Source organism: Microtus oregoni, unplaced genomic scaffold (assembly GCF_018167655.1).
Source record: "Microtus oregoni isolate MIOR12 unplaced genomic scaffold, Mior012 000074F_001, whole genome shotgun sequence".
In the NCBI taxonomy this organism is placed as follows: domain Eukaryota; kingdom Metazoa; phylum Chordata; class Mammalia; order Rodentia; family Cricetidae; genus Microtus; species Microtus oregoni.
In genome coordinates, this window is record NW_024543988.1 from 1555352 (window position 1) to 1627440 (window position 72089).

General features: G+C 40.6%; 1 protein-coding gene across 1 annotated transcript; it reads right to left on the reverse strand.

Annotated features, from left to right (window-relative positions):
* Positions 1–35217: 35217 nt before the first annotated feature.
* Positions 35218–35856, reverse strand: LOC121441216 (claudin-34-like). Its single transcript, XM_041642370.1, has one exon. The coding sequence runs from the start codon at positions 35854–35856 to the stop codon at positions 35218–35220; it is 639 nt and encodes a 212-aa protein (XP_041498304.1).
* Positions 35857–72089: the final 36233 nt, after the last annotated feature.

Consider the following 72089-nt stretch of genomic DNA (forward strand, 5'->3'; position numbering starts at 1 on the left):
ACGGAATTGATTTAATTTGTCAAGCAAAGCATATTTCTCAGTATTTAAACAGCACCAAGGCAGAAAACAAAAGTGTTGCAAGACTATTCTTGGTGCCACCAGTTGTGCCCCTGCTAGTCGCAACTCTGTAACCATGACACCTGCTGGACAATAAAGATTATTACACCTAAAACAATTTACTGGACATCATTACACAAATAAATACTTTATTAATTAATAAATCAATAAACTTGAAAGTTATATAATTGCAGACAACATTACCATGGAAAATTTTAGTAACCTTTTTGATGATACTATGGATTATATTCTGCAAGACTTATATGGTTATGTGATACATCTATGTATTGGATACTGGGACTCAGTTTTTTCTTCATATATCCTTAAGAAAATGGTTTGATAACAGAGTCAGAAAGGAGGAACTTTTAGAAATGATACAGTCTTTACAGACTTATAATGAGTAGCTACCTGACAGGGTTAATACCATCAAAAATCAAAAGTTACTCGAGAATATTAATACTATTGAAAAAGCCAACATTTATTCAACGAACAAAATTCTATCTATGTCAAAGGGTACTGAAAAAAATACCTGAAATAAATCATACTGTTGAATTTGACAATCAAAATCTGTTAAAAAGTTATGAAAGTTTAGCAGATAGAATATCTCTCCAGGAAGGCAATATGCACACTGTCCAAATAATGTCCAAGGATGAGATGTTATCTTTAAGGGAAAAACGTCAGGCTTTGGAATCACATGTGCATAATGAGGACCAGAGGCTAGGTTCCTCAATGAAATCACTAGAAACATAGAAACATATACAGGCCATAAGATTCAGGCTTTACAAAAGACAGTAGTAGAAAGATTTTAAACAATTGAGGAAATTTTTGGAGCTGATGAACAGGGAAAGATGGGACAAGGACAAGATTTAACATTGCTAGTACCTGCAAGAGATGACTCACCCAGGGTTTTAGCTTCCTACCCTGCAATCTACTCTGACAATCATTAAGTTCTAAATGTCCAAAAGCATCCAAAGAAAGTAGATGGATATGTATAGGAATGATCTAAAAAAAATTAAGTAAACAGCAATAACTTATGGCTTGCATTCCACATTTGTTAATAAGATGGTAAAGACATGAGCTTCTAGAATGCAGGCTACCCCACATGACTGACTTCAGTTAGTTTCAGCAGTCCTGGATGATAGACCCCATCTGCTTTGGAAATGTCATTTCAGAGAAGAGGCAAAAATTTTAGAAAAACAGGGAGAAGCAAAAGGCCTTGAGGCTTCCCAAGATTCTTGGTGGGGGCACTCATGTTGACCCACAGGCTCAAGCTCTTTACAATGAACAAATCTTGTCCTGATGCCACAAAGCAGCCTTAAATGCTTAGGGCAGGATTCAAGAACTAGGAGAACTAAGTGAATCATATACCAGGGTTAAATAGGGTCAGAGAGAACCCTTTAATGACTTTTTTGCAAACATTAACTAAGGCTGTAAGAATAGAAGTAACAGACCCAGATGCTAGACGAATACTTACTTATTGAACCTCTGGCTTTTGAAAATGCCAACTTGGTCCTCTAGCACAAGGTAATGCAGAAATTGATCAATTATTGATTGAAAATGTGTTGAAGGCCTGAAAATTTCATAAGGAACATCATGTCAATAGCAAAGGTTTAACAAAGGTTTTAAAAAAGAGTTTTCCATTACATGAGAACAAGCCAAGGAGATTATAAAGAGATTTCCTACTTGCACTTTCCCTAACCAAACACTGCTGCCTGCAGGGAGTAAACCAAGGATACTCAAAAGAATGAAATCTGGAAAATGGATGTGTTCCATTTTGCAGATTTAGGAAAATTAAAATATGTACACCATACCATTGACACTCACCCAGGTTTTCAATGAGCAACTACATTGAGCTCAGAAAAGGTTTATTCAGTAATCACACATTTAATAGAAGTTATGGCCAGCATGAGTATAACTGCACAAATAAAGACAGATAATGGTCCAGCATATGTCTCTGAGAAAATGAAGCCTTTTTTTTGCTTATTATAATATAAAGCATATTATAAGTATACCAAATAATCCTACAGCTCAGGCAGTTATCGAAAGATCAAATCTAACTAAAAAGGATATGTTAAACAAACAGAAAGAAATGGAAAATACCTCTAGAAATAGATCATAAAATGCTTTATTAGCCTTGAATTTTCTCGATGCTAATGAGAAAGAAACAACAGCAGCAGAGAGACTTTGGGTGACAGAAAAATCCTCTGAATTAAATAACCTTGTGTATTTCAAGGATGTGTTGAGCTTACAATGGAAACCAGAAAATGTGCTATGTTGGGGCATGGGTTTTGTTCTTGTTTCAACAGGAGAAAAAAAATTATGGCTATCATCAAAAGTAATAAAGATTTGGTTTGAAAAAGAGAAATCTCTTGAGAAACAGAAATGATGGCTCATCCACAGAGATGACAACCGATCAGGTGGTAAGGAAACATCATACTAGTTGGGACAGTGGTCTGTTCTTGTCTTTGCAGGAAAATATTCATCTTCAAAAAGTCAAGAGACCCTGGACATCTTGATGCCTAAGGAGGAAAAGGTAATTATCTAGATATGATCGCCAAGGAAAAAGAATTATGACTTATGAGGACAGGTCATCTGAGGGTAAGAATCTCTAAACATAAGCTAGAATAATAGTTATGATTCACTTAAAAATCAAAGCTGGCTGTGGAGTTGGACAGTGGCTCTGTGGATTGCTTCTAGACCAATATGATATGATAGACCACACTGTAGTAGTAGGATTGGTGGGCTGCTTCACGCCACCCGGCTAGCTTTACCGGAAATAATTACACAGAAACTGTATTCTTTTAAACGGTCTTTGGCCCATTAGTTCTAGCCTCTTATTGGCTAATTCTCGCATCCTGATTAACCCATTTTCAACAATCTGTGTAGCACTACGAGCTGGTGGCTTACCAGGGAGATTCTTAAGCTGTGTCTGCCTCGGAGAGGAGAATCATGGCGACTGCCTGACTTGGCTTCTTTCTCCCAGCATTCTGTTCTGTCTACTCCACCTACCTAATTTTCTGTCCTATTAAAGGGCCAAGGCAGTCTCTTTATTTAACCAATGGAATCAGCACATAGATGACACTCTCACATCACCACACCCTCCTGAAAAGTTGCTGGAAACACTCTTAGAAAATTACTTCACTCAACTGCTGACTGAGATGAACCTAGCACACAGGATATATCATGAAGGACCTGATTAACAGTGCCCCCATACAGCAGGAAGAAGTTTAGAGAGAAAAAACTGCACCCATAATCGCAAATATTGTTTGTAAATGTTTGTTTACATTTAAAGGGGATATAATATAGATAAGAATAATTTGTATTGGTACAAATCTTGGTTTATTGATACAAGTTTAAGGTCAATTTTGTTATATGTATATGTATCTCTGATCTCGGTTAAGGTATTGTGATTGTGTAGCTCATTTAAAAATGCAATGTATAATTAAGAAATATAGGTTAATAGATAATCATCTACAATAGCAAAGTTTGTTGTCATGTTAGATTTTCTATATGTGCATAAATATATTTCAAATAGGTATTCTTCATCTATTTGAAAGACTAAGAATATAGCATTTAAAATGTTTTAATAACTTAGGACTTTTCATGACAGTGAAACATGTCTGCTCTTGGCAGCACCAAGATACTTCCTGAGGAAGATGGACATCGAAGAGTCTCCTTAAGGAGTTGGTTAGCCATTTGGGCAAGAAACCTTTGCCTGGACTGTTGCATAAAGTGGACATGAAGAACCTGCAGAGAGATGACTGCTCAACTTGCCAAAAGCTGAGATGATCCTTTGGGGTTCCTGATTCATGAAAGAGTCTGCAAGACATTCTGCAGGACACAGAAGAAAGTGACTGAACTGTCTTTGAAATTTCCTGCTTCATGGAAAAGTCTGCTGGATACTATGGGCTTGTAGACTGAAGACAGATGCCCAACAATACAGCAGATCTTTGGGTGAATGTCCAGGTAGCGAGATGTCTCTGTCAATTGTAGAGTTTTGGAAGTTGCTTATAATGCACTTCCTGTTTACTTAGGTGACATATCCTTCAGGGGTCTTTGACGGAGTTGAAGAATTTATAGTTATATTTTTCCTTGGTTATGATAAAAGATAAAATAGATACAAATAATGTAACTGTAAATCTTGCTTGATAACTGTTTTGTTATATATAATTTTACTATGTTAAACTTAAAGCCTTTCTTTTTGTTTAAACAGCAAAGAGGAAATGGTGTAGGAGGTCATTCTATTTATGTATTCCTTTCATTGGTTAATCAATAAAGGAACTGTTTGTCCTGATAGGGCAGAACTTAGGTAGGCGGAGAAGATAGAACTAAATTTTGGGGGGAAGAAAGCAGAGAGAGCCACCATGGAGACATCAGGTCAAACATATCAAATCTTTCTCTGTAAGCCACAACCTCGTGGTGAACACAGATTAATAAAAATGGGTTAAATAAAGTTGTGAGAGTTAGACAATAGGAGGCTAGAGCTAATGGCCAAACAGTGTTTTAATTAATACAGTTTCTGTGTGATTATTTCAGGTGTAAGCTAGCCAGGCGGTTGGCACAAGGGGCCCTGCTCCCTACAACATCTGTCCTTCTCTAAATACAAGCATGTTGTTAAAAGAAAAATTCAGAGTTTCTATCTCATATCAAGAGCTGTCTGGTATGGGACAGAAAGAAGAAAGAATTTAGAAAAAAATTTATTTTTCTTCATACCTATTTTTGTCTCTATCATACCTCTTATTGAATATATGTCTATATAAATAATGTTTAAGTTTTCCACAATGAACAATGAATTGTCCTGCAGTAATCTTTGAAGTTTCTAGAAGGAAGATGGGGCCCCACAACAATGAATCCACCTGGTTGATGTGATATCATGCTGCTGAAAATGCCACTATAAGACCTGTTTTCACTACCAGCTGCTCAATATGGTTCCAATTTGGTTAGAAGAAATGGTGTACTTTGAAATGTTCTGGCCAGAACTCCAAATAGGAACCTCAGAAAAACCCTACTGAATACTCAGAGACTATATGCAATTATACCAAACAAGTGGAAGACTTGTATGACAAGAACTTAAAATCTTTAAAGAAAGAAATTGAAGAAGACACCAGAAAGTTGAAAGATCCCCCATGCTCTTGGGTAGACAGAATTGGCATAGTAAAAATGGAAATCTTACCAAAAACAATCTACAGATTCAATGAAATATCTGTCAAAATCCCAGCAAAATTCTTCATAATCCTTGAAAGAAAAAAAATCAGCTTCATATGGAAAATCAAAAGACTCAGAATAGCCAAAACAATTCTGTACAATAAAAGAACTTTTGGAGGTATCACAATCTCTGACTTCAAACTCTACTACCGAGCAACAGTACTTAAAACAGCCTGGTATTGGCATAAGAACAGACAGGAGGACCAATGGAACTGAATCAAAGACCCAGATATTAATCCACATTACTTTGAACACCTGATTTTTGACAAAGAAGCAAAAAATATTAAATGGAAATGTAGTAATATGGGGCGGCAGGGCTGCGTCCCCCACACCCGGCCGCCCACATGGCTAGCTTATGCCCCGAAATAACAACACGGACACTGTATTCTTTAAAACACTGCTTGGCCCATTCTCTTCTAGGCTAATTCTCACATATTAATTTAGCCCATTTCTAATCATCTGTATGTAGCACCCCAAGGTGCGCTTACCAGGGAGATTCTAGCCTATGTCCATCCTGGGTCGGAGCTTCATTCCGGGAGCGGGGCATGGCGTCTCTCTCAGGCGTCTGCTCCTGAGAGCAGAGCTGTCGCGACTCTGAGCTCACTTCTTCTTCCTCCCAGCATTTTGTTCTGTTTACTCCTCCCACCTATCCTCTAACCAATAAAATGGGCCAGGGCAGTTCCTTTATTAGCCAATGACCTTCCTCCATCATTTCCCCTTTTTCGGTTTAAACAAAAAAAAAGGCTTTAACATAGCAAAATTACATAACAAAACAGTTATCAAGTAAAAGTTACAATAATCTTTATCATAACTAAGGAAAACTATAACTATAACTAACTATTCTTAACTCCATCAAAGATTCCAGAAAGATACAATATTACCTAAGTAAACAAGAACTAAGAAACTTCAAACTCTAGAAATAACAAAGACGTCTCGCTGCCTGGACAGTCACCCAAAGTTCTTTTGTACCGTTGGGGCATCCATCTTCAGCCTTCAGGCCCATGGTATCCAGCAGACATTTCCATAAAGCAGGAAAATTCAAAGTCAGTTCAGTCACTATCTGTTGTGTCCTGCAGAATGTCTCGCAGACTCTTTCAAAATGAATCAGGAACCCCGAAAGATCATCTCACCTAAGGCAAGTTCAGTAGTCCTCTCTCTGCGGGTTCTCTGCGTCCAGTTTATGCAATAGTCCAGGCAAGAGCAGTTTCTTGCCCAAATGGCTATCAATCTCCATAACGAGCCTCTTCAATGCCCATCATCCTCTTGAAGTAGATTGGTGCTGCCAGGAGCAGAGTGTCTCATTGTCATGAAAAGTCCTAAGTTATTAAAACATTTAAAATGCCATATTCTATAATCTTTGAAAAATATGAATAATGCCTATCTAAAATATATCTCTATATACCTAGAAAATCTAACATGACTACAAGCTTTACTATTATCAATGATTATCCATTAACAACCTGTATTTCCTAATTATACAGTACATATTAATAATGAACTACACAATCACAACACCTTAATCAATATCAGAAATACATATACATATAACAGAATTGACCGTAAATCTCTATCAATAAAGCAAAATCTATACTAAAGCAAATTATTCATACCTATATCATATCCCTCTTTAAATGTAAAAGAACATTTATAAACATTTTTTGGAAATATGGGCGCAGTTATTTCTCTCCAAACTGCTTCCTGCTGAATGGGGGCGTCGTTAATTAGGTCTTTCATGGTATAACCTGTGTATTAGTTTCATCTCAGTTGGCAGTTGAGCGAAGCAATTTTCTGAAGATGTTCACAACAATCCTTCAGGAGAGCGTGGTCCATCATACCAAATCGGAGTAGAAGAAATGAACAGCGTCTCATCCTCTGTGAAAACAAAATAAGAAACTCCTTTCCAAAGCATCATGTCCTTAGGTCCAAATTTCAAATTCAAGGCATCAAAATATCTATGTTGGATTAGCTCAGCAGCATTTATAAATAAATATCTTTTAGTAGCTTTTGCTCTTTCCTCAGCATTCAAACAATTCAAAGAGAGCATAATAGCATACAGTATCAAAATTCTCTGTGTATTTTCCATCTTTGTGCAGCTTTGTTTTAACCTCTATTTAGTTTATTTTTACTTTTAACTCTTTGCTTTTTGAGACAGGTTCTCTGTATCTTTGACCTGAAGTAACTCTGTAGACCAGGCTGTCTTTGAACTCTCAGAGATCCGCCTGTCTATGCCTCCCAGGCATTGGGATTAAAGGTGTAAGCTACTACACCTTGAACTCACAGAGATCTGTTTGTCTCTGCCTTCTAGGCACTGGGATTAAAGGCGTGTGCTACCACACACAACAACTCTCTTCCTTTTTTTTTTGTTACTTTTAAGAACTTTAAATTTTAGTCTGCATATATTTTTAACACACTTTAAACCATTCAGAAATTTTCTCTGTCTTTGAATCTCTCTTTACTGTATATCTCTCTTTTTCTGACCACATGAATCTTTAATTTACCAAGCAATCTCAGTAGGACTAAAGGCGTGGCTTTGCCAGCTAGATCCAGTCCATTCCTTAGCTTTCCAGTCTCATGGCTGAGGTACCAGCCAGAGCCGCATTCAGTGCCACAAGCCTACAGTGTTTCAATGTCCCTGTCAGCAGGCGAGCTTAAGCAGCCTGTGCTTGCAAACCGCACGAACTGCCTGCGTAAAAGAGTCAGAGTTTGCCCTGGCAGGGCAGCCCAGAAAGCCAGCATTTTTAAATGGCACAGCTTTTTTCCTGCTACGGCTGAAAACCGAAAAGCATGCGTTCAGCTTTTCGTCAACACCGTTTAAGTGTTTTGTAGCAGGAACTCTTAATGAGCTGCAGGCTTTGCAGCTAAAGCTGAGTCAGGAAGCCTCTCTTAGATGAGGCGCTTGCTTGCCTCTGGCAAGCAGAGCAGACCCGAGAACACAGCGAGTCTAGTTGCCATCAAACTAATCGTAGCACTTTACTCCAAATGCTCTATTCAAAAGCTCTGTCTCCCGCAGGAGCCAGACAGAGATCACAATGGCGGCACAGCCCCAGGAAGTCATGGTTTAAAATGACACAGCATTTTTTCTGCTACTGTTGCCGAATCAGGAAATCTCTCTACAGCACGCCACCAACAAACAGCAAAAATCTGTGTTAAACTCTCTCTCCCTTATTTTTAAGCCTTCTCAGGTTTTTTAAATGGGTTTAGTTGTCCACACGTCTGGGCGCCAACTGTAGTAATATGGGGCGGCAGGGCTGCGTCCCCCACACCCGGCCGCCCACATGGCTAGCTTATGCCCCGAAATAACAACACGGACACTGTATTCTTTAAAACACTGCTTGGCCCATTCTCTTCTAGGCTAATTCTCACATATTAATTTAGCCCATTTCTAATCATCTGTATGTAGCACCCCAAGGTGCGCTTACCAGGGAGATTCTAGCCTATGTCCATCCTGGGTCGGAGCTTCATTCCGGGAGCGGGGCATGGCGTCTCTCTCAGGCGTCTGCTCCTGAGAGCAGAGCTGTCGCGACTCTGAGCTCACTTCCTCTTCCTCCCAGCATTTTGTTCTGTTTACTCCTCCCACCTATCCTCTAACCAATAAAATGGGCCAGGGCAGTTCCTTTATTAGCCAATGACCTTCCTCCATCATGGAAAAAAGAAAGCATATTTAAAAAATGGTGGTGGCATAACTGGATATCAACATGTAGAAGAATGAAAATAGGCCAATATATATCACCATGCACAAAACTCAAGTCCAAATGGATCAAATATCTCAATATAAAGCCAGCCACACTGAACCTTATAAAAGAAAAAGTGGGAAATACATTTGAACACATTGGCAGACAGTAATCTTGAAACTTAACCATCATTTCACTTTCACAGGATCCCATAGAAAGAACATTGCCTCCATGACAACTGGAAGTAATTCTCGAAGACGACATCCCCTCTTTCAACAAAGTTTGTCTTCAGGGTTAGAGACATCATTTAGGGGTTGATTATAATTGTTATAGGGTTAGGGGTTGGAGTGAAATTATGTAGGCTCATGGATCTCTTTTTTAAAAAGGGAAATTGGATGGGATAACAAATTAGTGTTATCTTACTCACACTAATAATAATAGTGAGCAATAGAGTAAATGCTTGTGAGCTATTATTCATAGGCAATTTACATTGGTATAGATTTTTGTATATTGATACAAACATAAATTATAGTGAATGTTTTCATATTTTTATCCACAATATTTGTATACCTAGGCAAAGTTATTTTTTTTATTGAGAAAAGAAAAAAAAACAAGTTTCCACCTCCTCCCAGCCTCCCATTTCCCTCCCCTTCCTCCCACCTGTTGCGGGAGGTCCTCCCACTCCTCCAGCCTATCACCGCTGAGGTACCAGCCCACTGGGGCGTGGTTTCTCTCCCTTTAAAAAAGCGGCCACTTCCCTCTTCTCTCTCTCTCTTCACTTCCTGCTCTGCCTGCGACTAGACTCCTTTCCTGGTTGCGAAGAGGGCTGTTGCCTGGGACAGTGATCTGTAAGTTTTTTCCCCTTTAAATAAATACCACCCTAATAATCATAACCCCGAATTGGTGTGGCATTGTTTGTGACTTACGCCTTCATTTTGGCACCCAACGTTTGGTTTTAGAACCTCTCCTTTCCCCACTTGCAGCCGCGAGTTCGGCTTGGCGGCCCCAAGTTCGGCTTGGCGGCTGCGGGCTTGGCGGGCGCAAGTTCAGCTTGGCGGCCGCGGGCTTGGGGGGCTCTAGTTCGGCTTGGCGGGAGCCCTCCCCTTCCTCAGCCGCCAGCGGCCTTGGACTCCCCACGTGGATTTAAACTCCACAGGCCCGCGTAGTCTCTGGCCGCGTGGTTTGCTCTTTTCTGAGTCATTTTTAAATCTCCCTTGCAAGTACAGCTCTTAAGTGGCACGAACCAGAGCACGTGGTTGCTGAAAGCTGCAACCCCTCAGGGTGACTCTGTCACGTGGAGGCATAAGCGGCTTCCAGATTGCTCTTCTCTACCCCTGGATTCTGGGTTTCTGGTTCCGTCTCAGGAATTGATTTAATTACATTTACTTTGTTGAGAAACTTGCATTTTCCAGTTTTTAACATCTACTAAGGCACTGAAACAGGACCATGTTTTCACCGCGACTCTGCAACAGCGCCACCTGCTGGATAATAGGTAATATGGCAGTTTTCGTTTCTAATGCAAATTTTACTGCTTTGTTTTCACTAATACAATGGATTAGTAAACTTATATTTACTAATACAATGAATTACATCATACAAGGTTTATATGATTATGGGGATACCTTAATTTGCTTGTTACTAGGCCTCAGTTTTCTTTTCCATATTCTATCATTAAGGAAGAATATGGCACTCCTAAGAACGATTGAATCTTTATGTACTAATAATGAACAGAAGAATATGGCACTCCTAAGAACGATTGAATCTTTACGTACTAATAATGAACAGAAGAATATGGCACTCCTAAAAAAGATAGAATCTTTACAAACTAATAATGAACAGAAGAATATGGCACTCCTAAGAATGATAGAATCTTTACGAACTAATAATGAACAACTAATTGACAGGATTAAAATTATTGAAAATCAGAGGTTATCTGAACAAGTGGATACTATGACAGACAAAATTGATTCCATATCCAAGGGTATTAGAAAGTTACCTGAAAGGGTTCAGGCTGTTGAATTTGACGTTCAGACTTTATCACAAAGTTTTGATAAGGTAACAGACAGAATGTACCTCCAAGATGGGAATCTACATGATATACAAGAAAAGTTTAAGGAGGACATGTTATCTTTGAAGGAAAAAATTAAAGCTTTGGAATCACAGGTGCAGAATGGGGACCAAAAAATTGATACCTCAGTGAAATCACTGGAAATATATACAGGTCAGGAGATTCAGGATTTAAGAGAGACAATGATAAAAAGATTTGAAAAGATTGGGGAAATTATTGCAGCTGGTGAACAGAGGAAGGAGGCACAAGGACAGGATACAAGGCCTCCACCAGCTATTAGAACTGGCTTACCCAGGGTTCTAGCGACATACCCTATACTTAATTCTGAAAAAGCATCAACTTCTAAAGGCTCAAAGGGAGTCAGAGAAGCTAGATGGACGCCAATAGCAATGAATGATCTGAAAGAAATTAAGCAAGCTGTTGTTAATTTTGGCTTGCACAATGCATATGTAAAGGAAATGATAAGGACTTGGGCTTCTAATGCTAGAGCTACTCCCCATGATTTCCATCAGTTAGTGTCTGCAGTTTTAGATAATGGACCTTCCTTGATGTTTGGAATTTATTTCAGAGAAGAATCCAAACATATGGAACAGCAAGGAAGAGCAAAAGGTATTGAGGTTTCCCAAGATCAAATTCTTGGTGCAGGAGAATATGCTGATCCACAGGTCCAAGCTCTTTATGACGATGAAGTACTGTGTCTATGTCACCAAGCAGCTTTAAATGCTTGGAATAGGATACAAGATCCAGCAAAAAGGGTTGAATCATATACCAGAATTAGGCAGGGACAGAGAGAACCCTTTATTGACTTTTTGCAAAGATTAATTAAGGCTCTGGACATAGGGGTAACAGACCCAGAAGCTAGACGAATACTTCTTGAATCTCTAGCTTTTGAGAATGCAAACATAGAATGCAAAAAGATAATTGGGCCTTTAAAGTCTAGATCAGCACCTATGGATGAATGGATTCAGCATACGATGAATGTTGAGACGTTTAGCTATAATGATGAATCTTGGGTAGGAGAAGCGATTTCCAAAGCAATGAGGAGACATCAAACTGCCAGGTGTTTCAATTGTGGTAAATTAGGACATTTGCAAAGGAATTGCAGGCAAAGAATTTCTAGGAATAATATCTCTTCTGGGAATGACAAAAATAGGAGACCTCGGCCTTCAGGTATATGTAGGAGATGCGGTAAAGGCAGGCATTGGTCCAACGAATGTAGGTCAACAACAGACAGACGGGGCAATCCGATATCATCGGGAAACTCCTTGGGGGGCCTCTCGCAGGCCCCCAAGCCAACAGTGGCCCAGTCATTCCCAGTCACAGTGGAGAACGTGCCTCACCAAGAAAATTAAAAGCTCCAATTTCTGCTGTAAAAAGTAATACTGGTCTAAATGAAGAATTACGTGTGGAGGATGAGTCAAAAAACCCAATAGGACAGAGTAAACGTATATTTTGGCAGACTTCTATTAATGATCAAAGACCAAAGCTAAGAGTCTGTATAAATGGCACTTTTATTGAAGGCTTATTAGACACAGGTGCGGATGTAAGTATCATTACCCCAGAATCTTGGCATCCGAATTGGCCTCTTCAAGAGGTAGATGTTCAGTTCCTGGGAATTGGAACCCTATCTCGTGTAAAACAAAGCACAAGATGGGTTGAATGCATAGGGCCCGAAGGGCAAATAGGAAGACTAAGGCCATATATAGCCAATATTGCCATAAATTTATGGGGCCGTGACCTGCTACAGCAATGGAATACCCAGATTAACATTCCTGTATTTCCAGGAACTCATAATTCTGGGAAGGATATGATGAGGTATTATGGAAAAAGGTCACCAGCCATTCAGGCTGTACAAGAACATACAGCAAATACCAAACCTTTAGAGGTACCAACGGCCCTACCTTTAAAATGGCTAACTGAGAAGCCAATATGGACCAAACAATGGCCTCTAGCTGAAGATAAACTACAGGCATTGGAACAGCTGGTGCAAGAGCAACTAGATGCTCACCATATTGAAGAATCAACCAGCCCTTGGAATTCTCCTGTGTTTGTTGTAAAAAAGAAATCTGGTAAATGGAGAATGGTGACAGATCTAAGAGCTGTTAACAAAGTAATTCAACCTATGGGCCCACTACAATCTGGAATTCCTTTGCCTTCTCTGTTACCAAAAGGATGGCCTCTTATAGTTATTGATTTGAAAGATTGTTTTTTCACTATACCGTTACAAGAAAAGGATAGAGAAAAATTTGCCTTCACAGTGCCTACTTATAATAATTCTCAGCCTAATAGGAGATATCAGTGGACTGTCCTCCCACAGGGTATGCTCAATAGTCCTACACTGTGCCAATATTTTGTAAGTAAGCCATTGGAAATAATTCGTAAACAATTCCCCAAGTCCATCATTTATCATTACATGGATGACATCTTATTATCTGATTCAAATAAAGGAGACGCACGGAGGCGCAGCGGCGGCGGCGCCAGACGCACGGAGGCGCAGCGGCGGCGGCGCCAGACGCACGGAGGCGCAGCGGCGGCGGCGCCAGACGCACGGAGGCGCAGCGGCGGCGGCGCCAGACGCACGGAGGCGCAGCGGCGGCGGCGCCAGACGCACGGAGGCGCAGCGGCGGCGGCGCCAGACGCACGGAGGCGCAGCGGCGGCGGCGCCAGACGCACGGAGGCGCAGCGGCGGCGGCGCCAGACGCACGGAGGCGCAGCGGCGGCGGCGCCAGACGCACGGAGGCGCAGCGGCGGCGGCGCCAGACGCACGGAGGCGCAGCGGCGGCGGCGCCAGACGCACGGAGGCGCAGCGGCGGCGGCGCCAGACGCGGCGCAGCGGCGGCGGCAGCACGGCGGCGGCGCCAGACGCGGCTGAGCGGTGGCCAGACCCAAGCAGCTGGGACAGGCTGCAATAAGGAGAGCAGATCGCCCTACTACAATTGAATCAAAGAGGTAGGCCTTTGGTTGGCCAGGTCACTGGCACAAGGGGAGCCTGGTCCTGTCCTGAAGATCCTTCGGAGGGGTGAGAGGGTTCTTGGCCTGCAGCAGGAACCACAAAAGAGAGTGAGGGCATTTTGTAAGCGGAGCCCTTGGCCAGCAGGGAAACCTGATCCGGTTTCTAAAGGATCCATTGGATAGGATCAATAGGAGGAGATGGGCAGGCGCCAAGGCAAGAACTCACCCAATAATCCGAAAAACAACATGAAAACATCAGAACCCAATGATCTTACAACAGAAGTATTTGAACAACCTGACACAGAAGAAGTGGAAAAAATCGACTTTATGAAGATAATAGAGTCCCTTAAACAACATGTAAAAAATGCCCTTATAGAAATGGATGAGAAGTACAACAAAAAGTTTGAAGAAATGAGTAAATACGTACATGATACCCTGGGAAACCAAGAAAAAACCATCAAACAGGTAATGGAAACAGTTCAAGAATTGAAAACTGAAATGAAGGCAAAGAAGAAAATACAAACTGAGGACCAGCTGGATATGGAAAATCTAGGCCAACGAGCTGAGTCTACAGAAACAAGCATAATCAATAGAATCCAAGAGCTAGAAGAAAGACTCTCAGATGCTGAGGACACCATAGAGAAAATAAACGAACAGATCAAAGAAAACAGCAAAGCCAACAAATTCTCAACACAAAACATTCAGGAACTATGGGACACAATAAAAAAACCAAACCTAAGAATAATAGGAATAGAAGAAGGAGAAGAGTCACAGCTCAAAGGCTCAGAAAATATTTTCAACAAAATTATGGAAGAAAACTTTCCCAACTTAAAGAAAGATATTCATTTAAATATTCAAGAAGCATACAGAACACCAAACAGACTGGATCAAAGAAAAACATCTCCTCGCCATATAATAATCAAAACACAAAATATACAGGTTAAAGAAAGAATATTAAGAGCTGCAAAAGAAAAAGGGCAAGTAACTTATAAAGGTAAACCGATCAGACTTACACCTGACTTCTCGATGGAAACTATGAAAGCCAGAAGGTCCTGGATAGAGGTTCTGCAGAAGCTAAGAGACCATGGATGCAAACCCAAACTACTATACCCAGCCAAGCTATCGTTCACTATCAACGGAGAAAACAAGACATTCCAGGATAAGAACAAATTTAAACAATACGTAGCCACAAATCCAGCCCTACAGAAAGTAATAGAAGGAAAATCGCAACCCAAGGAATCCACCACTGCCAACACTGCCTACAATAACCCAGGCATCTAATGGCCCTTCACGAGCACATCTCAAAGAAAGGAGACACACAATCTCTACTACCAAAAGCAATAAGAATAACCGGAGTAAACAACCACTGGTCATTAATATCACTTAATATTAATGGGCTCAATTCACCTATAAAAAGGCACAGGCTAAAAGATTGGATACGAAAACAGGATCCAACATTCTGCTGTTTGCAAGAAACACATCTCAACCACAAAGACAGGCACCTACTCAGAGTAAAGGGTTGGGAAAAGGTGTTTCAAGCAAATGGTCCTAAGAAAAAAGCAGGTGTGGCCATACTAATTTCTAACAAAACTGACTTCAAACTAAAATCAATCAGAAGAGACCGAGACGGTCACTTTATACTCATAACAGGAACAATTCATCAGGAGGACGTCTCAATCCTGAATATATACGCCCCCAATATAAAAGCACCTACTTATGTAAAAGAAATATTACTAGAACTCAAGGCAGACATCAAACCACACACACTAGTAGTAGGAGACTTCAACACACCTCTCTCTCCAAGGGACAGGTCAATCAGACAGAAACCTAATAGAGAATTAAGAGAATTATTGGAGGTAATGAAGCAAATGGACTTAACAGACATCTATAGAACATTCCACCCAAATAGGAAAGAATATACCTTCTTCTCTGCAGCTCATGGAACCTTCTCAAAAATTGACCACATACTCGGAAACAAAGGAAACCTCCACAGATACAAAAAAATCTCAGTGTCCACCTGTGTCTTATCAGATCATCACGGATTAAAGTTAGAAGGCAACAACCACGCTGCCCCCAAAAAACCGACAAACTCATGGAAACTGAACAGTCAACTACTGAACCACGCCTGGGTCAAGGAAGAAATCAAGAAAGAAATTAAAGTCTTCCTTGAATTTAATGAAAATAAAGGGACAACATACTCAAACCTATGGGACACAATGAAAGCAGTGCTAAGAGGAAAGTTCATAGCACTAAGTGCCCACTTAAAGAAAACGGAGAATGCATACATTGGGGACTTAAAAACACACCTGAAAGCTCTAGAAAAAAAAGAAGCAGACGCGCCCAGGAGAAGTAGAAGACTGGAAATAATAAAACTGAGGGCTGAAATCAACAAAATAGAAACACAGAAAACAGTCCAAAGAATCAATGAAACAAAAAGCTGGTTCTTGGAGAAAATCAACAAGATCGACAAACCCCTATCCAAACTAATTAAACGACAGAGAGAGAACACGCAAATAAATAAGATCAGAAATGAAAAGGGGGACATAACCACAGACACAGAGGAAATTCAGAGAATCATTAGATCTTACTACAAAAGCCTGTATGCCACAAAACTGGAAAATACAAAAGAAATGGACATTTTTTTAAATAAGTATCATATACCAAAGCTAAACCAAGACCAGGTGAATGATCTAAATAGACCGGTTTCTCGCGAAGAATTAGAAATGGTTATCAAAAATCTCCCTTCGAAAAAAAGCCCAGGACCAGATGGTTTCAATGCAGAATTCTACCAGAACTTCCAAGAAGAATTAATACCTATACTCCTTAAGGTATTTCACAATATAGAATCAGAAGAGTCATTGCCAAATTCCTTTTATGAAGCTACAGTTACCCTGATACCAAAACCACAAAAAGACCCAACCAAGAAAGAGAATTACAGACCGATCTCACTCATGAACATCGACGCAAAAATCTTCAATAAAATAATGGCAAACCGAATCCAAGAACACATAAGAAAAATTATCCATTATGATCAAGTAGGCTTCATCCCAGAGATGCAGGGCTGGTTCAACATACGCAAATCTATCAATGTAATCCACCATATAAATAAACTGAAAGAAAAAAACCATATGATCATTTCACTAGATGCGGAAAAAGCATTCGACAAAATTCAACACCCCTTTATGATAAAGGTCTTGGAGAGAATAGGGATACAAGGGTCCTACCTAAATATAATAAAAGCTATTTACAGCAAGCCAACAGCTAACATTAAATTGAACGGAGAAAAACTCAAAGCCATCCCACTAAAATCAGGAACACGACAAGGATGTCCACTCTCGCCATACCTCTTCAATATAGTGCTTGAAATTCTAGCAATAGCAATAAGACAACATAAGGAGATCAAGGGGATTCGTATTGGAAAGGAAGAAGTTAAGCTTTCGTTATTTGCAGATGATATGATAGTGTACATAAGCGACCCCAAAAATTCTACCAAAGAACTCCTACAGCTGATAAACAGCTTTAGTAACGTGGCAGGATACAAGATCAACTCCAAAAAATCAGTTGCCTTCCTATACACCAAGGATAAGGAAGCAGAGAGGGAAATCAGAGAAGCATCACCTTTCACGATAGCCACAAATAGCATAAAATACCTTGGGGTAACCCTGACCAAGGAAGTGAAAGATCTACTTGACAAGAACTATAAGTCTTTGAAGAAAGAAATTGAAGAAGACACCAGAAAATGGAAAGACCTCCCTTGCTCTTGGATTGGGAGGACCAACATAGTAAAAATGGCAATTCTACCAAAAGCAATCTATAGATTCAATGCAATCCCCATCAAAATCCCATCAAAATTCTTCACAGATCTGGAGAAGACAATAATCAACTTTATATGGAAAAACAAAAAACCCAGGATAGCCAAAACAATCTTATACAATAAAGGATTGTCTGGAGGCATTACCTTCCCTGACTTCAAACTCTATTACAGAGCTACAGTATTGAAAACAGCTTGGTATTGGCATAAAAACAGAGAAGTCGACCAATGGAATCGAATAGAAGACCCTGACATTAACCCACAAACCTATGAACACCTGATCTTCGATAAAGGAGCTAAAAGTATACAATGGAAAAAAGAGAGCATCTTCAACAAATGGTGCTGGCAAAACTGGATGTCAATCTGTAGAAGAATGAAAATAGATCCATATCTATCACCATGCACAAAACTCAAATCCAAATGGATTAAAGACCTCAATATCAGTCCGAACACACTGAACCTGATAGAAGAGAAAGTGGGAAGTACTCTACAGCACATGGGCACAGGAGACCACTTCCTATGTATAACCCCAGCAGCACAGACACTAAGGGCATCATTGAATAAATGGGACTTCCTGAGGCTGAGAAGCTTCTGTAAAGCAAAGGACACTGTCACTAAGACAAAAAGACAACCCACTGACTGGGAGAAGATCTTCACCAACCCTGCAACTGACAAAGGTTTGATCTCCAAAATATATAAAGAACTCAAGAAACTAGACCGTAAAAGGCTAATCAACCCAATTATAAAATGGGGCACTGATCTGAACAGAGAATTCTCAACAGAAGAACTTCAAATGGCCAAAAGACACTTAAGGTCATGCTCAACTTCCTTAGCGATCAGGGAAATGCAAATCAAGACAACTTTAAGATACCACCTTACACCTGTCAGAATGGCTAAAATCAAAAACACCAATGATAGCCTTTGCTGGAGAGGTTGTGGAGAAAGGGGTACACTCACCCATTGCTGGTGGGAATGCAAACTTGTGCAACCACTCTGGAAAGCAGTGTTTCGGTTTCTCAGGAAATTCGGGATCAACCTACCCCTGGATCCAGCAATACCACTCTTGGGAATATACCCAAGAGAGGCCCTATCATACAACAAAAGTATATGCTCAACTATGTTCATGGCAGCATTGTTTGTAATAGCCAGAACCTGGAAACAACCTAGATGCCCTTCAACGGAAGAATGGATGAAGAAAGTATGGAATATATACATATTAGAGTATTACTCAGCAGTAAAAAACAAGGACTTCTTGAATTTTGCATACAAATGGATGGAAATAGAAAACACTATCCTGAGTGAGGTAAGCCAGACCCAAAAAGAGGAACATGGGATGTACTCACTCATATTTGGTTTCTAGCCATAAATAAAGGACATTGAGCCTATAATTCATGTTCCTAGAGAAGCTAAATAAGGTGAATCCAAAGACAAACACATAGGCATCCTCAGGAACATTAACCTTCATCAGGCGATGAAAGGAGACAGAGACAGAGACCCACACGGGAGCACCGGACAGAAATCTCAAGGTCCAAATCAGGAGCAGAAGGAGACGGAGCACGAGCAAGGAACTCAGGACCACGAGGGGTGCACCCACACACTAAGACAATGGGGATGTTCTATTGGGATCTCACCAAGGCCAGCTGGCCTAGGTCTGAAAAAGCATGGGATAAATCCAGACTAGCTGAACATAGCGGACAATGAGGAATACTGAGAACTCAAGAACAATTGCAGTGGGTTTTTGATCCTACTGCACGTACTGGCTTTGTGGGAGCCTAGGCAGTTTGAATGCTCACCTTAGGAGACCTGGATAGAGGTGGGCAGTCCTTGGGCTTCCCACAGGTCAGGGAACCCTGATTGCTCTTCGAGCAGATGAGGGGGGGGGGACTTGATCGGGGGAGGGGGAGGGAAACGGGAAGCGGTTGTGGGGACGAGGCAGAAATTCTTAATAAATAAATAAATTAAAATAAAAAAAAAAAAAATAAAAAAAAAAAAAAAATAAAAGAAAATATAATGGTTTAGAGAAAAAAAAAAAAAAAAAAAAAAAAAAAAAAAAAAAACAAATAAAGATACTTTAGAAAGGATGTTTGAAGAAGTAAAGAAAGTCTTGCCTAGGTGGGGATTACAAATTGCCCCTGAAAAGATTCAAAGAGGAAATTCTATTAATTACCTAGGTTACAGAATAGGGTTAGAGAAAATTAAAACGCAAAAGGCACAAATTAGGAGAGACCGGTTAAAGACTCTTAATGACTTCCAAAGATTGTTAGGAGACATTTCCAGTCTACGACCAGCTGTTGGGATAACACCTGATCTAATAGTTCATTTAAACAAAACCTTAGATGGTGATAAAGATTTGAATAGTCCAAGAGAACTGACAGCTGAAGCAGAAAAAGAACTGACAATGATTGAGGAAAAATTACAGGAGGCACATGTGGATAGGGTGAACCCAAATCTTAGCTGCATCCTAGTCATATTGCCTTCCAGAATTTCTCCTACAGGGATTCTAATGCAGAGGGAAGATATTATTTTAGAGTGGATATTTATACCTAATAAACCAAGTAAAAATTAAAAACTTATGTGGAAAAGGTCTCTGAATTAATTATAAAAGGTAAGCTGAGACTTCGTCAACTAGCAGGTATAGACCCAGCAGAAATTATAGTGCCTTTTACTACTGAAGAAATAAAAAAGTTATGGGAAGACAATGAACCGTGGCAAAGAGCTTGTGCTAACTTTTTGGGAGAAATTAATAGCAACTATCCCAAAAGTGATAGACTTAATCTCATAAAAAGAACTTCTTGGATTCTTCCTAGAATTGTACGTGATGCTCCAATAACTGGAGCCCGTACGTTCTATACTGATGCAAATAAATCAGGGAAAGCAGGTTACAAGTCAGATGAATTGAGTAAGGTGGAACAAAGCCCTTATAATTCTGTCCAGAAGGCAGAATTATATGCCATTCTTTTTTTTTTTTTTTTTTTTTTTTGCTTTTTCGAGACAGGGTTTCCCTGTGGCTTTGGAGCCTACCCTGGAACTAGCTCTGTATGCCATTCTTATGGTGCTAAGGGATTTTAAAGAACCTCTTAATATAGTTACAGATTCACAATATGCAGAAAGAGTTATCTTGCATATTGAAACCGCTGAATTTATACCAGATGACACAGAGTTGACTTCATTGTTTATCCAGGTACAAGACATAATCAGGAACAGGCTTTGTCCGATGTACATAACACACATCCGGTCCCATACAGGTCTGCCTGGTCCTCTAGCCCAAGGCAATGCTGAGATTGATCAATTATTGATTGGAAGTGTGTTGCAGGCCTCGGAATTTCATAAGAAGCATCATGTCAATAGTAAAGGCCTAAAGAAAGAATTTTCCATTACTTGGCAACAAGCTAAGGACATTATAAAGAGATGCCCTACTTGTTCTTTCTATAATCAAACACCGTTGCCTGCAGGGAGTAACCCAAAGGGTACTAAGAGAAATGAAATCTGGCAGATGGATGTGTTCCACTTTATGGAATTTGGTAAATTAAAATATGTACACCACACCATAGACACGTATTCAGGTTTTCAATGGGCTACTGCCCTGAGCTCAGAAAAGGCTGATTCAGTAATCACACATTTATTGGAAGTTATGGCCATCATGGGTATACCTGCGCAAATAAAGACAGATTATGGTCCAGCATATGTATCTAAGAAAATGAAATGCTTTTTTGATTATTATAATATAAAACACATTACAGGTATACCAAATAATCCTACAGGTCAGGCAGTTATAGAAAGATCAAATCGTACTATAAAGGATATGCTGAACAAACAGAAAGGGACTGAAAATACCCCCAGAAATAGATTACATAATGCTTTATTAACCTTGAATTTTCTTAACGCTAATGAGAAAGGAACGACAGCAGCAGAAAGACATTGGATAATGGAAAAGTCTGCTGAACTAAATCAACCGATTTATTTCAAAGATGTGCTGACCTCTCAGTGGAAGCCAGGAGATGTGCTACGTTGGGGAAGGGGTTTTGCTCTTGTTTCCACAGGAGAAGAAAAATTGTGGATACCATCAAAATTAATAAAGTTTCGATTTGAAGAGGAGAAACCTCTTGGAAAGGAGTAATGACAACTCATCCACAATGATAATATTCATACAGGTGGTAAGAAAAACATAGAATGGGGGCAGGGTTCTGTTCTTATCTCCACAGGAAAACACTCATCTTTGAGAAATTCAAGGGACCCTGGATGTTTGGATACTGACAGATGGAAAAATACCTGCCCAATAGGAAATATCAAGACAACTGAATGGATTGTGTAAGTAATATTAAACCATATTTCTAAATTTATAAAGCTGGTTTTGAAGTTGGACTCTGGCTCAGTCCCTCTCCAATTCCAAGCCTGTTAGTAAGAGAAAAACCCAGAGTTTCTGGAGTTTCTGTCTCATGTCAAGAGCCATGATATGGGACAGAAAGTAATATGAGTTTAGAAAACATCCTTGCTTTTCTTCATATCTATCATACTTTTCATTGAATATATCTATCATGTCTTTCATTGAATATATATATATATGTCTATATGATTAATGTTTAAGTTTTTCATAATGAACAATGAGTTTTTCCTGAAGTGACATTTGAAGTTTCCAGGAAGAAGATGGGGCCCCATAACAACAACTCCACCCGGTTGATATGACGTCATGATACTGATAGCGCTACTACAAGACCTGCTTTTGGTACCAGCTGCACAAGACAGTTCCAACTTGGTTAGCTGAAATGGTGCACATCTTATACAACATTTTGGCCAGACCTGCACAAAATACTCAGAGACTATTGGCAATTTTAAAAGACATTGATCTTGAAATTTAACCATCATTTCACTTTCACAGGATCCCCCAGAAAGAACGTCGCCCCCATGACAGCTGGAAGTAATTCTAGAGGACGACGTCCCCTTTCCCAATAAAACTTGCCCTTGGGTTTAGGGACATCATTTAGGGGTCGATTATAATTAGTATACGATTGAGGGTTGGGGGAGGAATTTTATACGCTCAGGGATCATTTTGAAAGAAAAAAAAGAGGGATGATGGGATAATAGATTTGTAATTGTGAGTTACTGTTTTTAGACAAATACATTGCTATAGATTCTTGTATATTGATACAAAGTTAAATTATATTGACTATTGTACGCATGCATGTTTCTATCTCTGTTTAAAACATTTTTTATGTATTGACATATATTGTATTGATATATATATATATATATTGTATATATTTACCATATTGCAGTGTACATTTCTACCTCTATTTAAGATACTTATATAATGATTGTGTATTGATATATATTTACCTACTGCAATGTTTATTTGTACATTGTTTATATTTGGAGGTCATTGTCCTCCTTTGTTTCACAGTCGTTTATTGTCTTAGTCTTTAAGTTAGATAGATATTGAGAATTATATAGACTAATAGTCATCTAAGTTTGTCATTTATAATAGACTAATCAGGTTCTTTAGATATATAGAGATTATACTCAGTATAGATAGATAATCTTCAACTTCTTCAAAGAGCTGTAGAAAATGGCCTTTAATCTAACTCAGAGTTTTGTGGTAGTGAGACACAATTGCTCCTGGCAACACCACTCTATTCCCGAGAGAATGTTGAGCACCAAAGACACTCCACCTGGAGCCTTTCTTTTTGGCAGAACTGGCGTTTGGGCAAAGAAATGCCCATACCTCAACAACTGACAAAGATACAGAGCATGCATCAATGGATAAAACAGGACTGTCATATCCTGCCAAGACAGGGTAAGATAGTTTTGAAAAGTTGCTTGCCTTAGAAAATGGTATGTCAGTTATGTTAGGCCTTAGCCAAAGTTGGTTGCTTCAACGCTGCTAATGTGACTTTGGGTGATTGCCCAGGTAGCTAGTTGTCTCTGTAATTTGTTGCATGTTTTGGAAGTTGTTTTACTGAACTTCCTAATTACCCAGGTAACATTATTTCCCTTCTCAGATCTTCGATGGGGTTGAAGACTATATAAATGTAGTTACTTTCTCTCATGACTTGGCCAAGTTATTTATTATACAAGACCTAAGCTAGTTAAAATAGGATATTTGTACTTATTGTATATAATTTCATAGTAGGTTTAGAACTCTCTTATTTAAACAAAAGGGGGAGGTGTTGCGGGAGGTCCTCCCACTCCTCCAGCCTATCACCGCTGAGGTACCAGCCCACTGGGGCGTGGTTTCTCTCCCTTTAAAAAAGCGGCCACTTCCCTCTTCTCTCTCTCTTCACTTCCTGCTCTGCCTGCGACTAGACTCCTTTCCTGGTTGTGAAGAGGGCTGTTGCCTGGGACAGTGATCTGTAAGTTTTTTCCCCTTTAAATAAATACCACCCTAATAATCATAACCCCGAATTGGTGTGGCATTGTTTGTGACTTACGCCTTCACCCACCCTACGCCCCCTCCTCCCACCTTTCTCCCCCTCCCCCCACTCCTTTCCCCCTCCCTCTCCAGTCTAAAGAGCAGTCAGGGTTTTCTGCCCTATGGTAAGACTTAGGACCTCCCCCTTCCGTCGATATCTAGGAAGGCGAACATCCAAACTGGCTAGGCTCCCACAAAGCCATCACATTACGTAGGATCAAACCCCCGTGCCATTGTCCTTTGCATCTCATCAGCCCTCACTGTTCGCCATGTTCAGAGGGTCCAGTTTTATCCCATGCTTTTTCAGTCACAGTCCAGCTGGTCTTGGTGAGCTCTCAATAGATCAGCTCCACTGTCTCAGTGGGTGGGTGCATCCCTCGTGGTCCTGACTTCTTTGTTCATGTTCTCTCTCCTTCTGCTCCTCATTGGGACCTTGGGAGCTCAGTACAGTGCTCCAGTGTGGGTCTCTGTCTCTATCTCCATCCATCTCCAGATGAAGTTTCTATGATGATATGCAAGATATTCGTCAGTATTGCTCTAGGATAGGGTCATTTCAGGTTCCCTATCCTCAACTGCCCAAGGAACTAACTGGGGACCTCGGCTTGGGCACCTGGGAGTCCCTCTAGGGTCAGGTCTCTTGCCAACCCTAAAGTGGCTCTCTTACCCAAGAACTGTGGTTCCGTGCTCCCATGTCCAACCCTCCTCCATCCCAATCCTCCCGTTTTCCCAAGGCCCGACCTCCTTCCCTTCTAACATTTCTCTCCCCATCTCCCCTTACCCCCATCCCACCCCACCCCCAAGATCCCAATTTTCTCCCCGGCAATTTGGTCTACTTCCCTTAGCCAAGAGGATAACAATATGTTTTTCCTTGGGTTCCCCTTCTTACTTAGCTTCTTTAGATTCACCTATTGTAGACTCCGTGACCCTTATTTATGGCTAGAAACCAATTATGAGTGAGTACATCCCATGTTCATCTTTTTGGGTCTGGGATACCTCACTCAGGATAGTGTTTTCTATTTCCATCCATTTGCATGCAAAATTCGAGAAGTCATTGTTTTTTACCGCAGCGTAGTACTCTAATGTGTAGATATTCCATATTTCTTCATCCATTCTTCCATTGAAGGGCATCTAGGTTGTTTCCAGGTTCTGGCTATTACAAATAATACTGCTATGAACATAGTTGAACAAATGCTTTTGTCATATGATAGAGCATCTCTTGGGTATATTCCCAGGAGTGGTATTGCTGGGTCCAGAGGTAAGTTGATCCCGAATTTCCTGAGAAACCGAAACACTGACTTCCACAGTGGTTGCACAAGATTGCATTCCCACCAGCAATGGATGAGGGTACCCGTTCCTCCACAGCCTCTCCAGCAAAGGTTATCATTGGTGTTTTTGACATTAGCCATTCTAACAGGTGTAAGATGATATCTCAAAGTTGTTTTGATTTGCATTTCCCTGATTGCTAAGGAAGTTGAACATGACCTTAAGTGTCTTTTGGCCATTTGAACTTCTTCTGTTGAGAATTCTCTGTTCCGATCAGTGCCCCATTTTTTAATTGGGTTAATTAGCATTTTAAAGTCTAGTTTCTTGAGATCTCTATATATTTTGGAGGTCAGACCTTTGTCTGTTGCGTGGTTGGTGAAGATCTTCTTCCAGTCAGTAGGTTGCCTTTGTGTCTAGGTGACAGTGTCCTTTGCTTTACAGAAGCTTCTCAGTTTTAGTAGGTCCCATTTATTCAATGTTGCCCTTAATGTTTGTGCTTCTGGGGTTATACATAGGAAGCAATCTCCTGTGCCCATCTGTTGTAGGGGATTTCCCACTTTCTCTTCTATCAGGTTCAGTGTGTTCGGGCTGATATTGAGGTCTTTAATCCATTTGGACTTGAGTTTAGTGCACAGTGAAAGATGTGGCTCTATTTTCATTCTTCTACAGGTTGACATCCAGTTGTGCCAGCACCATTTGTTGAAGATGCTTTCTTTCTTCGATTGTATACTTTTAGCTCCTTTATCAAAAATGAGGTGTTCATAGGTTTGTGGTTTAAAATCCGGGTCTTCTATACGATTCCATTGGTCGACTTCTCTGTTTTTATGCCAGTACCACACTGTTTTCATCACTGTAGCTCTGTAATATAGTTTGAAGTCAGGGATGGTAATGCCTCCAGAAGATCCTTTATTGTATAGGATTGTTTTGGCTATCCTGGGTTTTTTGTTTTTCCATATAAAGTTGATTATTGTCCTCTCCAGGTCTGTGAAGAATTTTGATGGGATCTTGATGGGGATTGCATTGAATCTATAAATTGCCTTTGGTAGAATTGCCGTTTTTACTATGTTGATCCTCCCAATCCAAGAGCAAGGGAGATCCATCCATTTTTTGGTATCCTCTTCAATTTCTTTCTTCAATGCCTTAAAGTTCTTGTCAAATAGATCTTTCACTTCCTTGGTTAGATTTACCCCAAGATATTTTATGCTGTTTGTGGCTATCGTGAATGGTGAAGCTTCTCTGATTTCCCTCTCTGCTTCCATATCCTTTGTGTATAAGAGGGCGACTGATTTTTTGGAGTTGATCTTGTATCCTGCCACATTACTAAAGCTGTTTATCAGCTGTAAGAGTTCTTTGGTGGAGTTTTGGGGGTCGCTTAAGTACACTATCATATCATCTGCGAATAACGAAAGTTTAACTTCTTCCTTTCCAATTCGAATTCCCTTGATCCCATTATATTGTCTTATTGCTATTGCAAGAACTTCAAGCACTATATTGAAGAGGTATGGCGAGAGTGGACAGCCTTGTCGTGTTCCTGAGTTAAGCGAGATTGCTTTGAGTTTCTCTCCGTTTAATTTGATGTTAGCTGTCGGCTTGCTGTATATAGCTTTTATTATATTTAGGTATGACCCTTGTATCCCTAATCTCTCCAAGACTTTTAACATAAATGGATGTTGAATTTTGTCGAATGCTTTTTCAGCATCGAATGAGATGATCATATGGTTATTTTCTTTCAGTTTATTTATATGCTGGATTACATTGATAGATTTTCGTATGTTGAACCAGCCCTGCATCTCAGGAATGAAGCCTACTTGGTCATAATGGATAATATTTCGGATGTGTTCTTGGATTCGGTTTGCCAGTATTTTGTTGAGCATTTTTGCGTCGATGTTCATGAGTGAGATTGGCCTGTAATTCTCTTTCCTGGTTGAGTCTTTGTGTGGTTTTGGTATCAGAGTAACTGTAGCTTCATAAAAGGAATTAGGTAACGACCCTTCTGTTTCTATATTGTGGAATACATTAAGGAGTATAGGTATTAGCTCTTCTTGGAAGTTCTGGTAGAATTCTGCATTGAAACCATCTGGTCCTGGGCTTTTTTTCGTAGGGAGGTTTTTGATAACAGCTTCTAATTCTTCGCGACCAACAGGTCTGTTTAGATTGTTCACCTGGTCCTGGTTTAACTTTGGTAAATGGTATTTATCTAAAAAAGTGTCCATTTCTTTTACGTTTTCCAGTTTTGTGTTATACAGGCTTTTGTAATAAGATCTGATGATTCTCTGAATTTCCTCTGTGTCTGTGGTTATGTCCCCCTTTTCATTTCTGATCTTATTAATTTGCGTATTCTCTCTCTGCCGTTTGATTAGTTTGGATAGGTATTTATCAATCTTGTTGATTTTCTCCAGGAACCAGCTTTTTGTTTCAATGATTCTTTGTATTGTTTTCTGTGTCTCTATTTTGTTGATTTCAGCCCTCAGTTAGATTATTTCCAATCTTCTACCTCTCCTAGGTGAGTCTGCTTCTTTTTTTTCTAGAGCTTTCAGGTGGGCTGTTAAGTCTTCAATATGTGCTTTCTCTGTTTTCTTTAAGTGGGCACTTAGTGCGATGAACTTTCCTCTTAGCACTGCTTTCATAGTGTCCCATAAGTTTAAGTATGTTGTTTCTTTATTTTCATTGAATTCAAGGAAGACTTTAATTTCTTTCTTTATTTCTTCCTTAATCCAGGTGTGGTTCAGTAGTTGACTGTTCAGTTTCCATGAGTTTGTAGGCTTTCTGGGGGTAGCATTGTTGTTGAATTCTAACTTTAATCCATGGTGATCTGATAAGACACAGGTGGTTACTAATATTTTTTTGTAACTGTGGAAGTTAGCTTTGCTACCGAGTATGTGGTCAATTTTCGAGAAGGTTCCATGAGCTGCAGAGAAGAAGGTATATTCTTTCCTCTTTGGGTGGAATAATCTATAGATGTCTGTTAAGTCCATTTGCTTCATTACCTCCATTAATTCTCTAATTTCTCTGTTAGGTTTCTGTTTGATTGACCTGTCCATTGGTGAGAGAGGAGTGTTGAAGTCTCCTACTATTAGTGTGTGTGGTTTGATGTCTGCCTTGAGTTTTAGTAATGTTTCTTTTACATACGTGGGTGCTTTTATATTAGGGGCGTAGGCATTCAGGATTGAGACTTCATCCTGATGAACTGTTCCTGTTATGAGTATAAAATGTCCCTCTCCATCTCTTCTGATTGATTTAAGTTTGAAGTCAACTTTGTTAGAAATTAGTATGGCCACACCTGCTTGTTTCTTAGGTCCATTTGCTTGATAAGCCTTTTCCCAGCCCTTTACTCTGAGTAGGTGCCTGTCTTTGTGGTTGAGGTGTGTTTCTTGTAGACAGCAGAATGTTGGATCCTGTTTTCGTATACAATCTCTTAGCCTGTGCCTTTTTATAGGTGAGTTGAGCCCATTGACATTAAGTGATATTAATGACCAGTGGTTGTTAACTCCGGTCACTTTTTTAGTAATAGGGTTTGTGTGTTTCCCTTCTTTGAGTTGCGCTGGTGAAAGGTCTCTAGATGACTGAGTTATTGTGGGCATTGTTGGACTCCTTGGTTAGTGATTTTCCTTCTATAATTTTCTGTAAGGCTGGATTTGTGGCTACGTATTGTTTAAATTTGTTTTTATCCTGGAAAATTTTGTTTTCTCCATTTATAGTGAACGAAAGCTTGGCTGGATATAGTAGTCTGGGCTTGCATCCATGATCTCTTAGTTTTTGCAGTACATCTATCCAGGACCTTCTGGCTTTCATGGTTTCCATAGAGAAGTCAGGTGTAAGTCTGATAGGTTTACCTTTATAAGTAACTTGGCCTTTTTCCTTTGCGGCTCTTAATATTCTTTCTTTATTCTGTATATTTTGTGTTTTGATTATTATATGGCGACGGGATGTTTTTTTTTTTGATCCAGCCTATTTGGTGTTCTGTATGCTTCTTGAACCTTCATAGGTACCTCTTTCTTCAGGTTGGGAAAGTTTTCTTCTATAATTTTATTAAGTATATTTTCTGTACCGTTGATCCGCACTTCTTCTCCTTCTTCTACTCCAATTATTCTTAGGTTTGGTCTTTTTATTGTGTCCAAAATTTCCTGAATGTTTTGTGATGAGAATTTGTTGGTTTTGCTGTTTTCTTTGATCAGTGTGTTTATTTTCTCTATGGTATCTTCAGTGTCTGATATTCTCTCTTCTATCTCTTGTAATCTGTTGTTAGTACTTGTCTCTGTCATTCCTGTTCGTTTACCCAAATTTTCCATCTCCATTCTTCCCTCGGTTTGTGCTTTCTTCATTGCTTCCATTTCATTCTTCATGTCTTGAACCGCTTCCCTAACCTGTTTGATTGCTTTTTCTTGTTTCTCTTGGTTTTCTTGCGTGTCTTTGAGCGATTTATTCATTTCCTCTACCTTTTTGTTTGTAATCTCTAATTGTTTATGGCAGTTTTTCACCTCCTGTTTAAGGTCCTCTATTATTTTCATATAGTTCACTTTTGAGTCGATTTCTTCTATTTCTTCAGGAGTAGGGTGTACAATTCTTCTTATTTCAGGATCCCTGGGTTCTGGTGGTGTCATGTTGCCTTTCAGGTTGTTGGAGGAATTCTTGCATTGGCGCCTTCCCATCTCTTCCTTCAAATGGAGCCAGGAGAGGACTGGTCTCTTGGTCCAGTCTTTGCTGTGATTGACTCTCTGGGTATATCTCTTCAGTGTAGAAGCAGGAACCGTTCCCGCCCCGATGGGATTCCTCAGCAACTAAACAGGGCCGCCGGTAGCCCAATGATCCAGGGCCAACAGGATGAATGGAGCAAGGGGGGGGTGGTATCCAGGAGCACGCAGGAAGCCTGGCGCTGGAGCTGAAGGTGCCCGGCTCCCTTACAGGGGACCCTGAGGCCTGCCCGGCTGGCAGGCACTCACCGCTCTGGGTGGGTCGCCTTAGTTTAGGAGCTTAAAACTGTACTTGAGCACTGGACCTAGCATACAGCAGGGGAGGGTTGGGGAGGGGTGCTGGGGGTGCTGGGTCGAACGAAAGAAAGACAGCCCTGCAGAAGGAGCTGGGGGAGGGTGATTGTGCTCTCTTCCAGGACAATCCGCCCCTGGATAGCACACACTCACCCGTCCTGATGGGATTCCTCAGCAACTAAACAGGGCCGCCGGTAGCCCAATGATCTAGGCAAAGTTATTTTGTCATATTGTATGCATGCATGCTTCTACCTCTGCTAAAGACATTTTGTATATTGTCACAATTTTAGGATATATTTATCATAATGCAATATACATTTCTACCTCTGTTCAAGATACTTATACAATTTTTACATTTTTGAGGTCACTGTTCTCATTTGTTGCACAGTTGCTTAAAGATTGTTTAATATTCTAATAGGAAGTGTTAGTCGTTAAGTTATATAGGTATTAAGAATTACAAGTCAGCAATCATTCATGATTGTCATACTTATAGTTAGACTAATTAGGTTCTTTAGATACATAGATAATGTATTCTGTAGAGATAGGTAATCTTCAACCACTTCAAAGAGCTGCAGAATATGGCATTTAAATAACTTAGGGTTCTGTTGATGTGAGACACTATTGCTCTTGGCAGCACCGATCTGTTCCCAAGAGATTGTTGAATACTGAAGACACTCCACTTGGAGGTTGTTTTATTCTTGGAAAAACTGGCCTTTGGGCAAGGAACTGCCCATGCATCAACCACTGACAAAATACACTATGTCCAGACAGGACAAGCAGAATACAAGATAAAAGACCGTGAAATTTTGCCAAGACAGGGTAAGACAGTTTTGAAAATTTTCCTGCTTCTGAAAATGGTCTGTCAATTACTGTAGGCCTTAGCCAAAGTTGCTTGCTCTAATGTTGCAAATGAGACTTTGGGTGATTTCCCAGGTAGCCAATTATCTCTGTCATTTGTTGCACATTTTGGATGTTGCTTAATTGCACTTCCTGCGTACTCAAGTAATACTATTTCCCTTCTTGGGTCTTCAATGGGCTTGAAGACTAGAGAGTTGTAGTTACTTTCCTCTCCTGACTTGGCTAAATTATTTATAATAAATGATTTAAACGCCTTAGGATAGAATAATTATTGAAACATTTATCATGTTTTTTTGCTTGATATTGTTTATACTGGTTGTAATCTAATTTTTATACCTGATATTTGTTGTTATTGTATATAATTTTGTATTAGGCTTAGAACTCTTTTATTTAAACAAAAGGGGGTTCTGTAGGAAATCCAACATCCAATAGCCTTTAAGTTACCTGACCACTTGGGCGTGACTTCTTATACTTTAAATGCTGATGTAAAGCACACGTTCTTTCTCTCTTCCAGCTGCTAGATTTGGTTCCTGTTCCCTGTTCGTGCAGAGGACTGTGCTCCGTGAGTCTAGCCCTAAATAAATAACCCCTTATTATACTCAATTCTGAGGTAGTGTGGGATTTCTTTTTAGTATCCATCTTCACAAAGAAAACAATGCAATGAATCAATGAAGCAAAGAGCTGGTTCCTTGACAAAATCAACAAGATAAACCCTTATCCAAACTAAACAAAAGGCAGAGAGACAATATCCAAATTAACAAAATCAGAAATATGAAGGGGCACACAACAAGAGAAACCAAGGAAATCCAGAGAATCATTAGGAAAAACTGTTTCCTTTATTAGAACATATCTCCCCTGGATTTTTGTTTGTTTTTTTGAGACAGTGTTTCTCTGTTTAACAGACTTGTCTGTCATGGAACTTGCTCTGTAGTAAGGCTGGCCTCAATCACACAGAGATCCACCTGCCTCTGCCTCTGGAGTGCTGGGATTAAAGGTGTATGCTGCTACCACCTGGTATCCCATGGATTTTTAGGTATTTTTCACTTAACTCAGACTCATTATAGTATCGATATTACTAGGGTATGATAGTTTGTACTCAATGTCAATTTCAGAGGACCTAGACACTATATTTCTAGAGTTATATATAATAAGTTTTGGAACACACTTGTGAGACACAGTCTAGATTTCATTAACCTGTGGGAATGCCTTAAAGGGGTTATTTTAAATAGCTGAGTTGAAGTGAGAAGAGATCCTGTACAGGTGGGCAGCACCATTGCCTGGACTTGGATCATGGACTACCTGAAAAGGAGAAAGCAAGTCCAACATAGCATTTGCCTTCTGCGTTTACAAGATAATCAGCAGTCTTAAGTTCCTGCCAACATTACTCACTTGCCACTAGAGCTAGACCTCGGACTTCCAGGAAAAATGACCTCTTATTTCAAGAATTTAGTATGGAGCTTTCCTTGGAAAGTCCCTCAAGTTAGTCCATTTCATCCAAGTTACACCTAGTTAGGATTGTTTCATTGTTCTGTTGACACTGTCTTCTGAGTAATTTTTTTTTCTTTTGCATCTCCCTAGGAAATGTCTCACAACAAGAAAAGGCTTAAAAATATGTAACTGTAACAAGGAATACATGTTAAGCTAATTAAGTATAGGATAGTCTGAAAATGTTTTGTATATAATAAAATTTGAATACAAAGAGAATAAAAGATGAGATGTCTCAAATTTTAAAACTGTTGGAAAAGAAAAATCAAAAGGAGGAAAGGAGGGAGTAAGGAAATATGGTAAATTTTTACAGGTATTTTGACCAAAGCATTGCGTGGATTCCTTATATCAGTCTTTAACATTGTTTGGAAATATCTAGTGGAGAGTTGCAATTGTATGGCTTGGGAATCAGGCCTGCTTTAATTTTAATGGATTTAGAGGATGATGTAAGGGGTCATTATATTCTTACACTCATTTCTGTATCTTATCACAACTTGGGGGGCAGAGAGCCTCCAGGAAACACAGAGCTCAAAGGGAATCTACAGCATCAGCAAATACTGGAATTTCCTATCTGAGGTTGTTAGGGAAAAGAAGCCACTCACACACTCTTTTCATATACACTTCCTTCAAACCTTTTCTTTATTCTTTTTTCACATTCTCTATTCCTTCTCTCATTTTCGATGCCTTCTTTCTAACTAACTCTTGATATTTCCTTTTTAATTCTCTCATTCTTGATGTTTTCTTTCTAACTCTCTCATTCTTGATGTTTTTCTCCTAGCCCACTTTCACTTGATCTAACACTATCTCTATTCTTTCCCTTACAATTTATATACCCTAGTAAAATCTGTCAGGCAATATAAAAGCTACACTGTGGTTACATTCTGTTTTTCAAGTGAATGATTACAGTAAAGACTAAACAAACAGTAAAAACCATCCTGTTCTCCATATCCCTTATGGGATTAAACATTTTACATATGACATGTGAAAAACAAATTATCCCAAGAACCCACATACATTTATAACCAAGCAACCTGTTATATATTAAACATGTGGGCAAGTAAGGTATTGTCAGCTTTTTACTAGCAAGCTGCATTTTGAAGTTACAAATATAGGGTCAATTAGTTTATTATTAATCTTGAAAGGTAGACATATCCAGAATCTTAAAGTAATAGCAAACCTAAATTTTATATATTAAAAAGAATCAATCAGCTGTACATTTAATCATTAGTGTACATACACACTCATTAATAGTTTTTGTTTGTTTGTTTTATAACAGGAGGTTGAGGTCAGAAATAGGTATAAGAAATTATCAACCAATCCTAGCCAGGAAAGTATGCCAAACAGTAAAAAGTGAGCTGCTTTGATTTTTGACCTTAGCTATGTGCCCTTGTGAACCTTAGATTTTTTTCTAGGGTTTTGCATCTTAAAACTATGATCAAATCATCTGATCTAACCTGACGTTATTTTAAGGCTTTGTTTCAACTAGTGATGTACACCAAAACTTATGACTGTATCTATCAGCATTAAGATTAAAGTAGTTTGAGCCAGCCTGGCTCCTGGGAATCAATTGTTTCTCTTAGTCATTAACTTAAGCTACAATCTATATAGCTTCTAGGTGAAACTCATAGGCCTCAGCTGTGTAACATTTCTTTGTATTTATTTTCATTCATCAAAACTCTATATAAGCTAACATTATTATTACCAATTAGACAGTACAATTTAGGGAGGAATCATCCTCATGACAATCCACAGATAAAACTGCCAGGTAGAGTGTCGGGCGGTGGTGGCACATGTCTTTAATCCCTAAACTTGGGAGGCAATGACAGGTGAATTTCTGTGAGTTCGAGGTCAGCATGGTCTACAGAGTGGGTTTCAGGACAGGCTCTAAAACTACAGAGAGATCTTTGTCAAAAAATAAAAGAGAAAAATATGCCCTGTCGAGTTGGATGTTTCCTTGAGATAAATACACTACACTACAGGCAGTATGAGTCTCCCCACTTCCATTCACTCCATACCAATTACCCGAGAAAGATTGAAGCAGCAAACATGTAAAGGCACAGCAGAACCAAAAGCCATTTCAGGGTCCAGGGACTCTGGGCCTTGTCCAACTGAGATTGATCCATCAGAGGGGTTTCCTCCTGGTTGGCTGTCACCTTGAACTTCAGTTTCCACCTTTTGCTCCTCTGACACAGCCACTGGAAATATGTACTAATTCTCAGATTAATTACCTATAGCAAACAGTAATTAAAATTCAAAACGCATAAGATTAAGTGGGCAAGAATTTGTTTATTGAAAATTCAGAAGCCAACCAATGAAAAATAGCAGGAAATATAACTGGATGCCCACTTGTCTACCCTTGCATGGTGTGAAACCTGGAAATTTTAGGTAGGTATCTGAAGAATACTTGTGATTACTCCCTGCAATTTTGGATTTTAAAGTCTATGCAAGTTCAAAAGTTATATTCCAATGTTAGAACACATTCGGGAGCGCCGGGGAAGAGTGAAAGAAAGGAAAATTGTGCCACCCACTAGAAATAAGAAGGAAGAAAGGGTTGCCATTGCTAAAGCAGTGCCAACTTTCTGGGTATCTGGGATGGAGGGTGTGCGGAAAGATGGGGGGAAGGCAATTCCTTCCTCGCGAATGATGGCTAAATAATTATACGAGATGGTAAAGAAGACAAAGACGCTAGCAGCGATGTTCAGAATCCCTGGAATGACGAATAGATTGTAGGTAGCTTTCTTCTGGAGTCTCGCTGAGTAAATTTTCCAAGGAGCCACAATGACAGTGACTGTGGCAATCATGCCGAGAAAGCTGGAGATCAGTAGCAGGTGTTGAGCCACTCGAATATCCAAAGGGATGAAGCTGTCCTGGTAGGTATATTTGTAACACACTTTGGAAATGTTGGAATTGCCTTCCTGGTGGTAAATGCAGACTTTCCACATCCCCACTAAAGTCATTCTGGGCTTGGAATCCATGGGCTCCCGAAAACACCACACTCGCCACTGCGGGAGGCACATAGAGACACTGCACAGGATCCATGCTAGTGTAGCCAAAGCAAAGCCACCTAACTGCTGGATGGCACGCCTGCTGGCCATCACAGCGGTGACTCTGGACACCTGGCAACTGCAAAGAAACACAGAACATCATGAGGATGGATTCTTCAGGACTGGAAGATTATCCCCTGTGGGGGGCAGTAGCAGGGGAGAAGGGTTTTCTTTTTTGAGCAGATGGACTTTTGACCAGGAAATCTCCTGCAGGGAGTGTTCTGCTCAAACTCAGCCGGACTTGCTCTGTGTCAACATTTACTTGCAGGCTGATAATCCACAAACCATCTAAGATTTTCTTTACCACTGTTTAAACACTCACACTGAACTTTGGCCACACACATTTAGCCATCCAGGTTGTCGTCACAGCCTTAAATTTCATAATGAAAACAGGAAGCCACTTGAAGCAAAGAGTAGATAATTTTTGCAATACCCCTACTATGGAGTTATATGCCAAACTTAAAGATAGACGTGTATCTACATTCAAGCTGTGGTATTTTGTCTTAGCACATTTAACTATTCATTTTTTGTGACAGTCTATGTCTCTGTATCTCAGGCTGGCCAAGAACTATTTCCCCACTCTGGCCTTTGTCTAGAGGCAATCCTGCTGCTGATCCTTTTCAACTGCTGCTATTAGAGGCAGGAGTCACCACATCAGCTAACTAATGTTGGGGTTTCATAGTCTATCAATGTTACAGTCGGTGTGAGAAAATTGCCAACTTTCATACTGACTAGTTTTTCATTGTATGGATGACCCATGCTTTCTCTGATCAATCACTGAGTTTCTATATCTGGATTAGTACCAAGCTTTACTTATAATGAATGGTGCCATGTGCATTGTATGTGTGTATATCATGTATGACATATATATGTATATCATGTATAAATGAGAATTTATATCAATATATATATGTATGTCATATATATGCATATATATGACAGATTTGATTTTGTGTAATACAATGTCTGTTATATATTTTAGAACTTACTAAATTGAAGATAGACCTAGGCATAGAAAAATTTCTGTAGAAAGAAAGTAAATGAAGTTATAATATCTGAAACACAGTCTATAACTAAGAACACAAATATCAACAGTACAAAATGACTGAAACTAACAACACTATTCAATAATAACTTTAAGAACCAGTGGTATCTGCTTCTTAATCAGAATAATCAACTTGGATAAGGAAACACCAGCTATCTTTGTGTGGTCTACAAGGAATTCACCTTTAAGGTTAGGAGCCACCTTAAACTTAAAGGATGAAAAAAGTATCCTAAGCTAATTGGAAGAAGAAACAAGCAGTTTTCTCTACCATATTTTCAGACAAAGTAGACTCCAGAATAAGATGAATGAAAGGAGACAAAGAAGGATAGTTCAGGTACACAGCATCTATCCTCTCCATCCATCAAGATCTCACTCACCTTTCCCCAGGTTCTAAACCAGGGATTGTCCCTGACCCTCCCCTGACACAAAGACTTTGCAAACACCAGATTTATCCCTGAGATACACACTTATGGCCAAGCCGAGTCTAACCACCAATGTCTGCATGTCAAACAACCTCTAGGCTTCTGCCATGAACCACCCAGAAGTCCCATCCAATAACACATCAAACCTTTCCATCCAGTCATATCTACAGCTACACACAAGGTTTGAACCAGTAGTAACATCCTATACAGCAACCCAGTGCACTGTTTCCAGCAGACTTTGTTCCTCCCTATCTATTCCAACGTATAGGTCCAACATGTACACAATGTTCTATTTTAGCCCAATCTGCTCTTTGCATATAAAAAACAGATTGAGTCCATATGCCCAGATCTCATTGCAAAAATCAAATCAATATGAAAGATAAAGCCAGTATCTTCTCTCCAATTCTACCAGACCTGGACAAGCGTTTGCTAATGAGAACTATGTAGATGAGCCCCAGGACAAGGACACATAATTTAAAATGGCAATCATAGACTTCAGCGAAGAATCCCAGGAATATAAAAAAGACAAAAAGAAACAGTCATTAAAGTTAAAGAGACAGAACTGAAGGAGAACAAATGCTTGAGTGATGCCCAAGAACACACAAACATAAGATTGGTGAAGATGACAAAGACCGCCTTGGACCTGAGAACAGAATTCCACCAGGAGACAGAAATATTGATGAGGACAGAAGCTAAAATGAAAAACCAGTAACTAAAGTAGAAAACTCAGGGGAAAGCATTGTAAGTAGAATGACTGTAGCATAAGAAAGAACATCAGGACTTGAAGATAAAGTAGAGGCTCTAGATCAAACAAGCAAGGAATATGAAAATTTTACAAAAACACAAGGAAGGAATATGTAAGAAATGTGGGACATCATAAAAAACCAAACCTTCAAATTATAGGCATAGATGAGGGAGAAGTTTGCCAAGTCGATAGCACAGACCAGGTGCTCTTTAAGATCTTAGAAGAAAACTTCCCCAAACTAAGGTAAGGCACACCCATGCAGATACAGAAGCACACAGAACACCAAATAGACAAGAGTGGAAAAGAAAATCCCACAGCATATTGCAGTTAAAACACTAACTATATACAACAAAGAAAGTGCATTGAAAGCTGCATGGGAGAAAAAGTAAGTCAAAAGAAGAAAAACTCACCAGAATAACAGCTGATTTCCTGATGGCAACTTTGAATGTGAGAAGAGCCTGGAAGAATGCATTTGAAGTCCTAAAAGACTATGATGGCATGCCTCGACTAAGATAAAGCTAATATGTCAGATAAAACTATCTGCCATTATGACAGAAAAACTTTCCAAGATGCAAATATTCTAAACAATCTTATATACAACAAACCAAATCTAAAAAAGCATTAGAAGCTATATTTTGAACTAAAAATAACAAGAAGAGTGGTTGTGAAAAGAAATCAAACCCATCATTTTTTTAACTCTATGACCAAGAAAGCAAACAACATAAATACCAACAACATTATGATCACTATTAACTCATGTCTCAGTATTAACTTTAGGCATCTGTTGCCTTGGTTTTCTAATCAAAAGATACAGACTCTCTGAACAGATGGAGAAGAAACCTCCACCTATCAGTTACTTCCAAGAATCACATCATAGTTTTAAAGATATGAGCCACCAAAAAGTAAAAGGATAGGAACAGGAAACCAATATCTGACAGAATAGGCTTCAAACTAGAACTAATCAGAAGCAATAAAGGAGATACTTTATTCTAATCAAGGGAACAGTTAACCTAGAAAATAAAAGAACCCTAAACATATATTTACCAAACTCTGATGCAAACAATTTCATAAAAATATCACTAATAATTTAAAGATACAGACTATTATCAATTAGTTAATAGTAGTTTATTTCTGTACAACACTTTCTCCAATACACCAGTAATCTAGACAAAAAAAAATAAAGAAGCCACATCAGAATTAATTGGCCCTTTAACGGGTATCTACAGAATATTCCACCCAACCTCTAAAGGATACATTCTATTCAGTAGCACATGAAAGATGTTTTAAAACATGTCACATCCTGGAACTGAAAACACATCTTTGCATAATTGAGTAGATGGAAATGACTTCTTATATTCTATCTGATAACAATGCAAGAAAACTTAAAATTGACAGCCAACAAATCTCTAGCAAATATAGGAACTCACAGAGATTAAGAAACTTATTGAATGATGAGGGGCAAAGAGGAAATCAATGAAAAAATAAATATTTCCATGAACTAAATTAATTGAACCACAATAAAACAAAGTCACTGAGATACATTGAAATCAGTCCAAGGGAAAAAATTTACAACTGGCAGTGCCTACATTAAGAACCCAGTGATTTAATGGTTACTCTTTTACAACTTAAAAGAACAATAAAAAAACAAATTCAAACCAAACTGGCAGTAGTAGTAGTAGTAGTAGTAGTAGTAGTAGAAATAATAATAACAATAATAATAATGATAATCAGTGTAGAAACCAATACAGTAGAAACAATTAAAACAATACAAAGACTTAACGAATCTAAGATCTGGTCCTTTGAGAAAGTAAACAAGATTAGTAGACTTAGGTCCAAAGGAAAAAAGAAAGGACACAAAAACAGAATCCAAAATGAACAGGAAAATATTGAGTTGTGATTTCAGGCTATCCCGAAGAATGCCAAAAGAGACTATTGCCCTCAGATGCCCCCCAGACACCATGAACTTCAGACATTGAGCCCAGAGACGTCTGAGGTACAACTGACCTGAATGCAGCCTCCCTGAAGTCTAGCTTTAATGGTATTAGACAGACCCAAGAAAGTTTCCAAGGGAAGAAAACAACCAATAGCCCTATCCAGCTATGATGCCTATGACCCACAACAATAAACACTATGGTGAGGTAAGCTTCAGGTTGTAGCAGTAGCACACATACCTTGCTAATAACCAATGGCTCTATAATTGGACTTAAGATCTACTTATGTGAGGCAGGCCATGCCTAGGTACAGGAGACCTAGCTAAACCACCCAGGTCTAATGAAGCTATGTATGAGAACTTACAACTACTACTTTATTAAACCAGCATAATCCCTAACTACCTTCTAAAATATTTGTCATTATACCCTCAGATAAGTGTATTTCTCATCTCACTCCTCATCAAGGAAACTCTTTACAACAGTTAGAAACCACTGAAGAATCCCACAACCAATCAAAAGTCATTGTTATGGAGGCCAGTCCTATTGGATACATCTACAGAACACCTCCCACACCTATGTCCTGGGGATCATTATAGAAAATATGGCTGAAAGATTGTAAGAGCCAGAAGAATAGGTAGTCTGCTGTGAGACGATGTCTCCTAGTAATGTCAGAATCTACACATATAAAATCTCAGCAATATGAAAGCTTCATATGTGCAGAACAAATTCTACAATCATAGATATGACCAAATGGATGAAGAAAGCCCACCAGGCTCAACCATACACAGAGAACTACAGACAAGTAAGAAATGCTGAAAACTGTAAAATAGTCTTACCCAGAAAAAAGCACATCAATTGGCTACCCAATAAAAAATGTTCAGCAGTAAAAAGATACATACAAGTAACATTGTACAAACTGAGCAGGTTGTATTTAGTAATGTAGATGTACATACATTTACATGTAACAATGATTAATGAAAAAAGGGGTTGCACTTGAAAGAAAGCAAGGAGGGATTTATGGTTGTGTTTGGAGAAAGGGGAAGAATGAGGAAATGATCTAATTATAGTATCATCTCTAAAATAATATAAATAATTAGTATATAAAGTTAAAGGAGCACTTCATCACCTATAAGGTATCACTGTCCATCAAATCCTGGTATACTCAAATTGATTTTTTTAAATTAAAAAACGCTTACTGTTAAAATGTAGGACAGAGCCTGGGGGTGGTGGTGCACACCTTTAATCTCACCACTCAGGAGGCAGAGGCAGGTGGATCTCTGTGAGTTCAAGGTCATCCTGGTCTACAAGAGCTAGTTCCAGGACAGGCTCAAAAGCTACAAGAAACCCTGTCTTGAAAAACCACATATATATGACAGAATAACATCAACTAAATAATAGTAAATGATTTTAATTCCACAATTTCTCATAAAGACAGGAAATATGGTCAGAAAATAAGCAAAATTAAATGACACCATAAATCAAATTAACCTACCAGATATCTACAGAACATTCCACTCAAACATCAATGGGCTACATATCCTACTTGGCAGCCTGTAGAATGCTTCTCTAAAACCTTTTATTAGAGTACAAGGCAAATCACAAATACGGAAAAATGAAACAGCTATATGAATTCATTCTTAGCATAATTCCATTCAGTCTCTAGTAAGGACTCAACCTCAAGGAAATTTAAAAACATATTACTGAATGATGAATTGTTCAAAAAGAAAGAAAAACATTGTAAAACTACCTGAAAAGGGAAACAAAACACAATAACCCCCCTGGACCACAGCAAAAGCAGACCCAAGAGTAAAGTTTCTAGTTCTAAGACCCTTCATAAAAAAAATCAGAAAGAACACAAACAAATGGTTAATGAAACAACATGAGTTCTGGAAAAACATGAAAAAACTGACCCCAAATAGACTAGATAGCAAGAAGCAATATAAATAAAATCAGTAATTAAAGAAATGCAATCAAATAAAAAATATAATATGCTGAAGCTTCTTTTAATGTTTTATTATTCAATAAAACTCATGAGTCAAAAATTAGGGAATAAACTTGATTGATCTACAGAGCAACGGAGAACCGATCACCTCACCCTTTTCTCCACCTTATCTAATCATAAAGGACCACACATCTTTAAGTTCCTCCTTATTATCTTTGTGTCCTTCCATCTTTCTCTGAGTCAGCCAGAAAACTTTATAGTCTGCTCCACTGGTGGTCTCAGAGTGAATACACAAATAATTCTTCCAAACAATAAAAGTTAAATAAATCTGAGAACTGGTTCTTTGAAACAATAACAAGAATGGTAAACTATTGGCACAATTACCCAAATGAAAGAAATCAGAGTTGAAATGGGAAACAACTGACGTAAAAAAATCAGAATGACATGGCGGACAATGAGGACTGATGAGAAGCCAAGGACAATGGCACGGGGTTTCTATCCTACTTCATGTTCTGGCTTTGTGGGAGCCTAGCCAGTTTGGATGTTCACCTTCCTAGACCTGGACGGAGGGGGGAGGACCTTGGATTTTCCACGGGGCAGGGAACCCTGACTGCTCTTCGGACTGGAGAGGGAGGGGGAGAAAAGTGGGGGGAGGGGGAGAGGGGCGGGAGGAGGGGGGAGGGAAATGGGAGGATGGGAGGAGGCAGGAATTTTTTTTCTTCTTTTCAATAAAAAAAATCAGAATGAAGGAATTTGTTGTTGTTGTTTTGTTTGTTAGTTTTTTGGTTTTTCAAGACAAGGTTTTTCTGTAGTTTTGAGGCCAATCCTTGAACTAGCTTTTGTAGACCAGACTGGCCTCAAACTCATAAAGATCTTCCTGCCTCTATCTGGGATTAAAGTGCTGGGATTAAAAGCGTGCGCCACCAACACCTGACATGAAGGAAAAATATTTAATTATATTCTATTGTATAAAACCAAAAAGAAGGTGGCCTGCCTGCACCAAGCGGGGTAGGCGCTTTGTCTGCGGGCTGCCCAACCAGCACGGAGGCCTGATCTTTCGGCGCCAGGAGACCCAGCATTGGGGTGAGTTTCTGGCCCACGGCGCCAGCCTGGGACGGGGAGCTCGGGGGTTTCTTGGCCCCCTGTCCTGCTTGGGCTCTCTGCTGCCTCTTTCTTCCTGGCCCACCCAGCTTCCGTCCAGACCCCTCCCCACTTCGCCCCCACTGCCCTCTTTTGGCGCGTAGCATCGCCCAGCGCAGCCTATCTGGGCGCTGGGTCCGAGTAGCCGGGGCTCCCGGGGGGCAGCAGTTCCTTTGTTTCTGTGGCCTGCCTGCACCAAGCGGGGTAGGCGCTTTGTCTGCGGGCTGCCCAACCAGCACGGAGGCCTGATCTTTCGGCGCCAGGAGACCCAGCATTGGGGTGAGTTTCTGGCCCACGGCGCCAGCCTGGGACGGGGAGCTCGGGGGTTTCTTGGCCCCCTGTCCTGCTTGGGCTCTCTGCTGCCTCTTTCTTCCTGGCCCACCCAGCTTCCGTCCAGACCCCTCCCCACTTCGCCCCCACTGCCCTCTTTTGGCGCGTAGCATCGCCCAGCGCAGCCTATCTGGGCGCTGGGTCCGAGTACCCGGGGCTCCCGGGCGGGCAGCAGTTCCTTTGTTTCTGTGGCCTGCCTGCACCAAGCGGGGTAGGCGCTTTGTCTGCGGGCTGCCCAACCAGCACGGAGGCCTGATCTTTCGGCGCCAGGAGACCCAGCATTGGGGTGAGTTTCTGGCCCACGGCGCCAGCCTGGGACGGGGAGCTCGGGGGTTTCTTGGCCCCCTGTCCTGCTTGGGCTCTCTGCTGCCTCTTTCTTCCTGGCCCACCCAGCTTCCGTCCAGACCCCTCCCCACTTCGCCCCCACTGCCCTCTTTTGGCGCGTAGCATCGCCCAGCGCAGCCTATCTGGGCGCTGGGTCCGAGTAGCCGGGGCTCCCGGGGGGCAGCAGTTCCTTTGTTTCTGTGGCCTGCCTGCACCAAGCGGGGTAGGCGCTTTGTCTGCGGGCTGCCCAACCAGCACGGAGGCCTGATCTTTCGGCGCCAGGAGACCCAGCATTGGGGTGAGTTTCTGGCCCACGGCGCCAGCCTGGGACGGGGAGCTCGGGGGTTTCTTGGCCCCCTGTCCTGCTTGGGCTCTCTGCTGCCTCTTTCTTCCTGGCCCACCCAGCTTCCGTCCAGACCCCTCCCCACTTCGCCCCCACTGCCCTCTTTTGGCGCGTAGCATCGCCCAGCGCAGCCTATCTGGGCGCTGGGTCCGAGTAGCCGGGGCTCCCGGGGGGCAGCAGTTCCTTTGTTTCTGTGGCCTGCCTGCACCAAGCGGGGTAGGCGCTTTGTCTGCGGGCTGCCCAACCAGCACGGAGGCCTGATCTTTCGGCGCCAGGAGACCCAGCATTGGGGTGAGTTTCTGGCCCACGGCGCCAGCCTGGGACGGGGAGCTCGGGGGTTTCTTGGCCCCCTGTCCTGCTTGGGCTCTCTGCTGCCTCTTTCTTCCTGGCCCACCCAGCTTCCGTCCAGACCCCTCCCCACTTCGCCCCCACTGCCCTCTTTTGGCGCGTAGCATCGCCCAGCGCAGCCTATCTGGGCGCTGGGTCCGAGTAGCCGGGGCTCCCGGGGGGCAGCAGTTCCTTTGTTTCTGTGGCCTGCCTGCACCAAGCGGGGTAGGCGCTTTGTCTGCGGGCTGCCCAACCAGCACGGAGGCCTGATCTTTCGGCGCCAGGAGACCCAGCATTGGGGTGAGTTTCTGGCCCACGGCGCCAGCCTGGGACGGGGAGCTCGGGGGTTTCTTGGCCCCCTGTCCTGCTTGGGCTCTCTGCTGCCTCTTTCTTCCTGGCCCACCCAGCTTCCGTCCAGACCCCTCCCCACTTCGCCCCCACTGCCCTCTTTTGGCGCGTAGCATCGCCCAGCGCAGCCTATCTGGGCGCTGGGTCCGAGTACCCGGGGCTCCCGGGCGGGCAGCAGTTCCTTTGTTTCTGTGGCCTGCCTGCACCAAGCGGGGTAGGCGCTTTGTCTGCGGGCTGCCCAACCAGCACGGAGGCCTGATCTTTCGGCGCCAGGAGACCCAGCATTAGGGTGAGTTTCTGGCCCACGGCGCCAGCCTGGGACGGGGAGCTCGGGGGTTTCTTGGCCCCCTGTCCTGCTTGGGCTCTCTGCTGCCTCTTTCTTCCTGGCCCACCCAGCTTCCGTCCAGACCCCTCCCCACTTCGCCCCCACTGCCCTCTTTTGGCGCGTAGCATCGCCCAGCGCAGCCTATCTGGGCGCTGGGTCCGAGTACCCGGGGCTCCCGGGCGGGCAGCAGTTCCTTTGTTTCTGTGGCCTGCCTGCACCAAGCGGGGTAGGCGCTTTGTCTGCGGGCTGCCCAACCAGCACGGAGGCCTGATCTTTCGGCGCCAGGAGACCCAGCATTGGGGTGAGTTTCTGGCCCACGGCGCCAGCCTGGGACGGGGAGCTCGGGGGTTTCTTGGCCCCCTGTCCTGCTTGGGCTCTCTGCTGCCTCTTTCTTCCTGGCCCACCCAGCTTCCGTCCAGACCCCTCCCCACTTCGCCCCCACTGCCCTCTTTTGGCGCGTAGCATTGCCCAGCGCAGCCTATCTGGGCGCTGGGTCCGAGTAGCCGGGGCTCCCGGGGGGCAGCAGTTCCTTTGTTTCTGTGGCCTGCCTGCACCAAGCGGGGTAGGCGCTTTGTCTGCGGGCTGCCCAACCAGCACGGAGGCCTGATCTTTCGGCGCCAGGAGACCCAGCATTGGGGTGAGTTTCTGGCCCACGGCGCCAGCCTGGGACGGGGAGCTCGGGGGTTTCTTGGCCCCCTGTCCTGCTTGGGCTCTCTGCTGCCTCTTTCTTCCTGGCCCACCCAGCTTCCGTCCAGACCCCTCCCCACTTCGCCCCCACTGCCCTCTTTTGGCGCGTAGCATCGCCCAGCGCAGCCTATCTGGGCGCTGGGTCCGAGTACCCGGGGCTCCCGGGCGGGCAGCAGTTCCTTTGTTTCTGTGGCCTGCCTGCACCAAGCGGGGTAGGCGCTTTGTCTGCGGGCTGCCCAACCAGCACGGAGGCCTGATCTTTCGGCGCCAGGAGACCCAGCATTGGGGTGAGTTTCTGGCCCACGGCGCCAGCCTGGGACGGGGAGCTCGGGGGTTTCTTGGCCCCCTGTCCTGCTTGGGCTCTCTGCAGGGCCTCTACTCCCCGGGTGCTGCCTCTTTCTTCCTGGCCCACCCAGCTTCCGTCCAGACCCCTCCCCACTTCGCCCCCACTGCCCTCTTTTGGCGCGTGGCATCGCCCAGCCCAGCCTATCTGGGCGCTGAGTCCGAGTAGCCGGGGCTCCCGGGGGGCAGCAGTTCCTTTGTTTCTGTGGCCTGCCTGCACCAAGCGGGGTAGGCGCTTTGTCTGCGAGCTGCCCAACCAGCACGGAGGCCTGATCTTTCGGCGCCAGGAGACCCAGCATTGGGGAGTCCCAGCATTGGGAGAGCCAACATTGGGGAGAGACAGCGTTTGGTAGGCAAGGAGACCTAATCCGGTAAAAGAAGATCCATAGGGAGCATTTGGAAGAAGAGATGGGCCGACGTCAAGGCAAGAATTCGCCCAACAAGCTGAAAAGCAACATGAAGCTACCAGAAACAAGCGACCTCACAACGGGAGGACAAGAACCCCTTAATCAAGAGGAAGGAGAAAAGATTGACTTCATGAAAGTGATTGACACCCTTAAACAGCATGTAAAAAACGCCCTTATAGAAATGGATGAGAAATATAACAGAAAGTTTGAAGAATTGAATAAATCAGTGAATGATACCCTAGAAAACCAAGGAAAAACAATCAAACAGATAATGGAAACAGTTCAAGACCTGAAAACTGAAATGGAGGCAAAGAAGAAAACACAAACAGAGGGCCGTCTGGACATGGAAAATCTAGGTAAACGAATAGAGACTACAGAAACAAGCATAACCAGCAGAATACAAGAGTTAGAAGAAAGACTCTCGGATTCTGAAGATACCATAGAGAAAATAAACACACTGATCAAAGAAAACAGCAAGTCCAACAAACTCTCATCACAAAACATTCAGGAAATATGGGACACAATAAAAAGACCAAACCTAAGAATAATAGGAGTAGAAGAAGGAGAAGAAGGGCAGCTCAATGGTCCAGAAAATCTATTTAATAAAATTATAGAAGAAAACTTTCCCAACCTAAGGAAAGATTTTCCTATGAAGGTGCAAGAAGCATACAGAACACCGAATAGGCTGGATCAAAAAAAAACATCCCCTCGCCATATAATTATCAAAACACAAAGCATACAAAATAAGGAAAGAATATTAAAAGCTGCAAAGGAAAAAGGCCAAATTACTTATAAAGGTAAACCTATCAGACTTACACCTGACTTCTCCATGGAAACCATGAAAGCCAGAAGGTCCTGGTTAGATGTACTGCAGAAACTGAGAGACCATGGGTGCAAGCCCAGATTACTATACCCAGCCAAGCTTTCATTCACCATAAATGGAGAAAATAAAATTTTCCAGGATAAAAACAAATTTAAACAATACGCAGCCACAAATCCAGCCTTACAGAAAGTAATTGAAGGAAAATCACTAACCAAGGAGTCCAACAATGACCACAATACCTCAGACATCTAGAGACCCTTCACCAACACAAAACAAAGAAGGGAAACTCACAAACTCTACGACTAAAAAAAAAAATGACCGGCGTTAATAACCACTGGTCATTAATATCACTTAATGTCAATGGACTCAACTCACCTATAAAAAGGCACAGGCTAAGAGATTGGATACGAAAACAGGATCCAACATTCTGCTGTTTACAAGAAACACACCTCAACCACAAAGACAGGCACCTACTCAGAGTAAAGGGCTGGGAAAAGGCCTATCAAGCAAATGGTCCTAAGAAACAGGCAGGTGTGGCCATACTAATCTCTAACAAAGTTGACTTTAAACTTAAATCAATCAGAAGAGATGGAGAGGGGCATTTTATACTCATAACAGGAACAGTTCATCAGGATGAAGTCTCAATCCTGAACATCTATGCCCCTAATATAAAAGCACCCACGTACATAAAAGAAACATTGCTAAAATTCAAGGCAGCCATCAAACCGCACACACTAATAGTAGGAGACTTCAACACTCCTCTCTCACCAATGGACAAGTCAATCAGACAGGAACCTAACAGAGAAATAAGAGAATTAGTGGAGGTAATGAATCAAATGGACTTAACAGACATCTATAGAACATTCCATCCAAATAGGAAAGAATATACCTTCTTCTCTGCAGCTCATGGAACCTTCTCGAAAATCGACCACATAGTCGGTAACAAAGCAAACATCCACAGTTACAAAAAAATATTAGTAACCACCTGTGTCTTATCAGATCACCATGGATTAAAGTTAGAATTCAACATTAATGCTACCCCCAGAAAGCATACAAAGTCATGGAAACTGAACAGTCAACTATTGAACCATAGCTGGATTAAGGAAGAAATAAAGAAAGAAATTAAAGTCTTCCTGGAATTCAATGAAAATAAAGAAACAACATACTCAAACTTATGGGACACTATGAAAGCAGTCCTAAGAGGAAAGTTCATAGCACTAAGTGCCCACTTAAAGAAAACAGAGAAAGCTCACATTGGAGACTTAACAGCCCACCTGAAAGCTCTAGAAAAAAAAGAAGCAGACTCACCTAGGAGGAGTAGAAGACTGGAAATAATCAAAATGAGGGCTGAAATCAACAAAATAGAAACACAGAAAACAATACAAAAAATCAATGAAACAAAAAGCTGGTTCCTGGAGAAAATCAACAAGATTGACAAACCACTATCCAAGCTAATCAAACGGCAGAGAGAGAATTTGCAAATTAATAAGATCAGAAATGAAAAGGGGGACATAACCACAGACACAGAGGAAATTCAGAGAATCATTAGATCTTACTACAAAAGCCTATATGCCACAAAATTGGAAAATGTAAAGGAAATGGATACTTTTTTAGATAAATATCATATACCAAAGTTAAATCAGGACCTGGTGAACAATCTAAATAGACCTGTTAGTCGCGAAGAATTAGAAGAGGTTATCAAAAATCTCCCTACCAAAAAAAGCCCAGGACCAGATGGTTTCAATGCGGAATTCTACCAGATCTTCCAAGAAGATCTAATACCTATACTCCTTAATGTATTCCACAAGATAGAAACAGAAGGGTCATTACCAAACTCCTTTTATGAAGCCACAATTACTCTGATACCAAAACCACTCAAAGACTCAACCAGGAAAGAGAACTACAGGCCAATCTCACTCATGAATATCGACGCAAAAATCCTCAACAAAATACTGGCAAATCGAATCCAAGAACACATCCGAAAAATTATCCATTATGATCAAGTAGGCTTCATTCCTGAGATGCAGGGCTGGTTCAACATACGAAAATCTATCAATGTAATCCAGCATATAAATAAACTGAAAGAAAAAAACCATATGATCATTTCATTAGATGCTGAAAAAGCATTTGACAAAATTCAACATCCATTTATGTTAAAAGTCTTGGAGAGATTAGGGATACAAGGGTCATACCTAAATATAATAAAAGCTATATACAGCAAGCCGACAGCTAACATCAAATTAAACGGAGAGAAACTCAAAGCCATCCCACTTAACTCAGGAACACGACAAGGCTGTCCACTCTCCCCATACCTCTTCAATATAGTGCTTGAAGTTCTAGCAATAGCAATAAGACAACATAATGGAATCAAGGGGATTCGAATTGGAAAGGAAGAAGTTAAACTTTCGTTATTTGCAGATGATATGATAGTGTACATAAGCGACCCCAAAAACTCCACCAAAGAACTCCTACAGCTGATAAACAGCTTTAGTAATGTGGCAGGATACAAGATCAACTCCAAAAAATCAGTCGCCCTCTTATACACAAAGGATATGGAAGCAGAGAGGGAAATCAGAGAAGCTTCACCATTCACAATAGCCAAAAACAGCATAAAATATCTTGGGGTACATCTAACCAAGGAAGTGAAAGATCTATTTGACAAGAACTTTAAGGCATTGAAGAAAGAAATTGAAGAGGATACCAAAAAATGGATGGACCTCCCTTGCTCTTGGATTGGGAGGATCAACATAGTAAAAATGGCAATTCTACCAAAGGCTATTTATAGATTCAATGCAATCCCCATCAAGATCCCATCAAAATTCTTCACAGATCTGGAGAGGACAATAATCAACTTTATATGGAAAAACAAAAAACCCAGGATAGCCAAAACAATCCTATACAATAAAGGATCTTCTGGAGGCATTACCATCCCTGACTTCAAACTCTATTACAGAGCTACAGTAATGAAAACAGTGTGGTACTGGCATAAAAACAGAGAAGTCGACCAATGGAATCGTATAGAAGACCCGAATTTTATCCCACAAACCTATGAACACCTGATTTTCGATAAAGGAGCTAAAAGTATAAAATGGAAGAAAGAAAGCATCTTCAACAAATGGTGCTGGCACAACTGGATGTCATCTTGTAGAAGAATGAAAATAGACCCTTATCTATCACCGTGCACAAAACTCAAGTCCAAATGGATTAAAGACCTCAATATCAGCCCGAACACACTGAACCTGATAGAAGAGAAAGTGGGAAGTAACCTACAGGAGCTGGGCACAGGAGATCGCTTCCTATGTATAACCCCAGAAGCACAGACATTAAGGGCAACACTGAATAAATGGGACCTACTTAAACTGAGAAGCTTCTGTAAAGCAAAGGACATAGTCAATAAGACACAAAGGCAACCTACTGATTGGGAGAAGATCTTCACCAACCCCACAACAGACAAAGGTCTGATCTCCAAAATATATAGAGAACTCAAGAAACTAGACTTTAAAATGCTAATTAACCCAATTAAAAAATGGGGCACTGAACTGAACAGAGAATTCTCAGCAGAGGAAGTTCAAATGGCCAAAAGACACTTAAAGTCGTGCTCAACTTCCTTAGCAATCAGGGAAATGCAAATCAAAACAACTTTGAGATATCATCTTACACCTGTCAGAATGGCTAAAGTAAAAAACACCAAGGATAACCTTTGCTGGAGAGGCTGTGGAGGAACGGGTACCCTCATCCATTGCTGGTGGGAATGCCATCTTGTGCAACCACTGTGGAAGTCAATGTTTCGGTTTCTCAGGAAATTCGGGATCAACTTACCCCTGGACCCAGCAATACCACTCCTGGGAATATACCCAAGAGATGCTCTATCATATGACAAAAGCATTTGTTCAACTATGTTCATAGCAGTATTATTTGTAATAGCCAGAACCTGGAAACAACCTAGATGCCCTTCAATGGAAGAATGGATGAAGAAAGTATGGAATATATACACGCTAGAGTACTACGCTGCGGTAAAAAACAATGACTTCTCGAACTTTGCAGGCAAATGGATGGAAATAGAAAACACTATCCTGAGTGAGGTGTCCCAGACCCAAAAAGATGAACATGGGATGTACTCGCTCATAATTGGTTTCTAACCATAAATTAGGGCCACGGAGTCTACAATAGGTGAACCTAAAGAAGCTAAGTAAGAAGGTGAACCCAAGGAAAAACATATAGTTATCCTCTTGGCTAAGGGAAGTAGACCCAATTGCCGGGGAGAAAATTAGGATTTTGGGGGTGGGGTGGGATGGGGGTAAGGGGAGATGGGGAGAGAAAAGGTAGAAGGGAAGGAGGGGGGACTTGGGGAATCAGGAGAATTGGGATAAAGGAAAGGTGGATAGGGGAGCACGGAACCACAATTCTTAGTTAAGGGAACCACTTTAGGGTGAGCAAGAGATTTGACCCTAGAGGGGCTCCCAAGTGCCCAACATGAGGTTCCCAGTTAGTTCCTTGGGTAGCTGAGGATTGGGAACCTGAAATGACCCTTTCCGAGAGCAATACTGACGAATATCTTGCATATCATCATAGAACCTTCATCTGGTGATGGATGGAGACAGAGACAGAGACCCACACTGGAGCACTGGACTGAGCTCCCAAGGTCCCAATGAGGAGCAGAAGGAGGGAGAACATGAGCAAAGAAGTCGGGACCACGAGGCGTGCACCCACCCACTGAGACAGTGGAGCTGATCTACTGGGAGCTCACCAAGGCCAGCTGGACTGTGACTGAAAAAGCATGGGATAAAGCCAGACTCTCTGAACATGGCGAACAATGAGGGCTGATGAGACGCCAAGGACAATGGCAGGGGGTTTTGATCCTACTTAATGTGCTGGCTTTGTGGAAGCCTAGCCAGTTTGGATGTTCACCTTCCTAGATATGGACGGAGGGGGGAGGACCTAGGACTTGCCACAGGGCAGGGAACCTGGACTGCTCTGTGGACTGGAGAGGGAGGGGGAGAGGAGTGGGGGGAGGGGTAGAAGGGTGGGAGGAGGGGGAGAAGGGTGGGAGGAGGGGGAGGGAGATGGGAGGCTGGGAGGAGGTGGAAACTTGTTTTTTGTTTATGTTTTTTTTTCTTCTTTTCTTAATAAAAAAATTATAAAAAAAAAAAAAAAAAAAAAAGAAATGGATGAATTTCTAGTTGCATCCAAACCACCAAATTTAAGCCAAGAATATACCAACAATTTAAACAGACACATAAATAAGGAAATACAAACAATGATAAAACACCTGATTTCTTCTATTTCTTTCTTCAATGTCTTAAAGTTTTATTATTCAAGCCTTTTACTTTCTTGGTTACAGATACTGCAAAGAAGCCAAGAATGCACACTGGAGAAAAGATAGAATCTTCAACAAATTGTTCTGGTCAAACTGGAGAGTTATGTGTAGAAGAATTCATACTTATCACCCTGCATAAAACTTAATTCCAAAACTACCAAGGACCTCAACATAAGACTATATAACCTAACCTGATAGAGGTTAAAGTATGAAATATGTTTTAACTTATTGACATAAGAGAGGACTTTCTGAACAGGACAGCAATATCACACTATTAAGAACAAAAATTCATAAACAAGACCTCAAGAAACTGAAAAGCTTCTGTGCAACAAAGGATGAAAACATTCAAGAAAAGAGGCATCCCACAGAACCAACAAAAATATTTACCATCTATACATCTGACAGAGGGTTAGTATCTAGAATACAAAAAAAAAACTAATTAAAAAAGCTAATCAACCAAGTTGATGCAGGACCAAGCCTCTCCCCTCTGTATCAAGGCTGAGCAAGGTATCACACCGTAGGAAATGGACTCCAGAAAGCCAGTTCATGCACCCAGGATAAGTCCTGGTTCCACTTCCAGATCCCCTCCAAAAACACATAAAGAAACCTTACTGTCACCCACATTCAGTGGGCATAGCTTTGACTTGGTCCTGCCTCCACTTGGTATGCCAGACTTTGTTGACTGCCCAAGGAGGCCTTTACCCACTCAGATGAGTGAATGGAGGTGGGAGGGGGTTAGGGAGGGAGAAATGGGATTGTTATGTAAAATGAAAAAATTAAATAATAAAAAAAATCAACAAAAAAACCCAATTCCACCAAAAAGTGTTTGCAGACCTAATCAGTGTTCTCAAAAGATGAAACACAGATGGCTGAGAAACACTTTAAAATTATTCATCATACTTAGCCATGAAGGAAGTTCAAATTAAAACTACTTTGAGATTTCACCTTACCCAGTCAAAATGACCAAGATCATACACAAAGTAACAGATCATGCTGGCAAAGAAGTAAGGAAAGAAAATACTCACTAAGAAGGCAAACTGGTAAAGTCACTGTGAAAATCAAATTGGAGCTTCCTCAAAAAGCTGAAAATTCTACCTTGATACCTAGGTAAGCCATTCTTAGGCATATGCACAAAGCACTCTATATCTTATTACATTGACACTTGTTCTTCCATGCTCATTGCTGCTCTATTCATAATAGTCAGCTCTTGCAAAAAGAAAGCCTAGATATCCATTGACTGATAAAATGTATCATGAATATGTTATAAATTTATTATATATTATTTAATTTATAAATTTATTATATAATATATATATTATATTCAGCTCTTAAAAAATGAAATTGTAAAGTTTTCAGGTAAAATGAAGGAGTTAGAAAAAAATATCTCAAATAAGATGACCCAGACCTCAAAAGATAAATATTGCATATTTTCTTTCATGTATGAATGTTTTGTTTTAAGCTTTAGATATACATATTTAAATCAGAATAATCATAATGACTAAATAGTCAGTTAGGGATTAACAGAAAGCAGGAGATCTCCAAAAGAAGAGAAAATTCAACATAGTGTTATAAAGAGATACAGGGAAAACTATAATAGGAAGATTAAATAGAGAAAGAGATGTGAGAGAAGAGTAAAGGGGAGAAAATAGAGAGGAATAGCTAAAACTCATGACCATTTGAAAAACTATATAGAAGCTTAATACTGTAGATGTTTTGGGAAATATACATACATATATTATATCATAATACACATGTGTAATTATATGTGTAATTACATATATTATATGCATATATTATATATCATACGTATATGTATGATATAAACATACACATATATAATATTATATGTATATATAAACTTAAACATTCATTTATAATAGGGGATAAAATGCCTCAACTATAAATCTATATCACAATGTTAAACATGCAGTGTCAGAAATGGGATACATTTTGTTGAGTCATTGACCAAAAGTTGTTCATTGATCCCCAAACACCACACGTTACTTCCAAGACTCTTGATTGTTCTCCATAACCTGACAATCAGGCCCTATAGCTGAAAAAACCAATTATTTATATCATCAAACTTGGAAGATTTACCTGTACTGGCTAGCACTCATTGTGCTAGGTGTTTTCACATTATCAGAGAAGAAAAGTAGTCATTAATAACACCCAACTTCAAATACTGACATGTAAAATAGTGACCTGTTTTTAAGATATCCTGATCTAATAGGTGGACAAAGGTTAGAGGGGTAAGCAACACCATTTTTATTGGAATTATGGCTCACTCCATGAGATAGAACCTATATTTGACACTGATAAAGTGGCTAATAATCTAAGACTACATAGGTCATGGTCTTAAGGGGAAACCTACTACAATTATTTTGCTAAAGGAACATAGCAATAAAATAACTCCTAATGATAATGATACAGTGTTATACCCATAGACCAATGCATTATTAAACACTCATCAGAGACGCTCCTTCTTAAAGTAGATGATAATGAACACAGAGACAAGTAAACAATGTGCAAAGACACTCAGTACTAAATAGGATGTCTTTATCAAACCCCTAACCCTTCAAGACTCAGGGATATAAGTGGAAGTGGATACAAAAAGATTTTAAGATCCAAGGGTTATGGACAAATCCAAAGAAACAGGATCTTCCACACTAAACAGGGCTGACCCTTACCTGGACTCACAGAGGTTGTGATGGCATGTGCAATCCCTGCACAATTTCAAACCATACAAAATCTAAACATAGAGAAAGAGAGATGGGCATAGGTTCCTGCCCTTTACCAAGAAGCTATTTGTGATGGACACCTTCTTGGAAAGGGAAAGTAAGTTTAACCCAATAGATTATCATTGGATGTATCAGCCACATCCCAGAGCTGAGCCCCTACCCACTAGTAGTTTCCCAGCAGAAAATGGTCTTCATTGTCAGTGACAGAGAAGGAAGCAAGCATGAGGTACTATCTTCAAAGGCACATTCCATAGGAACGACTTCCTGCTCAACATCCCATTTCCTTCTGTGTCAGGAACCTCTTAAGTCAGTATTAACAGCTAAGGATGATTGATTCCACACACGAACGTTTTACAGATGCAGACCACATTGAATGATAGCACCACTAGTAAATTACCATTAGTAAATTAATGACTAACTGTGCAGGTGATGGAATATGATTCCTACTTACAGACTTGAGGAGAGAAATTTGCACATGTGTAGCAAGTGGATGAGGCTTGCATACATTATACTAAAATGCCAGTCCCAAAAGATCAACCACCATGTGATTCTACTAAAATGGACTCTAGTGTGTCATCTCTAGATGCGGAGAGCACAGTGACTGCTGCTAGCAGCCAGGGAAGTGAGAAATGATAGGTGACATTCAATCACGACCATCATTTCAGTTGGGGAATATGAAGAGTGGTGACATTTACACAGCACTGTGAATGTACATATAGCCAGGAACCTACTTTTCAAAATAAAGTCATAAATTCTTATATGGGTACTTAAAAACATTAATTACATATACAACAAAGATGGATGGAGCCTATACTTACTTGTCACACTATATCCAAGTGAATTAGTGACCAGATACGTGGTAGATTGTGGTGATAGCTGGACCAGCTAAGCTAAGGAAAACAAGATGGTTCTCCTCATGTGCCCTGCAAGGCTGGTTGATGACTTCATAACAAGATGATTTGTGACTGGCCTGCTTCACAGTTCTGAGACCTTTATTGCATCATCAAATTTCATCTCCTCCTGAGATCATCTCCTAAGATTCAGCCATTAGTATATGAGTGCAATGACAGTTTGATTAACCATGGAAAATTTTCAGTTACTTTTGTTATGGTTTTTACACAGCATTTGAGGAGTGGAATGTGTTTGCTAGTGTGCCTATCTGCTCATGGTTAAGACCTACCTGACTGGTTTATCCCTGTCCACTACATTTTTCTATTTGAAGCACAGTTTCTAATGTCATTGGAGATGGTGGCTTTTGAAAAACGTTATTCCCATATTTAGATCCAGGTGCTACAAGAGGTGGCATCAACATACCAGGAAAGATCCTCGTTAACTCCCCAGAGATATTCACAAAGGTCTATGGATAGAGAACAGCCAATGATACTATACCTGGGATGAAAGGAGAGATCTCCTGAAAGGACATGTAGAAAAGCCCTTCAGTATACAACTGTCGAACATGATAGATGCAGCTAGTCCACATTATGTTGAAATGTATTGAAGGCAATGTTTCAATGTTGGTTTTTAAATAGCTCAGTTTAAAACTATATCATTACCTCAATCCTGGTTCTATTATAATATAAAAGGAAAAGGGAGATACGAGGGCAGAACAGAATTTAAGGGAAGGAAGGCTATGATGAAATTAGTAGCAATATGACACTTTTTACTTTGGTTTTTATTTTTGAGACAATTTCTACATCTAGAAATGGTCACCCTGAAATTATGAACATCCTATCTCTGACTCCAGGGCACTGGTGTTTCAGACATTTTCTACCATGCTTTTGCTAAGCACTTTTAGCTACTTTGTTCTTTATTGCCATGGTAAAATACCTAGACCAAGGCAACTTGTAGAAGGAAGGGGATGATTCAGGCTCTTGTTTTCAGATAGACAGTCCATAATGACCCATAATGGCAGGGGAAACATGAAAGCAGACAAGCAGGTAAGGAAATTGAAACTTTACATCTCCATCCCAAAGAAACCAAATTAGAACTGGACAAGGCCATGAACTCTTAAAGCCCTCCTACAGTGGATACGGTACTTTCAGAGTTCTGACTCTTAATGGGTCCACAACCTCCCCAAAGAACACCACCATTCATTGACCAAGTGTTCACACACAAGAGACTGTGTGGGACCTTTCTCATTTAAACCACAACAGTACCCATAAGAAATTAATAGAGTAACTCCGTCTAGCCACAGTTTTTTTTTTAAAGTCCTATACTATGGTGACTTATCTTTCTATACTGACTACTGGATAGCTGTCACAATAGAAAAACAACCCAGACACAATAATTACCTTTCATTACATAAAATACTATGTACAGTTTCAGATAGTCACTGGCCATCCTGGATCACATTCTCTGTAAGAACAAATATACTCAAAGTTTACATGTATACTGTTTGCATAAGCCTAAGTTCCAAGCACATTGACAACACTCATTCATCTCACAACGACTCTTTTTCAATTATAGGAAAGGGCATATCAGATTAGAATTTTTAAGTCATTTTCTTAGGCCACTCAAATATGAAGTTACAGGGATTTTGCACCAGTATGGCTGCTCAAGGGTATGAATGCTTCTGCCCGTGACATTGTGGTGATTGAAAGTCACTAGTCACATTGCCAATGCTAGGCCAACTACCTTGATTCTGGTGCATCTGCTGATCACACGTCCAGGTCACATGAATGGGCCCAGGAGGAAAATGAGGAACATGTGACACAGAACAGCCTGACAATATTTGTTTGACATAATTTTTTATGACAAATAAATTTTATTTGATTTATGGCACAAGATTATAATGCAAGTAGTATTTTCCATTTGTGCTGCTTAGATTTTATAGCCGTGATACATAGTAGTTTGGGTGAAAGCCAAATAATCCAACCCATGTCCCTCACCATTGTATGTAAGATATTTAAGAACCTGCTACCTGGTGAAGGTGATTCTTTCTCTTTCTCTTTCCATTTCTGTAGGCCCATATTTCTGTATGGTGTAGCAGCCAAGCACAAAAGCCATAAGCCTGGTCTGAGGTGCTCACGTAGCTCTGCAGACAAGCTGTCTCTGAGTCTCTGTGTAACAATAGTAAGGATGGGTTACTTAGCATTTTAAAGTCTAGTTTTCCTGAGTTCTCTATATATTTTGGAGATCAGACCTTTGTCTGTTGCAGTGTTGGTGAAGATCTTCTCCCAGTCAGTGGGTTGCCTTTTTGTCTTACTGACAGTGTCATTTGCTTTACAGAAGCTTCTCAGTTTTAGTAGGTCCCATTTATTCAATGTTGCCCTTAATGTCTGTGCTGCTGGGGTTATACATAGGAAGCGATCTCCTGTGCCCATCTGTTGTAGGGTACTTCCCACTTTCTCTTCTATCAGGTTCAATGTGTTCAGACTGATATTGAGGTCTTTAATCCATTTGGACTTGAGTTTTGTGCATGGTGATAGGTATGGGACTATTTTCATTCTTCTACAGGTTGACATCCAGTTATGCCTGCACCATTTGTTGAAGATGCTTTCTTTCTTCCATTGTATACTTTTAGCTCCTTTATCGAAAATGAGGTGATCATAGGTTTGTGGGTTAAAATTCGGGTCTTCTTTTTTTTTTTTTTATAATTTTTTTATTAAGAAAAGAAGAAAAAAAAAACATAAACAAAAAACAAGTTTCCACCTCCTCCCAGCCTCCCAAATGGGGCACTGAACTGAACAGAGAATTCTCAACAGAAGAAGTTCAAATGGCCAAAAGACACTTAAGGTCATGCTCAACCTCCTTAGCAATCAGGGAAATGCAAATCAAAACAACTTTGAGATATCATCTTACACCTGTCAGAATGGCTAAAATCAAAAACACCAATGATAGCCTTTGCTGGAGAGGCTGTGGAGGAAGGGGTACCCTCATCCATTGCTGGTGGGAATGCAATCTTGTGCACTCACTTTGGAAATCAGTGTTTCGGTTTCTCAGGAAATTCGGGATCAACCTACCCCTGGACCCAGCAATACCACTCCTGGGAATATACCCAAGAGATGCCCTATCATATGACAAGAGCATTTGTTCAACTATGTTCATAGCAGCATTATTTGTAATAGCCAGAACCTGGAAACAATCTAGATGCCCTTCAATGGAAGAATGGATGAAGAAAGTATGGAATATATACACACTAGAGTACTACGCTGCGGTAAAAAACAATGACTTCTCGAATTTTGCATGCAAATGGATGGAAATAGAAAATACTATACTTAGTGAGGTAACCCAGACCCAAAAAGATGAACATGGGATATACTCATTCATAATTAGTTTCTAGCCATAAATAAGGGTCACAGAGTCTACAATTGGTGAACCTAAAGAAGCTAAGTAAGAAGGTGAACCCAAGGAAAAACATATAGTTATCCTCTTGGCTAAGGGAAGTAGACAAAATTGCCGGGGAGAAAATTGGGATCTTGGGGGTGGGGTGGGATTGGGGTAAGGGGAGATGGGGAGAGAAAAGTGAGAAGGGGAGGATGGGGGGAACTTGGGGAAACAGGATGATTGGGATAAAGGAAGGTTGGAAAGGGGAGCATAGAAGCACAATTCTTAGTTAAGGGAGTCACCTTAGGATTGGCTAGAGACTTGAACCTAGAGTGGCTCCCAGGAGCCCAAGGCGATGTCCCCAGTTAGTTCCTTGGGTAGCTGAGGATAGGGAACCTGAAATGACCCTATCCTATAGCAATACTGATGAATATCTTGCATATCACCTTAGAACCTTCATCTGGTGATGGATGGAGATAGAGACAGAGACCCACACTGGAGCCCTGGACTGAGTTCCCAAGGTCCCAATGAGGAGCAGAAGGAGGGAGAACATGAGCAAAGAAGTCAGGACCACGAGGGGTGCACCCACCCAATGAGACGGTGGGGCTGATCTATTGGGAGCTCACCAAGGCCAGCTGGACTGTGACTGAAAAAGCATGGGATAAAACTGGACTCTCTGAACATGGCGAACAATGAGGGCTGATGAGAAGCAAAGGACAATGGCACGGGGTTTTGATCCTACTTAATGTGCTGGCTTTGTGGGAGCCTAGCCAGTTTGGATGTTCACCCTCCTAGATATGGACGGAGGGGGGAGGACCTTGGACTTTCCACAGGGCAGGGAAGCCTGACTGCTCTTTGGACTGGAGAGGGAGGGGGAGAGGAGTAGGGGGAGGGGGAAAAAGGTGTGAGGAGGGGGAGAAGGGTGTGAGGAGGGGGAGGGAAATGGGAGGCTGGGAGGAGGTGGAAACTTGTTTTTTTTTTCCTTTTCTCAATAAAAAAAAAGAAGTCTTTAAAAAAAAAAAAAAAACTTCATTTGGATGTTTTAAAAGAAAGTTCATCTCAAAGTAAACACATATTTTGTAATCTAGAATTTAAATTATTTGCCAGGCATGATGGAGTCCCCAGTTTCTAGTTTAATGACAGTTCATTAAAATTGATTTGTTTAATTTTACTGTAAAATGAAACTATATTGCTATTGATAAATTTTCTTACCTCAAACATTTAAACTGATAAAACTTTTAAAAAAGAAAAAAAAAAAAAAAAAAAACAATAGTAAGGATGTACTGCTCCTTTCTTTCTTTTGTTAGAAATGTAGGTCACCTAAGGAGAGGTGTTGGCTGAAACTGGTCAGAATGTTTGGTGTTTATTTCTTGTTAATTTGGAGGAAGTCTTATAGAGATGCTAATTCATGGCCTATGTGACAGATAGCATACAGGTAGATGCGGACATGACTAAAGGCCATTCACCAGGGTTACCTAGGATACAGCCTAATGTGTTTTCCCGCTCAATTTATAGGATGATATATAAACTGTTTGGAGAATAAACTTGGGAGATCTTGCCCTTCCATGATGACCGTGTAAGTTGTGTCTGATTATTCCTTGCGACTCCGTACCAGTCCAGTTAGGGAAGATAATTATCTGTGTTGGACCCACATGGGCTTCAACACATTTCTCCTCCTCCTCTTCTTTTTGAGACACTGTATATCACTGGATTCCAAGGTGACCTTGATGCTTCAGTAGTGATTATGTCTCAACATCCCAAGGGCTTGCATAGTAGGTTTGGGCTTCAGTACCATGTTTTAGATACTGATTTTTGGGTGGTAGGCTGTTGCTAACGCTTGAGCCCAGGGCCCCATGCTCATATCCTCTTATCCTGACCTACATGTCCAGCACTGGTACTTTGATTCTTCTTTACAAAGCTATAATGTAATAAATAAAGACACCCTCCATTCACTTAAAGAGACACTGTTTATTTTGTTCAAATCAATCAAGCAGGAGGGAACTGTTGACAAGCTTTGAGCATGAAGTCTGTGCACATTTGCTTAGTGAAGTACATAGTAAACCCACAAAAGCTGACATCAATCAAGCCCAGTATATCTACAGAGTTCCACAGCTGTGCCCACTTCTATGCATGCCAACAAACAACCATTAGAACCAGCTTGTTTCTTTATTTAATTTATTAGATTTTAAAAAAATACCAATCCAAGCTCCCACTCCGTCCCCTCCTCCCATTCCCTTCACACACTCTCCCACCCCACCCCCATCCAATCCTCAGAGAGGGTAAGGCACATTGGTTTGGGGAAGGTTCAAGGCTCTCCCGCCTATGTATAGGCTGAATAAGGTATCCATCCAAAGAGAATAGGATTCCAAAAGTCAGGACATGCAGTAGGGATAAAGACTGGTGCCACTGCCAGTGGCCCCTCAGTCTGCCCCAGCCATTCAACTGTCAACCACATTCAGAGGGACTACTTTGGTCCTATGCTTGTTCCTTCCCAGTCCAGCTGGAGTTGGTGAGCTCCCATTAACTCAGGTAAACGATTTCAGAGGATGAACACATCATGGTCTTGACCTCATTGCCCATAATCTCATTCCTCCCATTCTTCAGCTGGACTTTGGGAGCTCAGTCCAGTGCTCCGATGTGGCTCTCTTCCTCTGTTTCCATCAGTCTCTGGATGAATGTTTTATGGTGATATTTAGCATATTCATCATTCTGACTATGGGGCAAGTCAAGATTGTGCTCCCATTCCTCTATTGTTAAGGGTCTTAGCTGGGATCATTTTTGTGGATTCTTGGGAATTTCTCTAAAGCCAAATTTCTGCTAACCCTATAATGGCTCCCTCAATCAACTTATCTCTTTCCTTGCTCTCATCTCTGTCCTTCCTCTTTCTTGAGTATACCATTCCCTCAAGTTCTCCTCAACCCTCCCTTTCTCCCCTCCTCTTCCCCTTCCACACTCCCTTTTCCCCCCACCCCCATCCTCCCAATTTTATCAGGTGATCTTGTCTGTTTCCAATTTGCAGGTGGATCTATATATTTTTTTTCCTTTGGATTCACCTTATTACTTAGCTTCTCTAAGATCTTGAGCTGTAAGCTCAATGTCCTTTGTTTATAGCTAGTATCCACTAATGAATGAGTACATACCATATTCATCTTTTTGAGTCCGGGTTACCTCATACAGGATAGTGTTTACTAATTCCATCAATTCGCATGCAAAATTTAAGATGTCATTGTTTTTTACCACTGAGTAGTACTCTAATGTTTAATTGTGCAACATTTTCTTTATCCATTCTTTGGTTGAGGGGCATCTAGCTTGTTTCCAGGTTCTGGCTATTACGAATAATGCTGCTATGAACATAGCTGAACAAATGTTTTTGTAGTAGGATTGAGACTCTTTTGAATATATGCCCAAGAGTAGTATTGCTGGATCCTGAGGTTGGTTGATCCCCAATTTTCTGAGAAACCATCATACTGATTTCCAAAGTGATTGTACAAGTTTTCATTCCCACCAGCAATGGATGTGTATTCCCCTTACAACATAAGCTATCATTGGTGTTTTTAATCTTAGCCATTCTGACAGGTGTAAGATGATATCTCAGAGTTGTTTTTAATTGCATTTCCCTGATGGCTAAGGATGTTGAACATTTCCTTAAGTATCTTTTGGCCATCTGAGATTCTTTTGTTGAGACAGCTCTTCTGCTTAACAAAAATCTGACTCAGGGCCAGTTCTTTCACCTGCCTTAGTTATTGATATGCAGGAGGGTGGAGGAAGGCAACTCTCCCCTGCCCATGCCACTATCAGACAGATGGGAAATGGGGACAGCTCTCTCTTGCTTGCTACTTCAGGGCTGGCTCACCTAAACCTCTACCAACAGGGTTGGCTCTTTTACATTTCCCAAGAGAGGTGCAGGCTAGCTCTCCCACCTGCCTCACGCATTAATGGGAAGGAGAGAGTTGTCATCTGCTATAACACAACAGATAGTCATGAGGGTGTAGGTGTAAGATAGCCAATCCTAAGAGAATGAAAAGCAGCAGAATTGGCCCCACCCCTCGCTCATTGCTGCAACAGGTGAATTAGTCAAGGCAATACTGGAGAGTTCACTCTGGTGGTGAGGACAGGGGACAACTGAACTGGCGAGCATTCCAACCAAGCAGCTTCCCAGGTACAGAACTAGCTTCTGACTTGGCCCACCCCAACATCCACTCAATCTTTCTTCTACTGGATCATGTGAAGGGGCCTGATCCACAGACCCAAAGCTTCAGGATCTCCACAACTCAGAGCAACAACGGAATAACCAAGAGGAGTCCCAGTGAGAGCTCAGCATCAATAGTGTAGTAGAAACCAGATGCCTTAAACTAGACCAAAGACTCTTTGCAATGAACACTTGCAAGTAAAGACATATGAACAAAAGGGTTTGCTATGTGACTCACTGTGTCCGACCACAGCTTCTATGACAAGTTATTTTTTCCCTTTTTCTCTTAAGTTTCTTGATCTGATACAGGTATCTTACTTGGTATGGAGATAGAAAGCACTTCAAATGGTGTTCCTATATCTTGCACCAGGCTGATCTGATGCTTTGATGAGAAGATTATTTAGAAAAATGAATAATGATGCTTGAATTTAAAAGCCATAGGCTGCCTTTGTCATCCAGGTATCTGTGATATAAGAGAGTGTAGACCCTGTCATTAGTGCATAATTTCCTGTCAGAGAAGGGTTTGGGGTCTCAATTAGCATCAGCAAATTCACCAGACTTATTGTTCTAGACTAAAATCTCCAGCCAAATCCAGATGTCTGTTCAAGTGAAAAAGAGTAGCAGGGAGTTAAGGCCTATTTCAAAGAAGAAGAAAGGACACCTCCCGTGTGACAGGGGGACAGAAGAACCTCAGTCCATTCGGAATATGGTCTCATAAAAGGTTATATCACAAAAATTTGGAGTAACCCTGGATGATTTGAATGCATTTAGAGTAATCCTTCAGTAAGTGGTCTATGCCAAGAGATTTGCATTCCCAAAGCATGACTTGAACATGTAAACAATGTGCAAAAAATACAAACAAATGTAGGGTTAGGGTAGATTTGTGACATATAAAGATTCTAATGAAAAATTCCATTATGGTTCCTAGTGAGAAAATTAACACTTTCACAGAGTGATTTTTAAGTCGGTGATGAAGCTGAGGGGGTATAACTCAAAGCATTTCTGTCAGTTTCCTTCTCTGTGAGCATAATACCCCAGAAAACAAAATAAAAGGAGGAAGAAAACTGACTCTCCTTCCCCTGGCCCTTTTCAAGTATCAATACCTTCTCAGCGAAGAGTTGGACTTCATGAGCTCCTCCCTTATCCATACTGTTATTTTGTCTTTCTCCATTTTGTGTCGGTCTTGTGCATGTAGACACAGTCGCTGTGAGTTCATGCAGGCACCAGCCCTGTCATGTCCGTAAAACACTGTTTTTCTGAAGACATTTACTATCTCTGGATCTTACAGTCTCCCCCATTTCTAAGTCGTGCTCATCCATGATGATCCCTGAGTCTTGCAAGTAAGAGATGTGATATAGATCTCACATCTGAAGTGGAACACTCATAGATTAATTCCCTGTATGTTGATCAGTCATGGGTCTTTTTTACTCATTACTTTATACAGGAGTCTCTGATGAAAGTTGGGAGATGCACTAATCTATGAATATAAAGATATAAATTTAGCGAACAGTTTATTACTACATCTACTTAGTAAATAATAGTATTGGGTTCTCTCCTAGAGCCTATGACTTTGCCAGGCACAAATTTCTGGTTCAGTTAACAGTGTCAGGCATGGGTTCTATCTTGTGGATTAGACTTAAAATTCAATTATAAAATGATTGTTTACTCCTATAACATTAATGCCACTCTTGCACCACTGGGCATGTCTTGCCAAACCAGTTACTGTAGCTTACAAAGTTTACAGCTGAGTAAACTGTTGATAACATTTTGTAACAGAAGTATGAACCGCCCAGCACGATGAAAGCTAGCTAATACGAGTAATGTTTCTAGGCCAGTATTAGCTTGATTTTTCCTTGTCCTATGAGCAAGTATATGATATTTTAGCAATAAAGTCTTACTATCAATTGCTGGAACATACTCAAAAGTAATGGAAATAGTCTGCAATGTTTGGGAGGACTCCACCGATCAAAAACTTGAAATGAGGTAACCTATTCCAGGAGCTGAGATTTTTATTTGATTACCTACAGTATTTGGGAGAGGCATTATAGAGTGATGCCTATTTAAACAACCTATTATAGAAGAATTCCATTTATACTTTCTTAATATATGTACATGAGTATATTTTTAAAGAATGGTTCTAGAGTAGTAACTTTCCATATGACCTTTTACAAAGTCTTTGATGAAAGGTATCCCCCCCTATACTGCTACTTCTACTATGTGGTCTCACCCTTCCATCTCATTTATAATGGAAGAAATACAAATGCTTGAGTTAAATTTCTTGGCTGTCTCTGTGCACAGTCAAGTAAGATGGGAGAGAGAGAGAGAGAGAGAGAGAGAGAGAGAGAGAGAGAGAGAGAGAGAGAAGATTCTTTCCCTAGAGTGAAAATTTTCCTTCATGCCCCACTGACATCAGAAAATTCAATGAATTTTGTGTTCTAGGTCCAGTAACCCTGCAAAAAACACTAAAGGAATAACATGTTTCGGGAATTAAATGCCTACTGATGTTCTGAACGATGAGTCAAGGTACATATCACAAAGTAGCACAGAAGTGGCATCAATTTCTCACTAAAGAGAAGGACTAAAAATATACCAAGAAGACTGGTCAGAATAATATGGTAGCATAAAGATCACACATACAAAAATCAGAGTAATTCTGGGTGTTATTTATGCATAAAAGAGTATTCTTTCTGAGAAAAGGTCAGTGACAAGGAATTGGGGACCTCCAAACACGGCTTGATAGGTAGCCTAGCTGCAGAACAAAGTATTATCTGGCAGCAACAATGGAATAGGCAAAGTTCTAAATTCAAAATTCAAATATAATTTCTACTGAGCATATTAATGCATTTGTCTGTTTTGGTTTTTAACAACACAAGGAAGTTGAATGACATTAGACCACAGTATATATTTGGCAGACTTCTAATAACGATCAAAGACATAAGCAATGAGTCTGTATAAATGGCACTTTTATTGAAGGCTTATTAGACACAGGTGCGGATGTAAGTATCATTATCCCAGAATCTTGGCATCCAAATTGGCCTCTTCAAGAGGTAGATGTTCAATTCCTGGGAATTGGAACCCTATCACGTGTAAAACAAAGCAAAGATGGGTTGAATACATAGGGCCCGAAGGGCAAATAGGAAGACAAAGGCCATATATAGCCAATATTGCCATAAATTTATGGGGCCGTGACCTGCTACAGCAATGGAATACCCAGATTAACATTCCTGTAGTTCCAGGAACTCATAATTCTGGGAAGGATATGATGAGGTATTATGGAAAAAGGTCACCAGCCATTCAGGCTGTACAAGAATATACAGCAAATACCAAAGCTTTAGCGGTACCAACAGCCCTACCTTTAAAATGGCTAACTGAGAAGCCAATATGGATCAAACAGTGGCCTCTAGCTGAAGATAAACTACAGGCATTGGAACAGTTGGTGCAAGAGCAACTAGATGCTCACCATATTGAAGAATCAACCAGTCCTTGGAATTCTCCTGTGTTTGTTGTAAAAAAGAAATCTGGTAAATGGAGAATGGTGACAGATCTAAGAGCTGTCAACAAAGTAATTCAACCTATGGGCCCACTACAATCTGGAATTCCTTTGCCTTCTCTGTTACCAAAAGAATGACCTCTTATAGTTATTGATTTGAAAGATTGTTTTTTCACTATACCGTTACAAGAAAAGGATAGAGAAAAATTTGCCTTCACAGTGCCTACTTATAATAATTCTCAGCCTAATAGGAGATATCAATGGACTATCCTCCCACAGGGTATGCTCAATAGTCCTACATTGTGCAAATATTTTGTAAGTAAGCCATTGGAAATAATTTGTAAACAATTCCCCAAGTCCATAATTTATCATTACATGGACGACATCTTGTTATCTGATTCAAATAAAGATACTTTAGAAAGGATGTTTGAAGAAGTAAAGAAAGTCTTGCCTAGGTGGGGATTACAAATTGCCCCTGAAAAGATTCAAAGAGGAAATTCTATTAATTACCTAGGTTACAGAATAGGGTTAGAGAAAATTAAAACACAAAAGGCACAAATTAGGAGTGACCGGTTAAAGACTCTTAATGACTTCCAAAGATTGTTAGGAGACATTTCCAGTCTACGACCAGCTTTTGCCATAGCACCTGATCTAATAGTTCATTTACACAAAACCTTAGATGGTGATAAAGATTTGAATAGTTCAAGAAAACTGACAGCTGAAGCAGAAATGGAACTGACAATGATTGAGGAAAAATTACAGGAGGCACATGTGGATAGGGTGAACCCAAATCTTAGCTGCATCCTAGTCATATTGCCTTCCAGAATTTCTCCTACAGGGATTCTAATGCAGAGGGAAGATATTATTTTAGAGTGGATATTTATACCTAATAAACCAAGTAAAAAATTAAAAACTTATGTGGAAAAAGTCTCTGAATTAATTATAAAAGGTAAGCTGAGACTTCGTCAACTAGCAGGTATAGACCCAGCAGAAATTATAGTGCCTTTTACTACTGAAGAAATAAAATAGTTATGGGAAGACAATGAACTGTGGCAAAGAGCTTGTGCTAATTTTTTTGGAGAAATTAATAGCAACTATTCCAAAAGTGGTAGACTTAACCTCATAAAAAGAACTTCTTGGATTCTTCCTAGAATTGTACGTGATGCTCCAATAACTGGAGCCCGTACGTTCTATACTGATGCAAGTAAATCAGGGAAAGCAGGTTACAAGTCAGATGAATTGAGTAAGGTGGAACAAAGCCCTTATAATTCTGTCCAGAAGGCAGAATTATATGCCATTCTTATGGTGCTAAGGGATTTTAAAGAACCTCTTAATATACTTACAGATTCACAATATGCAGAAAGAGTTATCTTGCATATTGAAACCGCTGAATTTATACCAGATGACACAGAGTTGACTTCATTGTTTATCCAGGTACAAGACATAATCAGGAATAGGCTTTGTCTGATGTACATAACACACATCCGGTCCCATACAGGTCTGCCTGGTCCTCTAGCCCAAGGCAACGCTGAGATTGATCAATTATTGATTGGAAGTGTGTTGCAGGCCTCAGAATTTCATAAGAAGCATCATGTCAATAGTAAAGGCCTAAAGAAAGAATTTTCCATTACTTGGCAACAAGCTAAGGACATTATAAAGAGATGTCCTACTTGTTCTTTCTATAATCAAACACTGTTGCCTGCAGGGAGTAACCCAAAGGGTACTAAGAGAAATGAAATCTGGCAGATGGATGTGTTCCACTTTACGGAATATGGTAAATTAAAATATGTACACCACACCATAGACACGTATTCAGGTTTTCAATGGGCTACTGCCCTGAGCTCAGAAAAGGCTGATTCAGTAATCACACATTTATTGGAAGTTATGGCCATCATGGGTATACCTGCTCAAATAAAGACAGATAATGGTCCAGCATATGTATCTAAGAAAATGAAATGCTTTTTTGATTATTATAATATAAAACACATTACAGGTATACCAAATAATCCTACAGGTCAGGCAGTTATAGAAAGATCAAACCATACTGTAAAGGATATGCTGAATAAACAGAAAGGGACTGAAAATACCCCCAGAAATAGATTACATAATGCTTTGTTAACCCTGAATTTTCTTAACGCTAATGAGAAAGGAAAGACAGCAGCAGAAAGACATTGAATAATGTGATGTGGGAGTGATTTCTTATTAATAAAGAAACTGCCTAGATCCATTAGATAGGCCAACCCTTAGGTAGGCGGAGTAAACAGAACGGAATGCTGGGAGAAAGAAGCTGAGTCAGGGAGTCGCCATGATTCTCCCACTCCAGACAGACGCAGGTTAAGATCATTCCTGGTAAGCCAGCTCTTGGGCTACACAGATTAATAGAAATGGGTTAGATCAATTTGTAAAAGCTAGCCAATAAGAAACTAAAACTAATGGGTCAGGCAGTGTTTAAAAAAATACAGTTTCCGTGTAATTGTTTTGGGTAAAGCTAGCCGGGTGGCAGGACACAGCCTGCCTCTCTGTATTTCAACAGAGTGGCACCCAACGTGCTAATGAACTCCACGTAAAACCTGAGAGGGCTTAAAAAGGAGAGAAAGAGAATTTAAGACAGCTTTTTGCTGTTTGTGTCTTGTGTGCCGCAAAGAAATTGTCCTGACTCAGCAGCAGGAAAAAACTGGCTGTTTTAAAATGCCAGCTTTCTGGGCTGTGCCACCATTGTGATCTCTGTCTGGCTCCTGTGGGAGACAGAGCTTTTAAATGGAGCATTTGGAGTAAAGCTCTACGGCTTGCTTGATGGCAATGTGGACTGCTGTGTGCCTGGAACTCTGTGTGTGGCTCAGGGGCACCAAATGGCTCTGAGGCAGGAGCGGCTTGGCTCAGCTCTGCCATGCTGAACTGTGCTGGTCTAAGGCAGGAACTATCGTAATTACCATAAAAACAGCGCATTTAAGGTTTCAACTCGGCAGGACACAGGCGGTACCGTATTACCTGTACATGGCGCAACTTAAGTTTTTAAGAACTGCTTAACCTTTTAATAAATGTTCCTGGATACTAAAAAAATGTTACAGATTCACAACAAAACAGATTCAGACATAAAAGACCACACTGTTGGATGAATGCACATAGACTTGAGAGAGATAAGAAAAAGAATATAGAAAATAAAGTTAATGATTTAAAAAAAAGGTAAAGTCTTTAAAGAGACAGAGTACAGATAGTTAAGAGATTAAAAGAAATAAAGAAAAATAAGCCACGTAAAAATGGAAAATTCACAGAGAGTCTGGATTATGTACATTGTGTTTTCTTTAAAATTTTTGACTGTGAAGGAGCTAAGTACAGAGAGACATTTCATTCTATGGGCTGCCAAGTGGAACCAAAACGGATATCATGAGGGTATGACTTCAAAATTTGGGTCTAAGGATATGATGCTTTGGAAAGGGTCTTCTTTTGTTTTCACAGAGGACCAGACCCTGTGGATTGCATCTATCCCGATATGGTATGATAGACCACGACCTCCCGAAAAGTTCCTGTGAACACCCTCAAAAAATTACTTCACTCAACTGCCAACTGAGATAAACCTGGCACACAGGTTACACCCTAAATGATCTGATTAACAGCGCCCCCATTCAGCAGGAAGCAGTTTGGAGAGAAAAAACTGCGCCCATGTTCCCAAAATATTGTTTATAAATGTTCTTTTACATTTAAAGGGGGAAATGATATAGGTATGAATAATTTGCATTAGTATGGATTTTAAGGTCAATTTTGTTATATGTATATGTATTTCTGATCTTGATTAAGGTATTGTGATTGTGTAGTTCATTTAAAAATGTAATGTATAATTAAGAAATATAGGTTAATGGTTAATCATCAATAATAGTCAAGCTTGTAGTCATGTTAGTTAGATTTTCTAGATATATAGAGATACATTTCAGTTAGATAGACATTCTTCATATCTTTCAAAGACTGCAGAACATGGCATTTAATGTTTTAATAACTTAGGACTTTTCATGACAATCAGACATATCTGCTCCTGGCGGCACCAATCTACTTCGAGAGGAAGATGGGCATCGAAGAGGATCCTTATGGAGTTGGATAGCCATTTGGGCAAGAAACTGCTCTTGCCTGGACTGTTGCATAAAATGGACACAGAGAACCCGCAGAGAGAGGACTGCTGAACTTGCCTAAAGGTGATACGGTCTTTTGGGGTTCATGACTCATGAAAGAGTCTGCGAGACATTCTGCAGGACACAGCAGATAGTGACTGAACTGTCTTTGAAATTTCCTGCTTCATGGAAATGTCTGCTGGATACTATGGGCCTGAAGGCTGAAGATGGATACCCCAACCGTACAAAAGAACTTTGGGTGACTGTCCAGGCAACGAGATGTCTCTGCCATTTCTAGAGTTTTCTTATTTCTTGTTTACTTAGGTAGTATTATATCCTTCTAGAGTCTTTGATGGAGTTAAAGAATGAATAGATAGTTATAGTTTTCCTTAGTTATGATAAAAGATAAAATAGATATAAATATTGTAACTGTAATTCTTGCTTGATAACTGTTTTGCTATATGTAATTTTACTATGTTAAAGTTAAAGCCTTTCTTTTTTGTTTAAACAGAAAAAGGGGAAATGATGTGGGAGTGATTTCTTATTAATAAAGAAACTGCCTAGACCCATTTGATAGGCCAACCCTTAGGTAGGCGGAGTAAACAGAACGGAATGCTGGGAGAAAGAAGCTGAGTCAGGGAGTCGCCATGATTCTCCCACTCCAGACAGACGCAGGTTAAGATCATTCCTGGTAAGCCAGCTC

Bases quoted from the DNA above. Each gene is read 5' to 3' on its own strand.
- LOC121441216 (XM_041642370.1), bottom strand. From the start codon at position 35,856: ATGGCCAGCAGGCGTGCCATCCAGCAGTTAGGTGGCTTTGCTTTGGCT.